General features: G+C 37.1%; 1 protein-coding gene across 1 annotated transcript; it reads right to left on the bottom strand.

The window, feature by feature from the left end:
* Nucleotides 1-22,057: 22,057 nt before the first annotated feature.
* On the bottom strand, nt 22,058-32,640 carry BET1 (Bet1 golgi vesicular membrane trafficking protein). Its single transcript, XM_023226654.2, has 4 exons — nt 32,460-32,640; nt 27,813-27,937; nt 25,062-25,118; nt 22,058-23,206 (listed from the first exon to the last, which is right to left on the bottom strand). Exons 1-4 carry the CDS (start codon nt 32,476-32,478, stop codon nt 23,051-23,053), a joined length of 357 nt encoding a protein of 118 aa, XP_023082422.1. The 5' UTR covers nt 32,479-32,640; the 3' UTR covers nt 22,058-23,050.
* Nucleotides 32,641-72,089: the final 39,449 nt, after the last annotated feature.

Below are 72,089 nucleotides of genomic sequence, written 5' to 3'. Positions count from 1 at the left end.
CAGGACCAGCATTATCCTGACACCAAAGCCAAAGACACTACTTTTTAACAACAGCAAGGAAAAACAACTATAGGCCAATAATCCTGATGATCATAGATGCAAAATTACTCACCAAAAAACTAGTAAATTAAATTGAACAGCATATTAAAGGAATGAATCATATACCAGCATCAAGTGAAATTTATCCTTGGGATACAAGGATGGTTCAACATATAAAAATCAATTAACATGATACACAATATTACCAAGATGAAGGATAAAAATCACATGAGAAAAGCATTTGATAACATTTAACACACTTCCATAATAACTCTCAAAGAACTAGCAGTAGAAATAAATTACTTCAACATAATAAAGGCCATACACGGGAAGCCCACAGCCAGCATTATATTCAATGGAAAAAGTTGAAATATTTTCCTTTAGGACCCAGAACAAGGCCAGAATACCCACCATCGCCACTTCTACTCAACATGATACTGGAAGTCCTAGTGAGAGCAATCAGTCAAGGAAAAATTTTTAAACGCATCCATATCAGAAAGGAAGAAGTAAAACTGTCTGTGTTTGCTGATAATGTGATCTTATATATGTTGGAGTTCTCATTTTACCATTTTTTTTTCTTTGAAGTGAAAGGCAAAGGAGATTTTATTGCAAAGCAAAAGTACACACTCAAGAGTTCAAGTGTAATTGGGAAAGTTGCCATTTACCTATCTTAGTATTACTTTTAGTTTTCTGTTTTTTGTCTCTGGGTTTCATTTTAGATAGTTTCTTCAATTCTGCCACCTGGAGATTTCCCCTTCTTTCATTTGTTCCTATATGAATGTTTTGTTAATATTGTAGTATTTTATCTGTCATTTCTGTGTGTTTGCTGTTGGGGATGTAGACACAAATTCAGCCTACCTTTGTAAATTTCTCCTAACTGCTTTTCATAGTGACCAACTCTTCCTGGTCTGTGCGGGATTTTCTGTTTCAGCACCGGAGGTCTCATGCCCTGGGAAATCTCAGTCCTCTGCAAACTGGGATGATTGGTCATTGAATTGCTTTTATCATTCCACATTGTGAGAGAAGCAAAAGGTCATTAATTGTTTGCATTACTTCAGTAGTGGATTGTCTATGAAATCTTATAAATAGCAAAAAGCTATCATGTTCTCCCAAGTAAAATATTTTCCAAGTACTGCTTTGGCCCACATTTCCTGAAAAACAAAGCCTGATTCAAAAGCTTATTGGGAAGTAAATCTCAGGAAAACGGCAGCAAGGCAGAGAAGAAAGGGGACCAAAATGCAAAGAGAGCATACTACTAAGCTGTCCATAGCCTCAAAGGAAACACAGTAGGTTTCTGGTTCTCATATAAATTCTCCAGAAGGCCAATTCCTGGAATTCAAGTAATGTATCAGCTGGCTGCTGCCTGTCTCTTTGTCTTTCATTGGTTGAAGTCCTCCTAGGAGTCATTAAATCCATTGTACTTCCAGGTAGCATTCCCAGGCAGCCTCTGGAGAAGTAACACCTTCTCCTTCCCCAGTCTGGTGATGGAGCAGGTGTTGCAGTCAGTAGTGACAATGGGAACTGATCCAAGGGTGTGCATGGCAGTGGCAGAAGTCACAGCATTAAACTGTAAGACCAGTGGGCAGTGCCAGGGTCCTTCCAGCTGGGAAGCAAAGGAAGTGGGGGATTGTGGAGAGAGTGGATAGGCGAAGCTGAGTGGCTGTGGTATGACTCAGAGTCTGGATCTGATACAGATGTTAAATAAAAACTACTCCCTCTTTATCCCACCACACACCTATTCGCATCTGCTGTATTGCTTAATTGTAGTGATGAATGTAAACATCTTCAGCTATGTCATAACCTGCTAAAAGGCAGGATTTTATATATTTTTTTCTATGATATCTAGTAGACTATTGACAGAAGCTTAATAAATATTTTATGAAATCATGGCACACTGCTTGAAATATGACTCTATATAGATCAGTCTATAATTACAAAGCTCATTGTAATATGTGACTTTCTAGCAAATAGAAACATAGTATAAGATGATAGTTCCAATGGTCTTGGAAGTCAGGAATTCTCTCTCACTCTGGCATCCCATTATAATTGATAACTCTCAGTCATAAACAAATTTACTTACCTGGGTGTCTAGAACTCTGTAATTTGGTGATTCTGGTTCAGCTGCCCCTTACTTTATGAATTTATTTGTTCATTCAGTCCACTGGGTTTCTACTATGTGCCAGATACTATATTGGGCTTGGATAATAAAGATTAAATGTGTATACATCCTGTCCTTGCCCTCAAGAGACTGAAAGTATAGTTGGGAATTTATTCTCCACATGGAATTCTCTGTGTCTTTGTGCCCATCAAATGTCCTTCTTCTTGTAAGGATATTAGTCGTTGGATTAGGGCTCACCCTAATCCAGTGTGGCTTCATCTTAACTAGATTATATCTGCAAAGACACTATTTCCAAATAAGGTCACATTTTGAGGTTCTGAGTACACAAGAAATGAATAAATAATACAGAATTTTGTCCCTTGTCTCCAAGAGAGGGGATAGTTTTGTTTGTTTATTTAAATTGTGCTTAATACCATCAACACCTCTACATATTTCAGTAAGAATATTTTTATTACTTCTGCTTGAGAAAAGAATATGTATATTTCTCATAATATGAAGGTTCTGATGTTCTTTAGCACTGACGTAATTGAGCCTACATTAGGGAAAGAACAGGGCAGATAAAGCGTTCTTCAGACAATTCCCTCTTCTAGATCCAAAGTTGGTCCTGATGCCAGAAAGTCAGTACCAGAAGGCCAGAGGTGGCCCAGGCCAGGAATTAAGAGAGTCCTGGGGGATTCCCCATTTAGCATTCACTCAATGATTAAGGCATGACCCATGGCTTGATGTTTATTTTTGACCTGTGATTTTCTGTTTTCCTATCACTGATAGAAAAAGTTATTTGGTGTCACATTATTCTTCCCAATTTTAGTTGGAACACATCCTCCCTTTCACTTCTTCATGGAGTACATCTCTATTAATTATTTATTCATGCCATGGCAAGATTAACTCTTGTCTTTAAAACATTATTGCATTGGTGGTTCACCTCAATATATTGAATTCCCTAAAAAGACGTGAACTGGTCTCTGATTCATGGGAAAAAAATCTCTAAAACTTGCAATATTGTAGGGGACTAAAATTTATAATAGTTCCTCTATGTTTAAGGATATATAATATGTTTTCTGAATCAGTGGTTAAGTTTGATATACATTCATGGACCTAAAAAAATTTAAGATCAAATTAAGTTGAGCCATGACTCTGTACAAAATTGTAGTGGAAAAAAAAATGCTTACAGAATTACACTCTATCATTTGGAAAGGGTTAGTGTCTTCTTATTAGTGGGCCCTCATTTCAGAATATTTTCCTTGATTTTAGCCTCATTTCAGGTTCTTGCTTCTACTAATCTGGGTGCATTATTTACCCAATTCAATTCTTCAGTCACGCATTGCAAAAATGAAAAAAAAAAAAAAAGGAAAAGAAATAAAGTCTTTTGAGCAAACATTCCCTAGAATATCCACAGAGCTGACTGCATTGGCTTTAGTTGGCACTTAGGAGAATGTGGTAGCCAGAGCCCTGTATTTTGCTATCCAGAATCTCACTCTTGTGCATCTGGATTTTCATCCCAGGCACTCCTAGCCAACCCATGACACTGCAATGACTGATGTCTTAGTTTCCTAGGGACTCTGACAAATTGGTGGCTGAAAACCACAGAAATTGATTATCCCACAGTTCAAGAGGCTAGAACTTCAAAATCAAGGTGTTGACAAGGCCATGCTCTTTCTGAGGGCTCATGGGTAGGATCCTTTCTTGCCTTCTCCTAGCTTCGGGTGGTTGCTGGCAATCCTTGGTGTTGCTTCGCTTGTAACCATGTTGCTCGGTCTCTGCCTCTGTCTCCACATGGCATTCTCTGTGCCTCTGTGCCCATCAAATGTCCTTCTTCTTGTAAGTACATTAGTCATTGTATTACGGCTCACCCTAACCCAGTGTGGCTTGATCTTACCTAGATTATATCTGCAATGATGCTATTTCCAAATAAGGTCATATTTTGAGGTTCTGGGTGCACATCAATCTTTAGGAACCATTATTCAACTCAGTACATCTGAGAAGAGTTGGTGGACAACTATGTCAAACCTCTCAGTACTGTTAAAATGTCATTCTGCCAAATAGGTGAACATTAATTATAACTTACTTGAGATGAAATTCCTTCTACTGAAAAAGGCCACTTCCTTTCCTGGAAATTGGATGAATCAGAAACAAAGATAAACGTCGTGGGTTAAAGAAAAATGTTGTAATTAGAGTGGCAAAACATAGCACTGATTAGCTTGTCATTCTTTTCTTTTGTGCTTCAATACGCCTATTTGTATAATGAACTACAAAATAGCTTCCAGATTGTGTTTGTAAATGCTTGATGGAAATTTAAATCAGAACACTATAAAAGCATTGCACGATTTAAAACAAAAAAAGTCTTCAAAGAAAATCCAGATATAAATATGGCTAAATGAACAAATATTTCTACCTAGAAAACTTAGTCATGTATTAGTACTATATTGCCTCACAGGACAAAAGAAAATATCAGGTATCATGGAGTTATACAGATTTCTTTATGCCTAGTACAGTCTCTAGCCAAATTCAACTACTGATTTACACATCAAATTCAGAAGATAGGAGATTAAAATAGTTTGCTTTTTTCAGAAGCTATAAAGAATAGATATTCCCACTGTATATTTTGAAAATTCAAAATTTTTAATCAGGCTCAATTCCTAGCAAAATAGTCTTACTATCCCATTCTCTCACCTCCATAACTCTGCCCTTCCCCACACTGTCTCTGCCACCTTCCCCAACCATGCTCCCAACTCCAGAAAGTTAGAAATATGGCTACTGTTGCTGGTCCTCTTTCAACTTTATAATCTACCTTGAGTCTGGGAAGATTTTCTATAAAGTTTCATGCTGAGTTACAAAAACTGTGTGTGATTAAGAATGCAGGCTTTGGAGATAGACTGCCTGAATTCCAAACATTATGTGACTTTGAGTTGTTTAATGGCTCTGGGCCAGAATTTTATGTGCAAAATAAGGCTATTACTAATATTCACCTTAAGGATATTAGGCAGGTTAAATGAACTAGGTTACATAAGGTGTTCAGAACTCTCACCCAATAAATGGTTATTATTATTAACCTGTGTGATGCTAGTTTATAACAGAATAATTCAAACTAAATAATGTATTCAAACTAAACTGTATTCAAACTAAATAATGGAGAGTTTATAGTCAAACTAAACTATATTATAATGTATTCAAACTATATTGTAATGTATTCAAACTGTATTATAATGTATTCAAGCTAAACTGTATTCAAACCAAATAATGGAGAGTTTTAAGTACAAAACATCACCTCATATACTTAATATAAATGTGCTTTTAACAGAGCAATGATCCAGCTCTTATGAATGTTAGGTTGAGCTCAATGGAATAGGACCCAATGAATATGGACACTCCAACTAAATAAAAGACACAGTCATCCAAACAACACCCTCCAAACTGATAAGCAATTAAGGGATCAAGGCAGAAACACACAGCCAAGGACCTAGAGCATCTTAGAGTTGGTGGTTGTAAAGTTAGCAATGGACCACAGTGGTCCTCCTGTGATATTGAGATTTAAATGTTTTTATCTTTTTTCCTGCTCCCCTCACCCTATTATTCTGTCCTTACCATTTCTGTTGTTATCTTCTCAGCTAAAGTTAATGGTTAGAAATAATGAGAGTTGATGGTAGCCAGACCAGAAAAACAAATCTGTTCGATTTTGTTATTCTACCTATGTGCATCCTCTTGATTCAGTTTGTCCTCAATTATCTCTCAATTATACCTGTGAACATGTGAAGGCCAGAAACTTGAATTTATAAAATAATGTTTGAATTAAATAGTGTCTCATTTGCAATTCAAAATTCTATAATCCAGTGAATAAACTGGAAAGTTTTAGCTCTGAAAATCCATGGTAGACCTAAAGAGCTTCTAAGTTGTTAATATTTGTCACTTGCCTTTCACAAATGAGAATGGATTGCCTGTTCTGAAAGTTGAAAACTGAAATTCTTTTCTCTGATTCCCTTATATCAGCATAAGAAACATGAAGAAAGGTGATGACTGCATCATCAATGACAGCAAAATGTGAACTACTCACGGATGCTAAGCTAACTGGGTGTGCCTAATTGCCAACACCAGGGATATGCCCCGCCTATTACTCGAATACATTCTTAATTTATGTGCCACTGAAATTCCCTGGTAAGATGTCACCACTTACATTGTGGGATAAGTGGATTACACATCTTGCTGTAGGGCTTTGAGTAGAATGCAGACTTCTTGGCTAAAGTCCACAATGGACAATATATATGATGGTGGTCCCATAAGATTAATTGGAGCTGAAAAATTCCTATCCCCTAGTAATATTGTAGCCATTGTAACATTGCAAAAATTCCTGTAATCTAGTGATGTAGCCATTGTAACATCACAGTGCAATGCATTACCTTTTCTATGATTAGATGTGTTCAGATACACAAAACTGTGTTATAATTGTCTACACTATTTGGTATACTACATGCTGTACAGGTTTGTAGCCTGGAAGCAATGGGGTACACCTCATAGCCTAGGTGTACAGTAGAACACACCATGTAGGTTTGTGTATGCACACTCTAGGATGTTCTCACAGGGACAAAATCAATCACCTAACAATGCATTTCTCAGAATGTGTTTCTGAAACAGAAATAGAAAAAAATAGTTTTGTATCCTGAGACTTTGCTGAAGTTGCTTATCAGCTTAAGGAGATTTTGGGCTGAGACAATGGGGTTTTCTAAATATACAATCATGTCATCCGCAAACAGGGACAATTTGACTTCTTCTTTTCCTAATTGAATACCCTTTATTTCTTTCTCTTGTCTGATTGCCCTAGCCAGAACTTCCAACACTATGTTGAATAGGAGTGGTGAGAGAGGGCATCCCTGTCTTATGCCAGTTTTCAAAGGGAATGCTTCCAGTTTTTGCCCATTCAGTATGATATTGGCTGTGGGTTTGTCATAAATAGCTCTTATTATTTTGAGATACATTCCGTCAATACCAAATTTACTGAGAGTTTTTTTATCATGATGCGCTGTTGAATTTTGTCAAAGGCGTTTTCCGCATCTATTGAGAGAATCATGTGGTTTTTGTCTTTGGTTCTGTTTATATGCTGGATTACGTTTATTGATTTGCGTATGTTGAACCAGCCTTGCATCCCAGGGATGAAGCCCACTTGATCATGGTGGATAAACTTTTTGATGTGCTGCTGGATTCAGTTTGCCAGTATTTTATTGAGGATTTTTGCATCAATGTTCATCAGCGATATTGGGCTAAAATTCTCTTTTTTTTGTTTTGTCTCGGCCAGGCTTTGGTACTAGGATGATGTTGGCCTCATAAAATGAGTTAGGGAGGATTCCCTCTTTTTCTATTGATTGGAATAGTTTCAGAAGGAATGGTACCAGCTCGTCCTTATACCTCTGGTAGAATTCGGCAGTGAATTCATCTGGTTCTGGAGTTCTTTTGGTTGGTAGGCTATTAATTATTGCCTCAAAATCAATGTGCAAAAGTCACTAGCATTCTTAAACACCAATAAAAATCCTCGGGAGCAAGATGGCCAAATAGGAACAGCTCTAGTCTCCAGCTCCCAGCACGAGCAACACAGAAGATAGGTGATTTCTGCATTTTCAACTGAGGTACTGGGTTCATTCTCACTAGGAAGTGCTGGACAACCGGTGCTGGTCAGCTGCTGCAGCCCGACCAGCCAGAGCTGAAGCAGGGTGAGGCATCGCCTCACCTGGGAAGTGCAAGGGGGGAGGGAATCTCTTTTAGTAGCCAGGGGAACTGAGACACACAACACCTGGAAAATCGGGCAACTCCCACCTCAATACTGCGTTTTACCAAGGGTCTTAGCAAAGGGGCACACCAGGAGATTATATCCCACACCTGGCCGGGAGGGTCCCACGCCCACGGAGCCTCCCTCACTGCTAGCACAGCAGTCTGCGATCTAACTGCAAGGCAGCAGGGAGGCTGGGGTAGGGGCACCTGCCATTGCTGAGGCTTAAGTAGGTAAACAAAGCCGCTGGGAAGCTCGAACTGGGTGGAGCTCACAGCAGCTCAAGGAGGCCTGCCTGTCTCTGTAGACTCCACCTCTGGGGACAGGGCATAGCTAAACAACAACAACAACAAAAAGCGACAGAAACCTCTGCAGACGCAAACGACTCTGTCTGACAGCTTTGAAGAGAGCGGTGGATCTCCCAACACGGAGGTTGAGATCTGAGAACGGACAGACTACCTGCTCAAGTGGGTCCCTGACCCTTGAGTAGCCTAACTGGGAGACATCCCCCACTAGGGGCAGACCGACACCCCACACCTCACACGGTGGAGTACACCCCTAAGAGGAAGCTTCCAAAGCAAGAATCAGACAAGTATACTCGCTGTTCAGCAATATTCTATCTTCTGCAGCTTCTGCTACTGATACCCAGGCAAACAGGGTCTGGAGTGGACCTCAAGCAATCTCCAACAGACCTACAGCTGAGGGTCCTGACTGATAGAAGGAAAACTAACAAACAGGAAGGACACCCACATCAAAACCCCATCAGTACATCACCATCATCAAAGACCAGAGGCAGATAAAACCACAAAGATGGGGAAAAAGCAGGGCAGAAAGTTGGAAATTCAAAAAATAAGAGCGCATCTCCCCCTCCAAAGGAATGCAGCTCATTGCCAGCAACGGATCAAAGCTGGACGGAGAATGACTTTGATGAGATGAGAGAAGAAGGCTTCAGTCCATCAAACTTCTCAGAGCTAAAGGAGGAATTATGTACCCAGCGCAAAGAAACTAAAAATCTTGAAAAAAGAGTGGAAGAATTGATAACTAGAATAATTAATGCAGAGAAGGCCATAAACGAAATGACACGAGAAATATGTGACAAATGCACAAGCTTCAGTAACCGACTCGATCAACTGGAAGAAAGAGTATCAGTAATTGAGGATTAAATGAATGAAATGAAGCGAGAAGAGAAATCTAAAGAAAAAAGAAGAAAAAGAAATGAACAAAGCCTGCAAGAAGTATGGGATTATGTAAAAAGACCAAATCTACGTTTGATTGGGGTGCCTGAAAGTGAGGGGGAAAACGGAACCAAGTTGGAAAACACTCTTTGGGATATCATCCAGGAGAACTTCCCCAATCTAGTAGGGCAGGCCAACATTCAAATTCAGGAAATACAGAAAACGCCACAAAGATACTCCTCGAGAAGAGCAACTCCAAGACACGTAATTGCCAGATTCACCAAAGTTAAAGTGAAGGAAAAAATCTTAAGGGCAGCCAGAGAGAAAGGTAGGGTTACCCACAAAGGGAAGCCCATCAGACTAATAGCAGATCTCTTGGCAGAAACTCTAAAAGCCAGAAGAGAGTGGGGGCCAATATTCAACATTCTTAAAGAAAAGAATTTTAAACGCAGAATTTCATATCCAGCCAAACGAAGTTTCATAAGTGAAGGAGAAATAAAATCCTTTACAGATAAGCAAATGCTTAGAGATTTTGTCAACACCAGACCTGCCTTACAAGAGACCCTGAAGGAAGCACTAAACATGGAAAGGAACAACCGGTACCAGCCATTGCAAAAACATGCCAAAATGTAAAGACCATCGAGGTTAGGAAGAAACTGCATCAACTAACGAGCAAAATAACCAGTTAATATCATAATGGCAGGATCAAGTTCACACATAACAATATTAACCTTAAATGTAAATGGACTAAATGTTCCAATTAAAAGACACAGACTGGCAAACTGGATAAAGAGTCAAGACCAATCAGTTTACTGTGTTCAGGAGACACATCTCACATGCAGAGACATACATAGGCTCAAAATAAAGAGATGGAGGAAGATCTACCAAGCAAATGGAGAACAAAAAAAAGCAAGGGTTGCAATCCTAGTCTCTGATAAAACAGACTTTAAACCATCAAAGATCAAAAAAGAGACAAAGAAGACCATTACATAATGGTAAAGGGATCAATTCAACAAGAAGAGTTAACTATCCTAAATATATATGCACCCATTACAGGAGCACCCAGATTCATAAAGCAAGTCCTTAGAGACTTACAAAGAGACTTAGACTCCCATACAATAATAATGGGAGACTTCAACACTCCACTGTCAACATTAGACAGATCAACGAGACAGAAAGTTAACAAGGATATCCAGGAATTGAACTCATCTCTGTAGCAAGCAGACCTAATAGACATCTGCAGAACTCTCTACCCCAAATCAACAGACTATACATTCTTCTTAGCACTACATCGCACTTATTCCAAAATTGACCACATAATTGGAAGTAAAGCACTCCTCAGCAAATGTACAAGAACAGAAATTATAACAAACTGTCTCTCAGACCACAGTGCAATCAAACTAGAACTCAGGACTAAGAAACTCAATCAAAACTGCTCAACTACATGGAAACTGAATAACCTGCTCCTGAATGACTACTGGGTACATAACGAAATGAAGGCAGAAATAAAGATATTCTTGGAAATCAATGAGAACAAAGATACAACATACTAGAATCTCTGGGACACATTTAAAGCAGTGTGTAGAGGGAAATGTATAGCACTAAATGCCCACAAGAGAAAGCTGGAAAGATCTAAAATTGACACTCTAACATCACAATTAAAAGAACTAGAGAAGCAAGAGCAAACACAATCAAAAGCTAGCAGAAGGCAAGAAATAACTAAGATCAGAGCAGAACTGATGGAGATAGAGACACAAAAAACCCTCTAAAAAATCAATGAATCCAGGAGTTGGTTTTTGAAAAGATCAACAAAATTGATAAACTGTTAGCAAGACTAATAAAGAAGAAAAGAGAGAAGAATCAAATAGACACAATAAACAATGATAAAGGGGTTATCACCACCGACTCCACCTCTACTCAAATAAACTAGAAAATCTAGACAAAATGGATAATTTCCTGGACACTTACACTCCCCCAAGACTAAACCAGGAAGAAGCTGAATCCCTGAATAGACCAATAGCAGGTTCTGAAATTGAGGCAATAATTAATAGCTTACCAAACAAAAAAAGTCCAGGACCAGATGGATTCACAGCTGAATGCTACCAGAGGTACAAGGAGGAGCTGGTACTGTTCCTTTTGAAACTATTCCAATCAATAGAAAAAGAGGGAATCCTCTGTAACTCATTTTATGAGGCCAACATCATCCTAGTACCAAAGCCTGGCAGAGACAAAACAAAAAAAGAGAATTTTAGACCAATATCCCTGATGAACATCGATGCAAAAATCCTCAATAAAATACTGGCAAACCATCCAGCAGCACATCAAAAAGCTTATCCACCATGATCAAGTGGGCTTCATCCGTGGGATGCAAGGCTGGTTCAACATACGCAAATCAATAAACGTAATCCAGCATATAAACAGAACCAAAGAAAAAAACCACATGATTCTCTCAATAGATGCAGAAAAGGCCTTTGACAAAATTCAACAGCCCTTCATGCTAAAAACGCTCAATAAATTCGGTATTGATGGAACATATCTCAAAATAATAAGAGCTATTTATGACAAACCCACAGCCAATATCATACTGAATGGGCAAAAACTGGAAGCATTCCCTTTGAAAACTGGCACAAGTCAGGGATTCCCTCTCTCACCACTCCTATTCAACATAGTGTTGGAAGTTCTGGTTAGGGCAATCAGGCAAGAGAAACAAATAAAGGGTATTCACTTAGGAAAAGAAGAAGTCAAATTGTCCCTGTTTGCAGATGACATGATTGTATATTTAGAAAACCCCATTGTCTCAGCCCCAAATCTCCTTAAGCTGATAAGAGACTTCAGCAAAGTCTCAGGATACAAAATTAATGTGCAAAAATCACAAGCATTCTTATACACCAGTAACAGACAAACAGAGAGCCAAATCATGAATGAACTTCCATTCACAATTGCTTCAAAGAGAATGAAATACCTAGGAATCCAACTTACAAGGGATGTAAAGGACCTCTTCAAGGAGAACTACAAACCACTGCTCAGTGAAATCAAAGAGGACACAAACAAATGGAAGAACATACCATGCTCATGGATAGGAAGAATCAATATTGTGAAAATGGTCATACTGCCCAAGGTAATTTATAGATTCAATGCCATCCCCATCAGGCTACCAATGACTTTCTTCACAGAATTGGAAAAAACTGCTTTAAAGTTCATATGGAACCAAAAAGAGCCCACATTGCCAAGACAATCATAAGTCAAAAGAACAAGGCTGGAGGCATCACGCTACGTGACTTCAAACTATACTACAAGGCTACAGTAATCAAAACAGCATGGTAGTGGTACCAAAACAGAGATATAGACCAATGGAACAGAACAGAGCCCTCAGAAATAATACCACAAATCTATAGCCATCTGATCTTTGACAAACCTGAGAAAAACAAGAAATGGGGAAAGGATTCCGTATTTAATAAATGGTGCTGGGAAAATTGGCTCGTCATAAATAGAAAGCTGAAACTGGATCCTTTCCTTACTCCTTATATGAAAATTAATTCAAGATGGATTAGAGACTTAAATGTTAGACCTAATACCATAAAAACCCTAGAAGAAAACCTAGGTAGTACCATTCAGGACATAGGCATGGGCAAGGACTTCATGTCTAAAACACCAAAAACAATGGCAACAAATGCCAAAACTGACAAATGGGATCTAATTAAACTAAAGAGCTTCTGCACAGCAAAAGAAACTACCATCAGAGTGAACAGGCAACCTACACAGTGGGAGAAAATTTTTGCAATCTACTCATCTGACAAAGGGCTAATATGCAGAACCTACAAAGAACTCAAACAAATTCACAAGAAAAAAACAAACAACCCCATCAAAAAGTGGGCAAAGGATATGAACAGACATATCTCAAAAGAAGACATTCATACAGCCAACAGACACATGAAAAACTGCTAGTCATCACTGGCCATCAGAGAAATGTGAATCAAAACCGCAATGAGATACCATCTCACACCAGTTAGAATGGCAATCATTAAAAAGTCAGGAAACAACAGGTGCTGGAGAGGATGTGGAGAAATAGGAACACTTTTACACTGTTGGTGGGATTTTAAATTAGTTCAACCATTATGGAAAACAGTATGGCGATTCCTCAAGGATCTAGAACTAGAAATACCATATGACCCAGTCATCTCATTACTGGGTATATACCCAAAGGATTATAAATCATGCTGCTATAAAGACACATGCACACGTATGTTTATTGCGGCACTATTCACAATAGCAAAGACTTGGAATCAACCCAAATGTCCATCTGTGACAGACTGGATTAAGAAAACGTGGCACATATACACCATGGAATACTATGCAGCCATAAAAAAGGATGAGTTTGTGTCCTTTGTAGGGACATGGATGCAGCTGGAAACCATCATTCTCAGCAAACTATCACAAGAACAGAAAATCAAATACCGCATGTTCTCACTCATAGGTGGGAACTGAACAATGAGATCACTTGGACTCGGGAAGGGGAACATCACACACCGGGGCCTATTATGGTGAGGGGGGACGGGGGAGGGATTGCACTGGGAGTTATACCTGATGTAAATGATGAGTTGATTGGTGCTGACGAGTTGATGGGTGCAGCACACCAACATGGCACAAGTATACATATGTAACAAACCTGCACGTTATGCACATGTACCCTAGAACTTACAGTATAATAATAAAATTTTAAAAAAACACTAATAACAGACAAACAGAGAGCCAAATCATGAGTGAATTCCCATTCACAATAGCTTCAAAGAGAATTAAATACCTAGGAATCTAACTTACAAGGGATGTCAAGGACCTCTTCAAGGAGAACTACAAACCACTGCTCAATGAAATAAAAGAGAACACAAACAAATGGAAGAACATTCCATGCTCAAGGATAGGAAGAATCATGAAAACGGCCACATTGCCCAAGGTAATTTATAAATTCAGTGCCATCCCCATTAAGCTACCAATTACTTTCTTCACAGAATTGGAAAAAACTGCTTTACCGTCCATATGGAACCAAAAAAGAACCCGCATTGCCAAGACAGTCCTTAGCCAAAAGAACAAGGCTGGAGGCATTACGCTACCTGACTTGAAACTATACTACAAGGCTACAATAACCAAAACAGTATGGTACTGGTACCAAAACAGAGATATAGATCAATGGAACAGAACAGAGCCCTCAGAAATAATACCACACATCTACAGCCATCTGATCTTTGACAAATCTGACAAAAACAAGTAATGGGGAAAGGATTCCCTATTTAATAAATGGTGCTGGGAAAACTGGCTAGCCAGAAGTAGAAAGCTGAAACTGGATCCCTTTCTTACACTTTATACAAAAGTTAATTCAAGATGGATTAGAGACTTAAATGTTAGACCTAACACCATAAAAACCCTAGGTAATACCATTCAGGACATAGGCATGGGAAGGACTTCATGTCTAAAACACCAAAAGCAATGGCAACAAAAGCCAAAATTGACAAATGGGATCTAATTAAACTAAAGAGCTTCTGCACAGCAAAAGAAACTACCATCAGAGTGAACAGGCAACCTACAGAATGGGAGAAAATTTTTGCAATCTACTCATCTGACAAAGGGCTAATATCCAGAACCTACAAAGAACTCAATCAAATTTACAAGAAAAAAACAAACAACCCCATTAAAAAGTGGGCAAAGGATATGAACAGAAACTTCTCAAAAGAAGACATTTATGCAGCCAACAGACACATGAAAAAATGCTCATCATCACTAGCCCTCAGAGAAATGCAAATCAAAACCACAATGAGATATCATCTCACACCAGTTAGAATGGCAATCATTAAAAAGTCAAGAAACAACAGGTGCTGGAGAGGATGTGGAGAAATAGGAACATTTTACACTGTTGGTGGGATTGTAAACTAGTTCAACCATTGTGGAAGACAGTGTGGCGATTCCTCAAGGATCTAGAACTAGAAATACCATATGACCCAGTCATCTCATTACTGGGTATATACCCAAAGGATTATAAATCATGCTGCTATAAAGACACAGGCACACGTATGCTTATTGCAGCCCTATTTACAATAGCAAAGACTTGGAACCAACCCAAATGTCCATCAATGACAGACTGGATTAAGAAAATGTGGCACATATACACCATGGAATACTATACAGCCATAAAAAAGGATGAGTTCATGTCCTTTGTAGGGATATGGATGCAGCTGGAAACCATCATTCTCAGCAAACTATCACAAGAACAGAAAATCAGATACCGCATGTTCTCACTCATAGGTGGGAATTGAACAATGAGAAAACTTGGACACAGGAAGGGTAACATCTCACACCAGGGCCTGTTGTGGGGTGGGGGGAGAGGGGAGGGATAGCCTTAGAAGATAAACCTAATGTAAATGATGAGTTAATTGGTGCAGAACACAACATGGCGCATGTATACATGTGTAACAAACCTGCACGTTGTGCACATGTACCCTAGAACTTAAAGTATAATAAAAAATAAAACTTTAAAAAAATTAGTTTTTGTTTTGTCTTGTTTTTTAAATGTGGATTCTTTTTTTTTTTTTTTTTTTTTTGAGACGGAGTCTTGCTCTGCCGCCCAGGCTGGAGTGCAGTGGCCAGATCTCAGCTCACTGCAAGCTCCGCCTCCCGGGATCACGCCATTCTCCTGTCTCAGCCTCCCGAGTAGCTGGGACTACAGGCGCCCGCCTAGTTGCCCGGCTAGTTTTTTGTATTTTCTATTAGAGACGGGGTTTCACCGTATTAGCCAGGATGGTCTCGATCTCCTGACCTCGTGATCCGCCCGTCTCGGCCTCCCAAAGTGCTGGGATTACAGGCTTGAGCCACCGCGCCCGGCCTTGTCTTGTTTTTTAAATCTAGGCTTTCGGGAATAAAATGCCTGACTCACTGGATCAGCTTGGGTCATAGATACTGATAAACCTCTTAGGCCTTGAAATTGTAATGGAAGGCAAGTTCAGCCGCTTGCCACTTGAGAAGCTGAATACACAAGAGGTGCGGTATAGTGGAAGGAAAGCAGCTGTATTAATCAAATGCCGGCAGTTGAGGAAATGACTGGGTTTATGCCCCTACAAAACCATTTCAAATTTTTGGGCTGACTGTGGGGGTTTAAAAAAAGAAACTTGCAGGAGTTGTGCAAGGTGCAGGTCTGCACGTCTTGTTCCAATGACTATCTTGAATTATTGTCTACCTGAACAGAATTCAAGCTGGTATCATCTTCACTGTGGCTGGGTCATAGATTATCCCCTCTGAGTTAATTTCTAGATGGGGGAGAGTTCTACAGCTGGGTTTCCATATCTCGTTTGCTTCCAGAGTAGCCCCGGAAGCTTCTAAACAAGCATATCATTAAATAAGCGTGCATGGTGCTAGGGAGCATCTGGTGGGAAAGGGAGAGAAACAGAGTTTTAAAGTCATTTCAAGGCTATATTCTGAGTTTAGAGAAAAAAAGGTTTTTAAGTGCATTTTAAAACTAAGATACTTGATTACAAAATGTGAATTTTGATGGAAGAGGAAGAATATTAAACAGCTTTCCTCAATTGTTCTTCCACTTGTGCCTGAGTAAGTGGCATCCATACTTGACCCTGTAGACATGGCATTCAATTTTAACCCATCTTCCCTCAGCTTTACAGTAGGGAAAATCGTAAGAAGAATTTTAATTTAGCAATAATTTTTGGCCCCCGATTAATCTAATGGCTAAAATATTGTACCTCTAATACTCAAAGAAGCTCAGCTAGTAAGTAAACTTGGTATGTTATTAATCAAGCCATACATTTTTATTCAGGGCTTTTTATGGTCTCAGCACTGGAATTTTAATGAAAGGTGATTAAAAAGATATGTTCTCTAGTAGAAAAGATGAAAACCAAAGCATCAATTTATTCAACAAACACTTGGCATTTACTACTGTGCCAACTGCTTAATGGAAAACATGGGTGTTTAACATAAGGTCCTTTATGTTGGTACACACCAAATATGTGTCTCCTAAATGAATTAAACACAAATATTTTATTTTTATAATAAAAATGTTCTTTTCCACATAATTGTTATGTTCTTTATTATTAGGAATTCATATCTCTAAAAGAATTGAAAAACTATTTATGTGCATATGCCATCAAACACCATTATCTTCAAAAGAGATATCTTTTGAAGACATTAGCAGTTTAAAATTCCTCACTGGTGAAGAAAAACATGAGTTTTACATAGCAGATGTTACATTTTAGGATGGATGTATGTGTATAACCTCTCTAGGGAAGTCCTAGAACAAAAATTTAACAGTCATGAGTAAATATGCATGCATATATATATATATATATGCCATCTTGAGCTTACCTGGCATAGATTAGTACCAGTAGGAACTGTTTAATCAGTAATTAATTAAATTTTCTGAAAACATATATAATTTCATTACTAGAAACAAAAGCAAAACTGTCTGTTGAATAAAGCAACACTCGCACACTTAAGAAACAAATGAGTTAACATATAATATTTTCATACTGCCCATCTGCCCACAGAGGGTCTACATCCTCCAAAAAAAGCCAAATATAATTTAGGTCAAAGACTATATTAATACAAAAAGGACTGAAGTTTAACTTTCTCTTGTCTCTCTTTCCTTCCTTTTCATTTTTACCCATACACACTTCACTTATATTTAAACTTATTCCATCACAACTTCCTTGTGATTAATTGTAATACATACAATGGTAGAAAAAAATATATATATATGTGTGTATATATATATATATTTGTTGTTTGTTTTTTTGAGATGGAGTCACTCTGTCACCCAGGCTGGAGTACAGTGGCGCGATCTTGGCTCACTGCAACCTCCACCTCCTGGGTTCAAGCAATTCTCCTGTCTCAGCCTCCCTAGTAGCTGGGATTACAGGTGCCCACCACCACACTTGGCTAATTTTTGTATTTTTAGTAGACACGGGGTTTCATCATGTTGGCCAGGCTGATCTTGAACTCCTGACCTCAAGTGATCCATTCACCTTGGCCTTCCAATATGCTGGGATTACAGGTGTGAGCCACTGTGCCTGGCCGAAGCAAGTATATTAAAATCACTCTTAAATTCAAATATTAGAATGCTGTTGTTTTATGAAATAGATTTGTAGTTTCTTCTTTTTTTTTTAATAAATTTAAGGTTTTTTTTTTTTAATTTAGAGAGCGGATACTGTGAAACTGCCCTGGGGTGGTTTGCTAGCCATGCCCAAAAGGTAGATTCAGATACACTGTGTGTAAAAGAGCAAGTGAACTAAACTTTGCAATTTGTCTTGTCCCATTTGTTACAAACTTCACAGTAGGGAGTCTGGCATTGTCAGTTGCCTTAAGTGACCGGTTGTGAATGCAAACAAAATTTGTGTACTTTTCTAGTTTTTTGGTAGAGTCAAAAATATATCATGCTCTTGGTGCTCAGTTTTCACTGAGCCTGTGGAAATGGGGTTTATGGTAATTTTGAAGACAAAAGAGTGTGAAACCAATAGAAAGAATGTTTTCTATATCCCCATTGATCTGGTTTAAAATGCTCTCTCTGTGAATCTAAAAACTATTTTAGAAATAGTTTAAAATTAAATTTAAATGATTTAGCCATGAGAAACAAATGCAGACAGAGTTTAAGGGAGCTGACTAGCACATACCATTCAGAAGTTTGCTTGTCTTTCAAGCAGTACCCTAGAAGATAATCCATTAATTATGAAGAAGAATTTTAATCATTAGTATGGATATCTTTAATAGACATCATCATAACATATTTGGACCCCTTGAAATTGTCTTGTGTGTGAACAAAACAAATTCAACTTGCCTTTTACAGATTTTAAACAATTTTGGAATAAGTTAAATATAAATAAAAATATGTAAAATTAAAATATTAAAAGATCTTTGGAGAAACTAAGCATTAAATCTGTGTATAATCAGACTAAAGTATTTTATTTCAATAATTTTTCTGAAATACAAATTACCTCACATAAAACTCCTGTTCCACTTTCCTTAAAAATAAGAGGGTTTATCTTATGTGCTTTAAAGCAAATGGATTATTAAATAATGTAAAAGCTTACTAAATTACCAGCTGGTTGGACTATTTATTAATTAATGAGATAAATTTGAGGAGAAAGCAATAATTATAAATATTCTTTTAAAATGTAAATTGATGACCTAACAAGGTTTTCCATTATATATTAATATCTGTGGTATACAAACATTTTTATGCTATGTATTTCATTTTTTCCTGCTCATTTCTAAATTAATTACAGGCATTAGAGAAGCCATAAATACTAAAAGTCAGATTCAGCTGTCTGCTTTCAAGTGTATCACACCACAATCATAGATCTTTGAGAAAGCATAGTAGGAACAAGTCTTTACATAATTGTATAATTATAACCCATGTTGAAATTAGCAAAGTTAGCGAAAAGAAATATTAAACAGGTTTTCTTTTCTAAGTGTCACAAAGACTTTGTAGAATACTTATATTTATAATGGATAATATGGTTACATTTTGCATTATACTTTAGCTACTAAAGTTATAAATGATCAAGCTTGAATGAATTTTGGAGTCTCACATCTAGTGTATGCTTGTTTTTCTGGTCAGATACATTTTATGTTTATTTTTTTCTCTTCATTTTGAAGATTAAGGAGAGATTACTTTAAGACTTGAACTTGGCACTTTGCATATCTCTTTGATTTATGCAACAGTCTTTCCAAGTCTTGTGAAAAATTCTTCTAAAAGGACAAGGTGAATTACTTGGCTAAGATATAGATGCCAATATATATACAAAGAGAACAAAGCTATATGAAATGCACAGAAGGATCCTGCTCTCCTGCTTGAACATTTAGCCAAAGGGAAAACACGGAGAAAGCCAGAGTAACAATAACCACGTGCCTTTTTCATATATGATTCTTAGACAGGATTTCAAACACCAGAAGATGGAAGGTCAATAAATGTTGGAAGATTTTATCCATACAAGTTGAGAAAAAGTTAACATATGCAAAATGTATAAATGATCTTCTAAGTGTCTATTGCCTTTGAAAGGTATCATTCTCAAGTTAATTCACCAGTTAATTTCATGTCATCTGAAGTTTCTCTATTAAAATTTAAGTAATTGAGGTTCTCATTTGGGAAACAAATAACTTGTAAATATTTCTGAAGAACATTTATAAACATAACCACAGTGTACCGAATTTAGCTTTTACCAACTCATGAGAGTCAATTGTGCATGTATTTTCACAACTCTTGTGTTTCAGTGCTGTCACAATAGTGCTTGGAATCGAGTGTGGTGGGAGATTTTACACTACAGAAATAAAAAATTACTATTTTTTAATATTTTATTTAATTATTCCTATCAGCCTATGTGTGTATTTTTATATTTTTATACACTTTTTATTCCCATTTCACAAATAGAGTAACTGAGATGGAGAGGTCATCAGCCCAAAGTCATACTGTGAATGGTGGAGCTAGGATTTATGCTCAGGCAGTGTAACTTCACCGCCTTCGGACTTAGCCACGATGCTACTCTGCTTCCCAGTAAATATTTAGTCAAAGTTTATTCATCAGTATAGAATGATGACATTATTTACTGACTGCATAAACCCAAATTATCAAGCACTTTTTCAACATTGTCTCAAAGAAGTAAATTCAATATATCTAACTTGAAATTTAGGAGCATTAAAAATTAGGAAAGCTATTTTATAGAACCAGAGCTTTTCACGGGGACAGGTGCTAGTATTCTCTGCTCCAGAATTCTGATGCTTAAAATGTTGCCTATTTGTTTTAGATGGGAAAAGAGGGTGTTGGCAGAAGGATCCCTGGTTGGGCAGGGACATGCCAGTTTGCCAGGAATCTCAGCAGACACAGTGATGTGAACAAGCAAGACAAAATGCCAGGTAGAGACCTACTTTACATAGTACTTAGAAATAAAAATCATAAGAAATGTTGAACCATGCAGTGATGAGAATCACTTTTATACCACCCCAAATCCCTTTTCCTGAAATCTGTTTGATGATACTGTCCACATTTAAAGTTTTAAATATTTTACAAAGGACTTTCATCAAAAGCCAAACAATCCTGAAATCCACCCTTCTTTTGCCATCATTGGTTTTCCTAAGGCTTTGATATCCTCTGCTTCCATTGTTGATTATCCTGTTTTCATCTTTAAGTCATTTTCTTTGGCCTTCTGCTCTTCCCGTTTTTCACAACTTTAATTATTGACAATGATTTCTGAGTCTCCCCTGAGCTCTGGTGTCACATACTTGGCACGAAGTACAGTTAAAAACTTCTTGAATGAATGAGTCACTCTGCAATTGTCTGATGAAAATACCTACTTGGAGGAATTTCATCACCTCAAAGCCTGAAAACAACCTATTGTCTTGTCTTTAAAATAACTACCTTTTCTGAGAATTTCTGTTAATGACAGTGAGAACCAACATTTATTGTGATTATCACATGCCAGACACTTTACAATACATTATCTACTTCTCAAAATTATCCTATGAAATAGATGGTGTAATGAAGAAATCAAGGACAAAAGCACTGAGCAAGTGAAGGAACAGAGATGTGAACCCAGGTCATCTAACTCAAACCAGTGCCTCTCCCATCACACCTCAGGCTTGTCTGTTTAAGTCACTTAACCACACTCAGTTCCGTTGGTTTTAACCTGTCAGGTAGAGGCCCAAATAATGACAAATGCAGCCAGTAAAAACAGGACACAAATTGACAGGTTATTGGGGATGAACAAAAAGAATTGAAAACTCAATAAAATCAAAGAAAATACATTCGTAACCAAAAATATAAAGAATTACAGAGATTTTTGAAATAGAGTCAAGATTTGCTTATTTGTTTGAAGCAAATTCCAACAATACAAATATTAGCTTTGCTTGATTTGGGTTGGAATCTGAGTTTTCAGGACCATTTCTCAGATTCTATTAAGAATGTAAAAGAGGCTTAAACAAGGAAGCAACACAGTCAACTAATATATTTTATTTAAAAATTTATTTTCGGAGCCTATAAATGGACAAATTCCAAAATAGTAATACAGAATATTTAACAATATTTTAATATTTTTTTTTACTCAACAGTCTGCCTTTAGGTTTTTCTTTCCATAAACAAATACACTGGATTAAAGCAACAATACTCTTATCTTCAAGTTCAACGTCTGAGTTTCTTGCATACTATTTCCATTTAGAGTTCAGTAATTACTTAACTTCACATTATTCTGTCACAAATGATAATCAAATATCCTACCTACATAGTAAAAATCATAAAACTATTATAAGCCAAGAGAATTTATAAAGTTAATATGAAACAATAACTATAGTGATACACATGTGCAATAGGCCCTACCAGAAATATGCCAAAATAACAAGCTTTATTTAAAGAATGAGGTCTTTGGGCAGAAAGAAATGAGGGGTCATTATCATCAAAAATTATTAGGAAGATTGTAGGTAAAAAGAAATCAGCCTACGATTTTAACTAAATAAAGGAGGAGAAGGGAGTATATCATTAGAGTTGATACAGTTAGGAAAATTCAGTTACCATTCTACCACAAACTGGTTGACTACTTCAAGAGCTCAGAATCAGGCTCTCCAGGCATTCTGTTACTCTCCCACTAAGTTTCCTTACATGGGACATAAACCTGCATTTATGATTACAACAAAATATTATAATGCTATTTAATCTGACAGTTGGCAAATAATAGAAAAACAAACTGGAAATCAGTGGAGCCATACCATCTCACTACCCCTGAAAATAGGGGCTAAAATGAGTCATTAAGAAACAGTATTCAAAGAGCCCTGTATTAACTAATGTGATTTATAAAATAAGCTAAATTCAGCAATTTTCAATGGAAAATGCCACAATATTTGAACACGAGGAATGTTTTGATGCTGATTTTTATCAAAGTGGTACTCCAAGCCATTAAGTTGGAAATTCCAAATTCACAATTACATGCATCACCTCAGTTTAATAATCCAGTAAATGATAAAAAAGACAAATAAAGAAAACAGCATCATATAGCACAGCAGCTTTGTTTGGCTCCCTCTGGATAAAATCTTCAGTTTGCCCATAGTTTTACCTAGAAATCCAGTTGTGGAATCAAATTGTGAATCCTATCAGAGATAAAGGCAAATAAAATATAATAGTTAGATTCTAAGTCTACATATGCACATCCAAGTAATTGAATAACTGTTACCATAGTACATTTGTAATGACAGTTTTGTGTTTAATTAATTCAGGAGCCTGTTGATAACCTTGGATAATCAGCCTGATTTCTCCATGCAAAATACAGTAATACTCTTAGTGAATAAAAAGCTCTTTCACTGTCCAATAAACACTTTTTTCAGCCCCACAGAGTAATTCAACAACTCAAAACTATTTAGGTGTTATTTGAATTATGTGGATAAAAAAACATTAACAATAAATGTAAGTACTTTGTGCATTATCACACAGATTTTTCTTCCCATTTTTTTGTTGTGTCATTGCTCCCCAAGGTCAAATGGTTGATTGCTACCCAAGTAGAGGAATTCATCCAAAATGTAATATGGTTAGCAGTTAAATGTACCTTTATTTATTTATTTATTTAGAGATGTAGTCTCGCTCTGTTGCCCAACCTGGAGTGCAGTGGCGCAATCTCAGCTCACTGCAACCTCTGCCTCCCAGGTTCAAGTGATTCTCCTGCCTCAGCCTCCCAAGTAGCTGGGACTACAGGCGCAGGCCACCACGCCCAGTTAATTTTTTTGTATTTTTAGTAGAGATGTGGTTTCACCATGTTGGCCAGGCTGGTCTTAAACTACTGACCTTGGGTAATCTGCCTACCTCATCCTCCCAAAATGTTGGGATTACAGACATGAGCTACCATGCCCGGCCTTGGACCTTTACTTTTAATATCCTTTTGTTTAGACAGCTGACTTTGAAATAGAGTCTATTAAAAGTTAAGAGAACATCATATAGAGGTAGTAAAATGTGATAAGGACTATAAATATGGATGGGGAAAAACTACCATATTAAAACATAGCTGGAAAATCCTAAAGATGAGACAGGCCTAGGTATGGACTAGAAATATTACACATACTTTCACAGAAATTTTAATATCCTGAGACGTAAAGGCCCTGGCATAATAATATCCTTTGTACAGCTCAGTGTCTATGTGGCTCATACACTTTAGATCTATGGTTCTTCACCACAGTTATTCATCAGAATCACCGGAGATGCTTCTTTCAAAATATTTATGTCTAGATCCCTCCCCACAAAATTCTAAATCAGTGTATTTAAAGACAGAATACATTGTCTCTTCAACACATTTTTAAAGAGGTCCCTAGCTGATTACAGCGCACAAGCTTAGCAAGAACATTGCTTTTGATGCCAAATTCATTTTTGAATTCAGCACAGTTTTAAAAGCACATGGAACCAGAGAAGGTTCAGAGAAGCATGACATTCAAGATAAACATTAACAAATGGAAGAGGACTCTAACAAGAAAAGGTATATGTTGTTAGAGAGAAAAGGTTCTGGGCTGTTCACATCTATGAGCACTTTTTTCAGACGTGATCCTTAGGAAATCAAGCAAAAGAGTAAGTTTCCATTAAGTGAACGACATTTGGTTGGCTGGATATAAAGTGCTTTTTGATTGCTTGGTTAATAAATTACTAGCAGTCTCTACTATTGAGATTTCTAAGACTACTCAAAATAGTCATTTGTCTTGAGTTTTTAACAATCTTTCTATAAACAGGATTAAAGATATATTGGCTTCCACTTGTTCCTCCCACTTACATGTGTGAGACGAGATGAAAAATGCAAAAGCATGGCAAAAAATAAATCTTATAGTTATTCTAAACACATTAGATACAAATGGATGGGAATCAAGGACTTAGGCTCTCTGTATCTATTTCAAAATGAATAAAAGTTGAAATTCTATTATTTGCAAATATTAGATCAAATTTCTTAAAGTTAAAAACATAACCACTTACCATTTCAGATAATAATTTATTCTGGGTTTTAACTTCATGGCCTATTTCAATGGAAAGCTGTAAAGAAGAAGGTATACACATGATTACTCACATAAAAGTATTCAAGGTTATAAAGTAAAAATAATGTCATTCTAAGCATACACATTTTCTGAAATGAAACGGTCTTCTAGACACAAACTCTCTTCTTCTGATACTCTTTCCATCAAGATCAATACAAAATAAATTTGGAATTTGGAATTTCTACTCCTCCCAAATTATGGATATTTCCTCTTTCTTCTTTATTTTAATATCATCTTAATATTCAATTCCATCTTTTAATTTGGTATGTACTACTGCTCTCTGATTCTCTCACACTTGCATGCTTTTATATCTTTATCATATTCCAACAAAAGCTACAAATATCTGTATATTTCCTTCTTACATTTTATTTATTATTTATTATATTTTATAAACTACGTATTTTTTATTTTTTTTAACTTTTATTTTAGGTTTGGGGTACAGGTGAAGGTTTGTTATACAGGTAAACTCATGTCACATGGATTTGTTGTACAGATTATTTCATCACCCAAGAATTAAGCACAGTACCCAACCTTCTTACATTTCAAAAGATTGACAAATACCCATACAACCAATTCAAATCTAGACAAAAGTATTTAATATTTTCCTAATGAAATGTTACATTACTTTAAATATGTCTAAATTATTTCCTTAGATTTTAAGGGTTTTTGCTTTAAAATATGGTAATACATTGAAAAAATATATATATTAGTGTTACTTTCTGAAGCTCCGCAGAAAAGAGCCATAGCTTACAAAACACAATACTATAGGTAATTACGACGGCTATTCAAACTAAAATCTATCTAATACTTTATAGGACAGATTCATTAAAGGCTTTCACTTCCAAGATATTTAAATAAACAGAATCATCTACTGAAAATCTTGGTAAACCACTGCAAATATTGTTCTTCATGTGTGTGAAAGCACATGGGATAATACTGAAAAAACCATACTAGAATTCTGTAGATCAGAACATGAGCTTTCCTGCCAGATTTAACAACTCAGAGATAATAAAGTAACTATAAAGCTAGATTGCCCACATTACTCAACTTCTATCACTGTCATTTATGCCAAGGAAAAATATTTCCAGGACATCACAACTTTCTTCTAACAAGTAATCTAAATTATCTACATTAGGCATTTTTTTAAGGCATTTAATTCTTAAGTCCTTCCAAGTGTTGTATTTTTAAAATTGGTATTATACAATACTACTCAGTTCATAAATCAACTTATTTTAGTTTAATATGACTTTGAAAACAATCCTGTTTCAAAATCTAAAGGTCTCCAGCTGAATGTAATTCGATTTTCCAAAGATTATAATGAAATACCAATTAAGTTTTATCAACATGGACTTCTACTGAATGCTTTACAAGTGAACGTCATGTTCATTATAATGCAGTATCAATCACATATATTATTAAAATCATCTTTGTGTAATTCCTTTGCTCAATACAAATTTACTCAATTAACACCACTGATAAGGAATTATGCTAGGTGCTATATAGAATATAAAGTAAGTACAATAGAAAACCTGCATTCTGGTAAATTCCTTTTACATACAAATAAGGCCAATGCAAATCAATATGAATAAGTGCTACAGAAATGGCACAAATGGTCTTATGTTCATAAGAAGAAAAGTTACTTTTTTGTCTAGTAGAAAGCACATACAGATTCTGGAAGTGTGAGAGATAAGATCTCAAAAGCTAAGGCCAATTTTTGAAAGATCTATCTGATTTAATCAAGCTATGAAGCATGAACTTTATTAAATCGTGGAAGTACACTGAAGACTTCTGGGAGTGCAGGATGCAAGCTTTAAAATATTCTAAAAGAGGACTGTGGCAATGATTATATAACTCAGATCATAATGTGCAAAAAACCAGGAACAGATAGGTTAAGAGGTTCTTCCAATAGTTCAACTAAGAAAACCAGGGGATAGGCTGGGCGCAGTGGCTCACACCTGTAATTCCAGCACTTTGGGAGGCCAAGGTGGGCGGATCACCTGAGTTAAGGAGTTCAAGAGCAGCCGGCCAACATGGTAAAACCCTATCCCTACTAAAAATACAAAAATTAGCCAGGTGTGGTGGCGGGCGCCTGTAATCGCAGCTACTTGGGAGGCTGAGACAGGGGATTGCTTTAACCCAGGAGGCAGAGGTTTCAGTGAGCTAAAACCACGCCATTGCACTCCAGCCTGGGCAACAAGAGCAAAACTCCATCTCAAAAAAAAAAAAAAAAAAAAAGAAAAGAAAACCAGGGGATACTATTAGAAATAGAAACGCAAAGATAGAAACATCAGAAAGACATTGTAATACTCAGTGACTGAAATGAAGTACAAAGGTAGAAATGAGAAAGACCAAGATTTATAGCTTAGAAGACTGGATTAAAAAAAGCAGAAGAGCTACTTGGGGGTGGAAGATGGACAGCTCTGTTTGAGACATTACAGCAGACAGCACACAGTACATAAAAAACAGCTGGAGATTTTTCTTAAGTATTAAAAAAAAAACCCTATCTTTTGATGTGCCACATTTTCTAACTTACTCAAAGCACAGTCTAAATTTTGAGTGTACTTTGACCTCACAAAACCACAGTATCTGAGTAAACGAATTCCTTAGGATGACGTCAATAAGAATATAGTTTATAATTATATGTATAGAAATAGATGAATTAAAACACATATAAAATTTGTTATACACTTACAGATTTTATAGCAGTTACTTTGCTTCTCAGACTTTCAGTGAGCCTCTCATTTTCTTCTTCACAGGCACTATACCCGCTATTAGCATAGCCATAGTTCCCATAGTTGCCAGGAGGTACTCCTTCACCTGCAAGGATCAGAGTCACAAAGGTGACTGTAGAGAAGCCACTTTTGAAACACTGATAGTTAGGAAAGAACTGAAAAAGACCCCTGGAGGGTGTTGTAAACCACATATGTCTCTAATATTCATACTCCAAATGAATTTAAAAAATAAATAACCAAACAGAGATCAGATCAATTCTTTCCATTACCCTCTGTTAACCAAAGAATATTCAGTTCAGTTCATTTTAATACACATTTCTGGACTACTTATTGATTGCTCAGAAGATACAAAAATAGGTACTAATACACAAGGATATTCAGGATACATTCCCTGCTCAAGAGAAACATATATTTTAATAAAAGTTCTAAAAGCAGTAACATCATCTACTGCTAACACTGAAGAAGCATGGCTATGAAGAGGAAGGGAAAGGTGGTTAATACAGCAGGAGGGGAGCTCATGGCAGTGAGGGCCCTTTACTGGCATCTCTTTCTCTTAAACAGTTGGACAGGAAAGAGCCAAAGCAGGGAGGGGGCAAATTGAAGCTCTAGGAAAGAGATGGAATAAGTCATGCAGAATGTTAGCTGAGAGTCAAGAGGGAGATTCATTTATTCTTCAACATATATTTGAAGAAGTACCATGTATCAGATCCATTGTTCTTTCTAGGTGCTACTTTTATGGAACTCTAAGGTATAAGAACGTCCACCACCCTGCCTAATGTAGTACTTCACAGTCATCAGGCTATCAAACAACAGATGGAGTGGGCCTTAGACAGTGAATACGTACATAAATATGTTGGGCCATTGAGAGGCAACGGCATAGTTCAGGGTGTTAGTTAACTACACTTGTTTTTTTTTAACATAATTGTTGCCATCCATTTTCTCAGTAAAGCGAGAAAACGGGCTAACTGCTGAAGAATGGATGATCATTCAGAATATACAGTAAGGAGAATGAATGGAAGAAAGAGATCGGGACTGCACAGGATTACTAAAGATAAAACAAACTTCTTTGAGGCAATATACTAAGGTGGCTTCAATCCTCCCAGGTGTGTGGTTTTTTTCCTACAGGAGAGTTTATCAGCCTGAGTTAGTCCAGGAGAAGCTGGATGGTTGGACTAATCTGTAGTTGGAAGTTTATAGTATTGGGGTTGCAGAAAAACAGAGCCCCAAGAGGTTGAGACTGCCTGCCAAAAGAGTGGTTGAAGATCTGGATTACGGGGATTAGATTGGACAGATATTGAAGTAGATTCAACAGTGGCTCAAGAATGTGGGGAAAAGGATGACATCAAAACTAAAGGTCTCAGAGCCTGCTGGGCACAGCAGCTCACGCCTATAATCCCAGCTACTCGGGAAGCTGACGGAGGCAGGATCACTTGAGGCCAGGAATTTGACACCAGCCTGAGCAACACAGCAAGGCCGCATCTATTAAAAACAAACAAAACTAGAGGTCTCCATATACTCAATGAGCGATGCAGCAGCAATGACAGGAGATAATAGCACTGATCACTGAAGGACAGTCAAGGTGAGAGTAGGAAGTTCTTTCAAGGCACAACACAAATCTCATTTTCCCTATGAAGCAAAACTCTCACTGATTTCTTGCAGCTATGATTGTATGTAACATTAATATTGCACTCTGTACAGTACTATAAGGGCAGAGACTAAGTTTGTTTGACTCAAGACTGTATGTCCCCCCATAAACCGACAAACACATACACACTGTAAGGTACACTCAATGAATACATGATGTGAACAAATTAATGAAAAGAATCTGAGTTCACTGTTATTGAACTTTGAATGTGCACACCTTTGTCCAGAATGGAGTCATATGCTTCTCTGAAGGCAAAGACAGTATCTCATGCTTCTATATCCTCCCTGTACCTAATGAGTACTTTATATGCAGCAGATACCTATGCAATCTCCACCACCACACAAACCACAACAATATATTGAAGCAGTATTTTCCAAACAGAAGAGAGTTGTACTATCTGAATTTTCCTGCTGACACACTATCCATGACACACGATCCATGAAACTCTCCACATGTGTTATTATAAAAGAACTCAAGGAGTGGGCATATTTTTCCCCCTAGTCAACAATTAAAGTTACCATTTAAAAATGCATTCCTACTCTATTAATCAATGATACTCTGTGCAAACTGTAGTTTAATAAGGGCCAAGATACTTAAAGAAAAGAATAATGTCTTCTTATTTTGTGTGGCTGAGGTTCTCAGTATACATTTACCCAGTAAGTAATTACTGACTGGTTGAATGGAAACATTTGACAACTTCACCAAGGAATTCATTCTAAATTTTTTCTTTCCTATTTTTTCTTTCCTTTGTTTAGTTGCTTTTGCCTATCTTAATTTTAATTGTAGAGTTCTTCCATGCTGTTCCATTTATTCAAAGTGAAATTCTTGTTGTATTTATTGCCAAAAATATAGCAATGCACATTTCTATTAAAGAGTTGATCTTCCCTCAAACTATGACCCATCCCAAATACAATGAAAAAAGTAAAAAACAAATAAAATGCTAGAATTGCTATTCCAAACAGAGCCACTTCCCTTCTGGTGGTGTACTGCTATGAAAAGTTGTAAAAACGCTAGTGAGTACTGAAGATCATCCTCAGCCTTTGTTTATTTAGATAAATGCTACTTCTTTTGGATGGGTTCTATCAGTAAGCTAACAAAACCAATTAGAGATTCATGTGAAGTGTGGCAACTTCTGCCTACAGATATCTATCAGATTCACTATGATCCCAAATTTAAAATTTCAGGTCAATATACATTCATACTTTAAAAATAAGAAAAGAAAAAATGTTTAAAAAAAAAAAAGAGTAGGTAGTGGGTTCTAAATTAGTGAAATTCTAATTTAACTGGCTGACCTGAGGTCCAGGAAACAGGAAGCTTTATCCAATATATTTAAAAACTTCCCAGCGGATTCTAATGTACAGTCAGGGCTGAGAACCATTACTCAAGTCACTTTCCTGCAATTTAACATGGCACACTGCAGCAGAAAAATGCTCAAAAGGGCCTAGGGGCCTACTGATGAAATCCAGACTCTTTGGCCTCGCATGCAAAGATCTCCACAGTGTGATCCCGCATCACCTACTTCACCCAAACTGTTTTAATCATAATCCCTTATTTCTTTTTAGTTCCTCCTACCTGGAACCCACTTCCCCCACTCTCCATTATTCAAGGTCTACTTCAAATTCCTATGTCTCCACAAAATACACAAGGATCTTCTCCACAAAGTACACAGTAATCTATCTCTGAAATCTCTGAGACCATCCCTTATATGTAGAACCTATCTGGTAATTTGGATGTATAGCGACTACTTTGTACTATAACTTATCTTTGCACATATTTCTACTCCCCACCTAGACTGGAAGCTTTGGAGATCGCAAACCGGGCAACAACTGTATACCTAGAGCTTACTCAAGCACACAATAAATCTTTTTTTGTCATTAATGATGATGAACAAGAAAAACATTTAGACATATAAAACCAAACTTACTCAAAACTCTTTCTTTTTTTTTTCTGGCCCCACTTTACCTGGCCCCACTTTCTATGATCCAAGTATTCATAAAAACTTCATTAAAAAAACAAAAAGCTTTTTCATACTACAATTTATTAATAAATAAACAAGTCTATGGTTATTGGCAACTTTCATTGACTTTAAATATCTGACACATTGGGCAATGTTTTTTTCTTTTTTCAATCTTATAATGACTGAGAAAGGTAACATTATCTTTTTTCAAATGTTTCATTTATTTTCTGAAGTATACTGCACTCTTAATTTAGCAGGGTCTTCTTTAAAAAAAAGAAATCGTGTCCTAAGAGAAAGCTTCAGAATCAGAAAATGCTGTTCTAGTAGCTGTGCGTTACCATAAGGGCCCATTAAAATTCCTTGGGTCTAACTTATTCTTGCTGATGAGCCGGTTTACTAACTCCAAAGGTGAAGATCAAATGTTAAGTCGCCAAACCTTATCACCTTCTACTGCCTTAACCGTGGCACAAGGTTCAGATTAAGAAATCGCTTTTGACCCAGAAGTTACAGTTCCAGGACCTTTAACATTAATGACACGTACATTTATTTACCTTTGTAACTCACTGTTACCAGACTAACGACCACTACTAGTGTGTTTTGCGTGCAACCACCCACTCTTCAAATTCCGCTTCTGAAGAAACTAAGATCCAGGGCCAGTAGAGAAACAGAAACCGGAGTCGGGCTTTGGAAAACATAGCAGTGTCCATAACCACGCTCAGGCAATAACACTAAAACACTCGACCACTGAGATGCCACCTGTACACAGCCACCCCCAGTCCACTACTTTCTCTAGCCTACCATCCAAACTTGAATCTCAGACTTAAGGAAACTCCAAGGATCTGGGACAAATGGTGTGTTTCCACTCGAGTTGGCCCACAAAGATCCCCTCTAGACATCCTGTTTTTTGGACCAAATGCCAGGAATAGAAGACAGGTTCGATTTCTTTCCGCGCCCAGCACGGCCGGTTCTAGTGCCCCGAACTTCGAACCTCAGCCCTCTTCTTACCCAGGCCTGCACGCCTCATCCTGCCAGAGGAGAGAGAGAAAAGGCGGGCGCGGGGGGTTGGGTGAGTAGGAAAGAGCTGTGACCTGGACCGCGTCTTCAGTACCAGGGCCGGGCGAAACACCAACTTCTTCCCCTAAAGCGCCACGACATCAGTAGAGTCTAAACACCGCGCCTGCTGATGGCGTCACCAGGGCGCTCATTGGAGCCCTGGGAAGAAGGTTGAATGGCATTCTGGGAAATGTAGTTCACCGACGCATAACGTGTTGTTGAGGGCGCGGTGTGAGCCAGGTTCCAGGGGCGGCCGGGGCTTCCGGAAAAGGGCGGCTTCTACTGCTGCTCCGACTCTGGGTTTCTGATCCAACGTTCCCGCTGCTCCGTTCGCGGCTCCAGGTAGCTGCTTTCAGTTTGTTAACCACCAAGATTAACCCAGCAGATCTGCTCCTCTCGACCCACAAGAGGGTGGTTGGGGTATCTTTCCTGATTCAGCCTCGTACTCCCTCTCACCTCCAGAGGCAGTTGAGGGAAAGTTAGACAAAACTTTGTTAAGGTTTCTCAGTTTACAAACAAGTAATCCGACACCCACAGAAGTAACCGATTTGTGCCTCGTAGTATCCGGTAAAGGAGAGAAAACCAGGTGCCTTTGAGTAGGACTCCTGCTCAGATAAGAGCCAACTAGGAAAGGCGCGGGGTCTCGTCGGAGGCACTGAATAGTTTGTGAATAGTTAGTTCCCTGTTACTGCATCTGTTGTACTTCTAGAAGGAACCAAGACTTTTAGTTGTTATAGGGACCAAAGGACCCCTAAACTCCCTCCCACTTAACTTTTTACACAAGGCAGTGTGCCACTTTAGGGGTTTAAAAGTTTGCTGGCGAGTTGGAGGTGTTACTGGTATCGGGGTTAATCCTAGAATTTCATTTTATCTCACAGGATTATTTATCGTGAGAATACGATGAAATCATGGTTTTTGAAGGAAAAAAATAAAAAAAAACCTGATACACAGAAGGCCATCAAAATCCACTGGGTGTCTGCGGTTTTGTTGTTGCTGCTGTATATATGGCAGTGGAATCGTCTCCACACTAGAGATTTCCTAATATGTGATCTCTGATCACTTAGCGTTTCCTCATAGTTTCCCAGGACATTATTAACATTGACTATAACAGTGGCATAAGTCTCTGCGTTAAGTTGCTTTGGTAAAAAACACACGAAAACAATTTTTGATAAGAGTTATTAACCTGGGAAGGAAGCTTTATCCAATAGTGTTTTGATAGAAAAAAATCTCCATTTTCTAAAAGCAATGGAATTAACTGAGCATAATATCAGGGACAATTATTACAAATAAAATATGAAGGTTCAATAAAAGAAATGATAGCTAGGTGTCCCTTTATAACTTAAAATCTGTGACGTCCTCTGGTTAAAAAAATGCATGTTATATAATTAAAACATGTTTAAAAATTGTCTTACTGAAGGTTTACTGATAGAAATGTAGAAACCATTATTTCTGAAAATATGTTAATATTTACCAGAACTAACCATTTAGATTACATAAAATATACTCTTTCCTTTAAATGATAGGAAGACATAAGAATGAAATGTAGTTACAAGGAAAACATATAATGTGCTAAGAATATAACTGAAGTAAGGCAAAGCTAGTTCATATTGAAGTTGTTACCTAAAAAATCCAAATTATTGTTTTCAGTTACCATTGCCAGTATCGAATTAGGATAATCTCATCCAAAAAAAAAAAAAATTTGCACTCAAAAGATGAGGCAGGAAAAATGAATTTAATGTGCAGAAAAAGAATTATTCAATGTGACCATAGTTGATATTAGCGATCAGGGGAATAATTTTCACTTTTCTCGTTGTGCTTTTTCCTTTTTAAATTCAAATACTTAACTTTTCTTACTGATTGAAGGCAAATAAAGTTTGTAGAGATGAATAGCATTTAGAACCTCTTCTCTATTCTCGTAGGATAGTCTCACAGAAAACATCTAATGTTTGTAGGTCTCTAGGAGACAAAGAACTAAAAATTACTTAAAATAATATTAAGTATTCCTTCATAGTAACTACAAAAGCAAGAATATAAGCAGGAAATGTCTGAATTGAGGTGCAAAATTGGAACTTTTCTTTCTCCTATCTGTCTGCTTCCTGCCTGCCCATTTGTCCTACCTCTTCCCGGTAGGACAAGTCCAATCCAAGGGGAAAAGAGCATACCAAGCTCTCAAAACTGGTTCAATAAAGATCAACAAAATTTTCAATCATGAAGCAAATTCAGTATCTTGGGCATCATATTTGAACTGTCACAAAATGTAAACTAGAAACAAAAAGCTCTTGATTTACAAACAAGCTATGGAATAAAGTTTGTTTCTAAGTTAGTTGCTTGGTATTTAAAGCACATTTTCCTTGAAGACTGAAATGATGGTCAGGTTCCTAACTCAGCCCAGAAAACACATGGCTATTAGAGATACTATGCTGGGCAATCAAAATCTGTGTAACCTATAGGACAGCAGAAATACTGCGTATTTTCAAGACCAATAGAAGAAAAATAATGTTGTAATACTTGTGATAAAATAAAGCCATGCCTTTGAAGAAGTAGAGTGTTAAAAAATTATTTTGGTTATTCATGTTTGAGAAAGAATGAGTTTTACTTAAAAGTTTTAAGAATGCAAAGAATATTTTCAAGGAGTTTCCAAAAAGTCACCAATTTGATTTTTCTTTTCCATAATTTGGGAATATTACTGGCACTGATGGCAGGCTTCTCAGTCATAGTAAGTAAAAATTAGGCACACAATTCCAACCTTAAAGTCTTCAGCAGAGCCAGACACATAATTTGTGGGGCTCAGGGCAAAATGAAAATGTTGTGCCTCTAGTTCAGAAAACGGGAAAAGTTCAGTTAAAGGTATTAAGATATAAAACTTTTCTTTCTTCTGTAATCTCCCTACCATCCTTCCTCTCCTCCCCACACCAACTTGTCATGGTGTTTTTATTTGCTATTTAATATTCTTCTGAGTAAAGAAAAACATAAATTATTAGCATTAATTTTACCCTTGATCTTTATATTGTGCAATGACAGTTTTAAATGCAAACATAAGAGCACGCTACTCATGAAATCACTAAAATTACACATTTTGTATTTTGTACTTTGATATGGTTTGGATATTTGTCCCAACTAAACGTCATGTTGAAATGTAATCCCCAGTGTTGGAAGTAAGTCCCGGTGGGAAATGTTTGCATCATGGAGGCAGATCCCACATGAATAGCTTAGCACCATCCCCTTGAGTGAATTCAAATGAGTCTGATGTCTAAAAGTATGTGGCACTACCTCCTGTCTCTCTTGGTCCCACTCTCACCATATAACCTGCCCTCTCCCACTTCACCTTCTGCTATGAGTAAGAGCTCCCTGAGGCATTACCAGAAGTTGAGCAGATGCTGGCACTATGCTTCCTGTACCGCCTGCAGAACCATGTGTCAATTAAACCTCTTTTCCTTATAAATTACCCAGTCTCAGGTATGTCTTTATAAAAATGCAAGAATGGCCTAAACAGATACCTCACACCTGAATCCGTATTTCATTCTTAACCATGACAGAGCAGTCAAAACTAAGCACTGCATCAAAACTAAGTCAACTGTTTTTATTTCATGTCTTGATAGGCACGTATTCTACCAACATTCTACCTTCAGCCTGCTGATGAGTTAGGAGGGACTTAAAAGAAAGACAGCAAGGGGTTGCCTTATCTATTCTTTTCCTTCTATGCCATCATTTTTAATACAATTGGCTAATACAACAATGTAAGATAAAAAAGCATGTGATAGGGTTCCTTGGTCATTTTCTTCTTTCTGTGGAAGAAGTTCTGGTTCAAGCGAACAAGTGGCCTTTTGGGGCTGTCAGTGTCCATACTTATTCTGACACAAACTTAACACACCTTGTACTCTCTTTGAGTGTTTGTGAACTCCCATGCGTCATTGGTCCACTGGCATTCTGTGTTCCTGGGTCACTGCAAATGTAATATTCAAATGAAGTGGCAAAGAACAATGAAAATGCATGTTGTACCTATCTGCTGCAATCATGGGCATTCTCTCTTGTTCCATAAGACTTTATGTACAAAACTTAAGGCCAAAGGTAAAATTATTAAGAATTTCAAGACAGTGACCACAGAGCATTAAACCAAGCTTGGGAGCCTTCTGATCAAGGAACCTTATGCAACTGCAAAAGTTGCATGCCCCTGAACCTGGTCCTGGTCTTCAGAAAGAAATTTTCAAAGGAAATAGGGCCATAATTGGTAGAGGAAAAAGAGTGAATGAGTGAATACAGAGGACATATATATCCACAGATAGAATTAAAGTAAAACATTTAAATTGGGCAGTGAAATTCACAGGGAAGCAGAGAGTAGAGTATACAGGTACTGACCCAAGAGAAAGGAAAGAAGAAAGGGAAGAGGCGGTAAGTTGCACACTTCTCTCAAACCACTGACCAAGCCACTTTCTGTCTAAAGTAAGTTATTATTGTGATTGATGAGCCATAGATGAGTAAAACTCTAGTGTGTATAAGCAGTAAGGAAAACTGTCCTCAAGGTGGGCATGATGCCAGCAAAACTGAGTGATGGGGCATGACTTCAGGGATGAGGCTTTTTCTGTGTTTCATGGCAAGATGTTTCACTCTTCCAGCAATTCTAATGTATTACTAAGTTCTCATTCTGGGAAATGATTCCTTCCTCAATATCAGTTAATCAGTAGCTGTGATTTTTTTTTTCTTTTGTCTGAATATCCGGCCCCACAGCAGAACAGTACTATAAAGCGAAATTTTAAAGTGGGTACTTTGCATAGGTTGCCCTTTTAATATTCCAATTTTGAAGACATCTTTGACATTTCTAAAACATTATTTTAGATTAAAGAAGATAGGTTTAATTTTGATTGCCTAGAATATGTCGGTGTTGTATGTTTTAAAATTATCTGCATTATCTATCATTCAAGACTAATTTAGTCAAGTTGATAGTCATTTTATTTTAATAGCATTTATTATTCAGTAAGTATATCAAATTATCATAGTGATACATTTAAACTACAAAATGAAAAATGAAGTATACAACTTAGTTTTATTCCTACAGCACTGTTAGACACTTTGACAGACATGTTATTACTCCACTACTGACTTGTTTTTTTTTTCCCAGTGGTGATTAGTTGAGTTTATATCATAGACAAAACACTTCAATATGTTATTCAGATATTAAAATATGCTATCCATTTTTATGTAGTAGACATTCACTTCACCTGATTTTCCTGTTTTACTAAAGGTAGTGGTCTCATGACTTGATTTCTAGAATCAGGCCAAGACTGTGTCACAGATGTATGCAAGTCATCTCATTTCGATTTGCCTTGTCTGTTGACACAGAAGCACTCCTTGGAGCCCAAATGATCCAGTTTTCTCACCTTGTGTGTTAACCATAATCCCACACTCAGCTGAAAAGATCCAATTTTTATATCTTTAGTATTTTTGGTTTTTTTCTTATAGGTTGAATTTAACTGCTTCGGAATATCAGATAGCATTAAAATGATTTAATTATTGTACCAAGAATCATTATTATTTTACATCCACATTCCAGGAGGATAGAATCTGGTATATCCTTTAAAATACATTTGTGCTTGAGTAAAGTTTTCCTGTAACTAATTTATACTGCTCTTCTTGATTTACTTTATGGGACATCTATATCAGGATATATAGATTGCATTACTTTGCTCACTCATTATGGGCAGGAATTCTGAAATCAGATATATGCTTCAGATTTTAATGTAATAGAGCATTTTATTAATTTAAAATTCTTCTCTAGCAAGGTTTTGCTTTTTTCTTTTCCACAGGGAAACCATTTCTGATGGCACAAACTTGAGTCATAATGTATAATCTTTGCAGTTATAAAATAAAAGCCATCTTTGTTTTGTGGTTTACTCACCTGTAAAAGCTGTTTATTGCCAAATAGAAGACACTATGGATCTAATTTATTCTCTTGCTGAAGTGCTTTCCTCACTAAAAATCTCTATTAATAGGGCCCCCCCAAGATCAAAAAGGTAGGTTGGTCACTGTTAGCAAGGAGTTATGCGGAAATAAGAATTGTTACAGGGAGAATTAGAAAGCTGGTTTTATAGGAGCAGAGGGGAGAGAATTTGCCACCACTGCTCTGGCTGCTCAAACTTTATTAAAGTATTAATATGGCACTTTTGGACACTTAGCTTGGATGCCTCATTCTAGGCCAGTGCAAATTTTATGGCTCAGTTAGAAAACTTTGCAAAGAGAAAAAAAGTTTTTAAATAATAATATGTGACATTAATATTCATGCTCATACAATCCTATGAAATCTGGGCTTGCTTGCTTGCTGGACTTCCTTTCTTCCTTCCTTCCTTCCTTCCTTCCTTCCTTCCTTCCTTCCTTCCTTCCTTCCTTCCTTCTTCCTTCCTTCTTCCTTCCTTCCTTCCTTCCTTCTTTCTTTCCTTCCTTCCTTTCTTTTTTCTTCCAGGTGCCACCCACAGAATATTTATCTAGTGCCTTAACCCTGTATTATAAAGAATTTAAAAAAACAAAACAAAACAAAAAAATGAGTTGCAAAGAGGCTTTTTTTCCCTACCAGATCATGAATGTCCTCCCTTATGCCAAGTGAAAGAGTTAAGTAGATGGGTCATCAAGTATGTCATCATAGTACTCTACTATTCTAATGAGTGAGGGTTAACTTTACTGATGAAAGAAACAGCCTGACAGACTCTAATGCTAGTGAAATAATGGAGTAGCTTGTCAGAGTATATTGAGACATCTCTGTATCTAGAAGTCCTTAAGACAAGGTTAGTTCAATTTTGCTCAATATTCTGTTTGACTTAAGAGTTACACCCATGCCTCAGCAGAAGTTGTCAGTCTCTATTAATATCAACACTTGTTCCTTCTTCTTCATTCCAAAGCCAGCTTAGTGACCTGTTAAGAAGATGGCACCATGATTGTAATGCAATGAATGGATGTGGGAGAAATGAGACAGACAGTGAGTAGCCACATGTCATTTATCTGCAGATGCTGTTGACATCCTGTTTATCACCCTAGGCCTGCCTCCTTTCTTCACTTCCAATAACTTATTTCTACCATTTCTTTGGACATTCCTGTTTAGATATGTCACCATAATCTCAAACTCAATAATTTTCACTCCTAAACCAGCTTGCCTTCATGGGTTTTTTAAATCCATGTTAAAAATACCATTAAGGCCCAAAGCCTCTGGGTTTTTTTGGATTTTTTTCTACTTTGCCTATTACAGCAATCCATCTGCAAAGCCCTATTGACACTTCATTTGAAATATCATTTTTGTCCTCTTTCTTTCCATTCCAAAACTAACAATATTAATACAAATTTCGAATACCTTAAATCTTACCAGAGCTTCTTAACTTCCTTGTTCTCAGGTCCATTTTCCCCAAACACACCAGATTAAAATTTCAAGAACTCTAATCTCATCTGATTACTATTTAAAGGCATTTAATGAATTCTCCATGACCTGTGTGGGGAAGCATGAAGAGGTATGTTTCAGTTTCCCTGAAGATACCACAGAAGTGGTGGTTGTGTTGGGTACAGACTGTAGACTTGAAGTTGGCCAGGGAGTGCCTCCTATAGGGCATCCTGCAGATTCCCTGTTAGGGACCCCTAAGAGGCCAAAGGAGGCACAGAAGGCAACAGCAATTGGCTTGGAAGCCCATGCCTATCACTTTCCATTTGATCAGGATCCTCTGGAGAGGATCACGGTTCTATAGGGTGTAGTCAACCACTCTTTTCCACAAACTTTCTCCAGTTTCTATCTTATTAGGATCATATACTCTTCAATTTAGACACATTAATCTACATCTTGTTTCTCCCACATTTCAGAGAGGATACCAGTAGGTTAGCAGTGCAGAAGGACATAAAAGTTTCTTTCCTCTATTTTTTTTCAGCAATCATGATTCTTTCCCTTGCTGCAATTATACACTTCACTTCTTCCTTTTTTCTTCTCACTCTTCTTCTCACATCTCTCCATATCTCATAATCTACAAAAACCCCTAAGTCTTTACCATGTGATCATTTCAATTAAAAAGTATAAAACTGTTGCACACTGGTCTTAAATTTCTTTAGACTTTACCATAGATGTTGTCCATAGCAATGACCTGAAAAATACTAATACGTTATGAATGACTTCTCCTTTCTTCATTCTCAATATTTCTTAATTCACATATCCTTATTTGACTTTGTTTTAAGAAGAAGTTTATCTTGCTCTTCCAATTATAGTCATTGAAGGCCTCTCCTTCTTTGACTTCTACAGAACAGCTAAAGTATGCAATAAATATCTACTGACTGACTGTTCACAAATCAAGTCTCCTCATTGTGAGTTGTTGATATTGTCACTCCTCCTTGAGTAAACACATAGTTGTCTTTTAATATATTTTTAATGAGGTAAGTACATGGAATTTACTTAGGGCTTAGAGAGGCAAATCTAGGATCACTGAGCTTTCTTAGAGGGAGGTAGATTTGTAACAAAAAGGCAACTATAGGAATGGGAAGAGAGTGGAGTTGTTTAAGGATTAAAACAAAAGATTATGAATACAAGGGTGCAGATAAAAGAAATAAAAGAAGGGAAACAAACACAGAAAGGCTTTATCTAGGAGAAAGTGAAAGAAAGTGTGGAAGAACGGTTGGCAGTATAAGAGTTGTTAAATAAATCAAAATATTTTGTTTCCTGTCACAGGACCATTGTGTTTGGTCTTCTAAAGGTTTATGGTGCATGATAGGAGTTTAGTATTCTTTGTTTCTGCCAGAATTTGAGAATGTCTGTGAGGCTAAGTTGTGGGAAAAGTAAATTTGAGACAGCAGAGTTACTGTAGACCTTGATTTGGACCCTTGTAATGGTCTTGCCTCCTCCACTCTTTCTGTATTGATACTGCTAGTCTCTAGACCTAAAGTGAACAGCCTAAACAGCCATTCCACTATTCCTGTTTTTCATACGTTCTCACATTGGAGCAAAGTGCTCCATTCTGAAGTGTTCTAGAAGGACCATGCTCTAAGTTGTCTTTGTTCTACAACTTTTATTCATCAGCTAATTTCGAAATTATTCTTCCTTTTTTGTGTGTGTGACTTCAAAACCAAATTTCTTTCTTTCTTTTTTTGTTTTCTTTCTATTTTTTTTTTTTTAAGATGGAGTTTTGCTCTTGTCACCCAGGCTGGAGTGCAATGGTGCGATCTTGGCTCACTGCAACCTCTGCCTGCCGGGTTCAAGTGATTCTACTGTCTCAGCCTCCCCAGTAGCTGGGATTACGGGCACCCACCACCACACCCAGCTAATTTTGTATTTTTAGTAGAGATGCAGTTTCACCATGTTGGCCAGGGTGGTCTTGAACTCCTAACATCAGGTTATCCACCCACCTCTGCCTCCCAGAGCGCTGGGATTACAGGCATGAGCCACTGAGCCCGGCCTGAAACCAAATTTCTATTAACTGATGAAGAGATAAATAAAATGTGGTATTTCCATACAATGTAAACCTTCTGATAATGGAGATCTAATGCCATTCTTATTTTGTTATGCCAGAGAGATCATTGGGAATTTTCCCTTCGATTTTGGAAACATGAGTATGACCTTTAACTTGTCATACTTTCAAGGAACCAAGGACTAGATATCTGAATTTCTTCAGCACTCTCTTTAATTTCAGAGCTGTTCTCCTCAATTCATGTGCCCCTGATTGGATTGTCGATCAAGTCACTCTATTTGTGTCCTATCTACAGGAGATACCCATACACTTAGCATAGTGATTGCTCTAAAGCATGAGCACATAACACAAGCAAGTCCGGACATCTTCCGTAAGAGTGCTGTATGGACACTTTGAAAGAGTTGATCTATTTCTTTTATCTCACAAGCTGTTAAGGTAAAATCTGAGGACTGCTAGAAGACATTTTTCCTAACTCAAGAAGAAAAGGTATCCATAGTAGGATAGGATGAAGCCAACACAGAAAAGCCTTGACACATAGAACTGATTATGATGAAGATAAAAACAGAGGTGGAGATGGAGATGGAAATAGAGAAATGAAATAGAGGATTATAATGATATTGTTTGGACTCTGAATCCAGCCATGCCTAACTTCAGATTTGTACTAAGTTATGTATCAGTAAACTCCTATAGTTTTGTTTTGGCTTCAATTGCCTTTAAATTGGATTTTTAACATTTAAAACCAAAAGAGTGCTCAATATTCAATCAGGCTGAGGAAATTTTGCTGATAGTACTTGTTTCTAGGAGTTTTTCCACCCTAAGTTAAGTGTAATTTCCTGATTGTTGGCAAAAAAAATAAATATATATTCATTTTTTTTTTGTAGTTCATGAATAAATAAACATGATATGGATAGATAAATGGCCATGGATAGTTTAATATAAAAGAATGATGTAATAGTCTGAAATTTAAAGTGGTTCTTGAGAAGTAAAAGGCTGCTCCCATATCTAATTCATCAATTCTAACATTTAAAACAAAAACACTTAAGTAATGCAATGCACTGTTCATTAATTTGAAGAACATTTTTGCAGTCATCATTTGAAATATTTCTTTAGAATAAAGGATGAAAGATAAAATATGCTAGAAAAAAATTATTTTTTGTGTGTACAAGCCACCATTTTCCTTCTTACAGAAAATTATTTACTGTGGTTCTTTATTTCAAAAGAAATTATTATATCCATTTCAAAAGGAATTATACATACAGAAAAAAGTGACATGCCCCAAACCTAGTCAAATACATAATACAAACAATCAGTATAACTTGGGAAAGAGATGTATTTATTTTTGGATTAACTACATGGAATAATGTATTTCCTAATATTTTTATGCAATGTGCTCATTGATCACAATAATATTCTCCAGCTAGAAGTGCCTTTCTGGGCTTTTGTGTGCCCAGAGGATATTCTTGAACAATTAGGGGATTCTTCAAAAAGTGTAATATGTGGCAAGGAATCTAAATGTGTGCTCCTCAATCCACTTCCATCAGCAGTGTAGTGAGTAGATGTAGTATCCAGAACTTTCACCTGTGGTTTTCTCTTTTCTGTAGCATCCACTACTATTGATAGTTTTATCAAATCATTTTAGTCTCTATAGCTATTTTAAAATGTGAAATAGGACTTAATGCATATTTCATCTTCTAGTCATTTTAACTTTAAAGATTTTTGAATTGACTTTCATGGCTGTATTGAAAATTTGTTCAATCAGTCCCCATTGGAAGAGTTGAGAGAGAAAATGGAGATGGTTTCCCTAAGGTGGTCATTTTTATGCTTTTTAGAGGCAGATAATTCTTTGATTAAAGCAATTGTCCCCCTTCCCCCCAAAAAAGTGAGTATGGAATCACGAGTTTCAGGCTACCTAGGAACACCTTCTCTAGCACAGAGAATTGTGTTTAGACTCAGAACAGTACTCCCTCATAGACACTTTCCAAGGGCAAAATAGATTATCTTACATACTAATGATGCTCATGGGTGTCTCTCAGGACATTTAGATGTCAGAAAGAAAAAAATATTTCCATGTAACATTTGCTGATAATGATAAATTATCCTTTAAGAATTATCACATCAAATAGATAAACTAGTTTGCCTGGGTAGGAAAAATAATGTGGAATCCTTTATGTTTCCTACTAAGAGCTTTCTATTATTGTAGCCTTCAGGAGCACTGACCTTCCTTCTATTGACAGTTCTGGCAGAAAGCTAGGAAACCTGAATATAACTTTAAGCATCCCCAGAAATACATGAATTGTTATTATAAAGCAAAATAGTCACTTTAAAATTGAGGGTTGAATATGTCTGCACATTACTTGGATGAAAAGTTTTGAGTATATTTGCTTTGATGATTCCAGAATTTTTTATTTTAAGTTCTGGGATACATGTGCTGAATATGCAGGTTTGTTACATAGGTATACATATGCCATGGTGGTTTGCTGCACCTATTAACCCATCATCTGGATTTTGGGCCCGCATGCATTACGTATTTGTCCTAATGCTCTCCCTCCCCTTTTCCCCTACCCCCCAACAGGCCCCAGTGTGTGTGATGTTCCCCTCCTTGTGTCCATACGTTTTGTAGGGCCCATTGTTCAACTTCCACTTATGAGTGAGAACATGCGGTGTTTGGTTTTCTGTTACTGTGTTAGTTTGCTGAGAATAATGGTTTCCAGCTTCATCCATGTCCCTAGAAAGGACATGAATTCATTCCTTTTTATAGCTGCATAGTATTCCATGGTGTATATTTGCCACGTTTTCTGTATCAAGTCTATCATTGATGGGCATTTAGGTTGGTTGCAAGTCTTTGCTATTGTGAATAGCACTGCGGTAAACATATGTGTGCATGTGTCTTTATAGTAGAATGATTTATAATCCTTTTGGTATATACCCAGTAGTGGGATTGCTGGGTCAAATGGTATTTCTGGTTCTAGATCCTTGAGGAATCGCCACACTGTCTTCTACAATGGTTGAACTAATTTACACTCCCACCAACAGTGTAAAAGCACTCCTATTTCTTTGAATCCTCACCAGCATTTGTTGTTTCTATACATTTTAATGATTGCCATTCTAACTGGCGTGAGTTGGCCAAGGAATGAGGGCAGCTCCTGGAAGCTGGAAAAGACAGGGAAACAGATTCTCACCTAGAACCTCCAGGAAGGAATGCAGTCCTGCTGACACCTTGATTTTAGTCCAGGGACCTCAATGTCAGAATTCAATGTGTGATCTTGACATCAGAATTTGATACTATGGAATTGTAAACTAAAACATTTGTGTTGTCACGACCACTAAGTTTGTGCTCTTCACACAGTCACAATAGAAAACAATTACATCATCCTTCAGATTGGAAGTTAAAAATCACTTATTAATTTCTCCAGATATCCATGTTTCTCTGTTAGACCTTTTATTAGCACAGTACTTATTTTAAAAAACTTTGAAGTCTGTAAAATAGCCATAACTAAAATTTAACTTAGGTGTTTATGGCTGTTTTTCTCTGCTAGCCTGTAAACCCCAAGAGTATAGTTCTTGTCTGTCTATACTTTCCACAGTGTCAATAAATGTTTATTCAGGAATTGGCTCTCCCTTTCTCTTCCTTACATACATATGCTTCCAAAGGAAATCAGAGAAAATCGCCCAAACAAAATCCTCACAGGGCAAAGATCATCAGATTCCATATAGTAACCCATTTAATTCCCATAGTGCTTAACTTTCCTAGGTCATTAATTCTCAGAGTGTAATCCCCTGACCAAAGCATTAGTATCACCCGGGAACTACTAAATTAGGGGTGGGTCCTAGGATTTGTATTTTTTTTTTTTTTGCAGACATACAAAAAATTTTATTAAATATAGAAATTTCAGTTATCTCTATATTAAGATCTCTGTAATTCTCTTGTACTTTTATAAGCTTTTTTTATTTTTTTATTTTATTTTTTTTTATTATACTTTAAGTTCTAGGGTACATGTGGATAACGTGCAGGTTTGTTACATATGTATACTTGTGCCATGTTGGTGTGCTGCACCCATCAACTCGTCAGCACCCATCAATTCGTCATTTATATCAGGTATAACTCCCCAATGCAATCCCTCCCCCCTCCCTTCTCCCCATGATAGGCCCCAGTGTGTGATGTTCCCCTTCCCGAGTCCAAGTGAACTCATTGTTCAGTTCCCACCTATGAGTGAGAACATGCGGTGTTTGGTTTTCTCTTCTTGTGATAGTTTGCTAAGAATGATGGTTTCCAGCTGCATCCATGTCCCTACAAAGGACGCAAACTCATCCTTTTTTATGGCTGTATAGTATTCCATGGTATATATGTACCACATTTTCTTAATCCAGTCTGTCACTGATGGACATTTGGGTTGATTCCAAGTCTTTGCTATTGTGAATAGTGCCGCAATAAACATACGTGTGCATGTGTCTTTGTAGTAGAATAATTTATAATCCTTTGGGTATATACCCAGTAGTGGGATGGCTGGGTCATATGGTACATCTAGTTCTAGATCCTTGAGGAATTGCCATACTGTTTTCCATAATGGTTGAACTAGTTTACAATCCCACCAACAGTGTGAAAGTGTTCCTATTTCTCCACATCCTCTCCAACACCTGTTGTTTCCTGATTTTTTAATGATTGCCATTCTAACTGGTGTGAGATGGTATCTCATTGTGGTTTTGATTTGCATTTCTCTGATGGCGAGTGATGATGAGCATTTTTCATGTGTCTGTTGGCTGTATGAATGTCTTCTTTTGAGAAATGTCTGTTCATATCCTTTCCCCACTTTTTGATGGGGTTGTTTGTTTTTTTCTTGTATATTTGTTTGAGTTCTTTGTAGATTCTGGATATTAGCCCTTTGTAGGTAGGATTTGTATTTTAATAAGATGTTTCCGTGATCTGATGATGCACGCTGAAGTTTGAGAATTATTGCTTTAGTCCAGATTGTTGGGCCCCACACACAGCATTTCTGACTTAGTAGGTGTGGAGTAGGGCCTAAGAATTTGCATTTCTAAAAATTCTAAGTGATTCTGATGCTGCTATTCCTGGGACTTAACTTGGAGAATAACTGACCTAAACAACGTGTAGGCCAGGGGACTTCTAGTGGAATTTGGTCAACAAAATCTCACAGCTTATAGGTTTTTATGACTTACCACTTTGTGGTTTATGTGTCATCCTAAACCAGAAGTCTGTATTTATTTTTAGAGCAAGATTATTATGGCCCTTTATGAAATCCAGCTTATGTCTATATTACAGCAAATGGCAGTTAGGTTGAGCAATCCAGTTAATATATCTAAGACTATTTAGTTTTTAATCATACATATTTAAGATTGCATGATTTTCTGAAACAACAACAGTCTTTGCAAAAATGGATTAAAAGTGATTGTAAACCAGTTTGCTTTGCTCTACAACCTACAACCTACTGTATGATTATTTTCCTAAAAATGAATGTAAAATTTCCCAATGTTATTATATTCTGACAAAGTGACAATTGCTCATAAAATATTTAATAATGTGCTTTAAAAACTAGGAAAAATAACTTACAGAATATATATTACATTTTAAATAATGATTTGGTTTAATGCAAGATTGATGATGTATGGAGTTTATAAATCGTTTTGAAATCAGCCTTCACTCGAATGTTTCTGTAACTAAGAATGATTGTGGCACCACTCTTGTGGAGGGAGGGTTCTCATGGGAAGTTAAGTTATTGTCTTAAATCAATATGCCCGGTGCTAGTGACACTGATAAGGCAATACACTTCAACACACACAGTGACAAATGGTGGCCTCTTAAGCTGATTTCAAGGTGCAAATGGAATCTGCTTTTTATCCATTTGCCTTCTGTAGAGAACAAATCCTTACATTTCACAGTTGAGGGATACAACACGTGAAGTATCAATGACCTGGGACAGGTATCACTTTGCTTTCCATTCTCTTATAATAGATTCCATTATTAAAAGAAGATAAGGATGAGAGCCAAAGAGGGGAACACACCTCCAGGGGAAGCTGAAAGCCAGAAGACAGAAAGCAGATGGAGGGAGAATAAAAACATAATGAGGCATGAAAATTCTGGGGAGTGAGAGGACTTAGTTGACAAATTTGAGCATTTTGAAACAACTAGCAGTTGGTTTATGGTGACTGTAATGAGGTAATTAAGAAGGGAAATTAAGGATAGGTTTATTTAAAACTACGTAAGTTAAAATGGGGCAATTATTAATGTGAGAAAATATAAACTTACTAAAACATCTGTCTCTATAATATTCACCAAGTTACATTAATGTATAATGTGATTTTCTATAACTGAAATAATGATATAATTAAACTGGGTAGGAAGAGACAGGGAAATGGTCATGTGCAATGAGGCTGCATCTACCGTAACAGGAAGTACACAGTTAGTATCCCAAAATTACAAATTTAGAAATAGCAGCATAAACCATTGATTTAGAAATATGAAAATAAGTAAGTACAATGACATAACCAAGAATAACTACACAGCTAAAAGTGTTAAAAGTGATTTCTTTCCAAAGCAGAAATAGTGTGGGGGTGGGGCAGAGTTGAGTTGCTTTTTATAATAACCCCTTTTAAATATGTTCATGTATTACTAATAAAATGAAACAAATAACACCTAAAAAGAAAGACTATGGTGATTTTTTTTGACAATTTAAAAAGTGATTTACAAATTTATTCCATTTTCATTTTGAAGAAGTATTTCATCTGTAAATTAAAATACATATATATCATCAGCAAGAAGACTCAATTGGATATCTTTAGCATTTGGGTGTTGAGTTCTAGTTCTGCCTCACAGAGTTGCATGAGCTTAGGCAGGTCATGTCATCTTCTGTGAACTTTAGTTTCGAGTTACTGTGAGAACTTAATATGATTATGTCTTAATTTAGGAGGTGCTTGACACATTATTTCTTGCACAACTTCTCAGCAACATTAGCCCCAACTTTATTATTTTCTTCATGTTCATAGTGTCTATTTTATCACAATCTTTGGCATTGGTTTCTATCACTATGACCACATCTTCTCAGTTTCTTTTGATGGTTTCTCCTACTGGAAGCCCTTTCCTAGAGACCCATCATTCTACAGCTTCACACCAGATAACTACAATTATTTTCCTGGCGTGAACAGCCACATGCAAACAACTCCCACATTCGTATTTCCAGCACAGATCATGCCTGTGACTTCCAGACCCGTATGTCTAACTGCCTTGTTGACATCCTTTTTGCTATTATTCAGGTGTGCTTCAAACTCAACCTATCTAAACCCAAATTCATAATCTATTTCCTCCAAATTTTTTCTTCTACTGTTCCTTAATTTCATGAATAGCACCTTCATCCTTCCAGTTGCACACCCAGAAATCTAGGAGTTCCTTGACATCTCCTGCATTGACAGTTAAATCCTGCTCACACCCAAAATGCAGTCCATCAACATAGACTGTGGATTTTACATACTAGATATCTCTCAAATTGGCCTCTCCTCTCTTCCTCCATCACCACTATAAACACAGTCTAATTCATGCCATAATCATTTCACACCTACGCCATAAAAGTTTTTCAACTATTCTTCCCCTATCCATTCTCACATCCTATAATCCATTTTCCATAGAGAATCCTGAATTGTTGGCCTTTTATCACTGTCCCTTCGTCTGGCATATCACGAATTTTCAATGCATATTTTTTCAAATAAATGCCTACTTGCCTGAGGTCTATTTAAGTAGTTTTGAATGTCAAATAAAATAATGTAAGCGCTGTAAGTGAAATACTGTAAATGAAATATTGTGAAGCAGGATTTACAATGTTTGGGAATATTGACTTTGATACCTTAGAAGTAAATTCCATTAAGTGTAAAAAGCTCTACCACCTTTTAAGGGAAAATAAATTAGATTCAAATAGATAGAAAAGCAGGGAGAAAGATGAGATGTTTGAATAGAAGGTCAACGTTTTGACCCTTGCTATTTGTATCAGTGTGTTTGTTTTTTTTGCTTTTTGTGGCATCTATTTTTTCCTCTATTTCTTTGGATTTCTGGGATAGCTAGTGATTTAAGACATTTGATGTCAAGGTAAAAATTATCATCTGTGATAAAAGAGGGAACATGTTTATTAGTTTCACTTTGGAGGGGATTACAATTCAACCACACATTAATGAGTTAGCAAAATGGTCAGAATACATAGTGTAAGGACCAATTTGAAGGCATAAGAAAACAGAAAGAGAAGCCACATATGAAAGAGGTCAGGGAGTGAGAACTGGCCATGTGAGACAAGGGCAAGGAAGAATCTCAGAGCCTGGTTGTACCAGGTGACTGCAAACCACTGCACCATGTGGGGGCAGAGTCTGGGGGACCCACTTGAAAGCAGAGTTGTGAGGACTGTGAAACAATCATTTTCTTATGCTTTACACTGAGCAGACCTGGAATACTCTACTTTTCAAGGAAAGCAGGATGTGGAAAATATGTGTGGAAGTTTGAAGGAAAGCCACAAACATGAGTAAATGCTGAGAACATTAAATCTGTGTGGACTACTTTCACACAAAAATCCTGAGAAAGTGTAGAAAAAGGAAGACCAAGTCTTTTGTAGCTAAACCTCCCTTTTGGTGCAAATGCAGAATTTCGGTTAGATTTCACAAGGAATGTCTAAAATCACATCTAAAATCCCTAAAGAAGCATTGCTTCCAAGTCATAGTCTGGCAGATTGTATGGGTTGGTTTAGGCCTGTAGCTTTGCTGAGGGACTTCATGGAAGGATTGAACACTGCAACCCCTCACTGTGAATGAAGAGCTTCTATTACAGGTATAAGGCAGGTGTTCAGCATGGCACCTGTATATGAAGCATCAGGAAGTTGATAATACAGAGTGTGAGATTCTCATTGTTCATTTTGCTGGTACCATTTGAAAGGCATGGCTAAGAAACTTAGTGTTTTGGTTAGTCATTCTGTGGATCCAGAGAATCTAAGAAAATATATTAGTCACAGACAAAAGTTTTGGCCAGAATCTGACTTTTCATGATATCTCTCTTCATGCTAGTATATTATATTGACTAGCATTGGCTAAAGGGTGGAAAAGCTGTGACTTCCTTTGCAGGGCTACATAGGGAGCTTCTGAGCAGAGACACAGGATAACGTGAAAAAGATGAGAGAGTGTATGTGTAATGAGTGATGTGAAATGAGTGGTTGGTCATTCTATGAGGTGAGGCTCCTCATTTCTTTTTAATTTTTAATCTCTACTTCAATCGTACTTTTCAGTTTTTTACACTATGGCAGAATAAAATATGACTTCTTATTCAGATTTTGCAGCTATTCCTCTGTCTTATCAGTTTTCTTATTCTATTAAATTTCTGATAAGTAGAATCCAACACAACCCCCATCTGCAGGACATGGTGATCTGTGATGTTACAGTAGAACTTAGAGAAAGCTATGCTATAATGGAAGGCCACGCTGTCACGTAGGATATGTGGGGCAGAGAGCAAGAAGGATGATCCATCCCTGGGACCCAGATACTATTCTGTGCTTTTTGGACCCCCTGTTTTCTTCCTTGGGGTTACAAGTGGCCATTTTCTCTGGCCACATGGAAAAAGCTGCCAGCAGCAAGAAGTAAAGAGACCATCGTGCAGAGAAAAGAGACAGACAAACAACCTGGGGAGTAAGAGATACTGTTAAAGAGAGAATGTGAATGCAGATTCAGTCATCCCTGAAGGCATCATTTCTGGCCTTCAGTTAGTAAAATAAATGTCATGACAGCTTTTCTTACTAAACGCATACTCATGTAGTATCTGTGAAATTAAAAATTGACTAAGGTGTTAATTCATAGAGGTCTTCACAGCGCCCTAGAGTTTGTTTGCTCCAGCTCATATTTCACATTTTGTCTTTCATTATACTTTGCAGAGGTTCTGTGTTATTCTTTTAGACATCTTGTAAGGAAGAGACTTACTGGATCTCTAGTTAGTATTTTGTGACCTAGAACTGCTACTTGAGAAGGAATGATCCTATGTCATTCCTCTTGTAGCTTAAATGTAGTTTTCATTGACTTATGGCTTTTAAAAGTCTGCAGTGCAGGCTGTGTTTGTTACAGACTTAAGCTTTCTACCGTCTTGTTGCCTGACTCTCACATAGGTCATTTGGCTGGAGTATTGCCAACCCACGGTTCTCCAGGACTGGTTCAACTGGAAGGCCAATTATTCTAATCCTTTCTCGTGGCTCTGTGTGATGATCCCCAAAGCTGTCCATTTGGCCAACAAGGAAAATCTACCTATACAACAGACACCCTTTAGTATGTAAGTAGAACCATCAATATATTATTTAATATAGACACACAGTCTGTATTAATCAAGGTTCTCTTGGTTACAATTCAAATGAATTTAAGCAAAAAAGTAATTTATTGGTTCATTTAACTAGAAAGTCCAGAAATGATGCCTTCAGGCATGACTGAATCTGCATTCATATTCTCTCTTTAACAGTATCTTTTACTCCCCAGGTTGTTTGTCTGTCTCTTTTCTCTGCACGATGGTCTGTTTACTTCTTGATGCTGGCAACTTTTTCCATGTGGCCAGAGAAGATGGCCACTTGTAACCCCAACTATACAATGTCTCACCTTGACAACAGGCAGAAAGAAAGCAGCACTCTTCTCTGTAGCTCTGTATCAATCTGAGACAAGACTCTTATTGACATTACATGCAGCATGGGCTTATGTTTGTTCTACTCAGTATATTCAGAGGAATGGAGTACTGTGAGTGACTAGGTCTAGGCCATCTGCTCAGCCCAGTTACATAGGTAAAGAAGCAAAACTGATACCCCATCAAAAGCATATAGAATGGAGGAAGTATTTTCTTTAAAAAATTCAGAGGATAGGAGAAGGGAAGTGTGCTACATAATAGAAATTATGATTGCTATAACAGGAAACACATAAGTTGTTTCCTGTTAGTAACTCTTCTGAGGTTGAATACTGCTATGGTCTAAATGTTTTTGTCTTTCCAAAATTCATATGTTGAAACCTAATCCCCAATGTTTTGTGTTAGAGTGCAGGGCTTTTGAGAGGTGATTAAGTCATGAGAGAAGAACCCTCATGAACAAAATTAGTGCCATTATGAAAGAGACTGCAGAGAGCTAGCTAGCTCCTTTCATTATGGGTTATAATGGTTATAATGGAAAGGTGTCCATCTATGAAGAAGCAGGTCCTCTCCAGACACTGAATCAGCTGGTGCCTTGATCTTGGATTTCCTAGCCTCCAGAACTGTGAGAAATAAATTTCTGTTATTTATAAGCCACCCAGCCTAAGGTATTTTGTAATAGCAGCCCAAATGAACCAAGGCAAATGCTAAAATCTCATAGCTATCTGACAACCGTTATCCTATTGTGTTTGATTAGGGATATTTGGATGGCCGAGAAGAGAAAGGATATCTGGACTATAAAATCAAAGTTGATGTTTTATCATTTAGCTTCAGTTTTCTGTCACAGGATATTTTTTTCTGACCTTCGGATTTCAGAAGGTTCTACACTGTTATACTGTTACCTGCTGTAAGATGATTATTAAATATCAAAGTCAGAGATTTTTGTTTTGTAAATACATGCCCTCCAAATGTAATTTTAGATATTTTACCAGGCAAAGGAATAAACTCCACCAAATAACATAAAATCTTAAAAATTTTTCATACATTTTTTGTGTTGTGGTCTTGTTAAAATTCATATTTCCTTTTATAAGAACTGAAGATAAACCCAGAGGAGAAAAATTCAGTACATTAATATTCCATGAATACTGGGGATCAGTAAATCTAGCAATTTTCTTTCAACTACGTGCTAGGATTGGAATAATATCATGTAGAAAAGACAATTATTTGGTTTATACTTGTAACTCATGAAAATATGTACATTACAAGCTTGGCAAACTACATTTTCCAATTTCTCAAAAATATGTTTAGAAATGAATTCAAAAGGGCATCAGTGGAAAAACAGAGAAAATACTCTTACCTTGTGAAAAACAGGGGATAAAGGACAATGTATATATATACATACACACTAAGATAAGATAAAAGAAAAGTAGTTTTCAACAATAACTAGGGATGGGTTATTCTTCAGTAGTTTTGTTTTGAAAGGATTTTAAATTAACAGAAGAATTGCAGAAATAGAGCAGACAGTTCCCATATACTCTTTGTCTGATTTCCCTAATGTTATCATTTTCATATTCATGGTACATTTATCAAAACTAAGAAATTAGCATTGCTATAATACTATTAAACTACAGACTTCATTCAGATTTCCCAAGTTATTTCCACCTTTTTTCTGTTCCTGGATCTAACTGCATTCTTGCATTTTTACTTTCCTCTTATTCTTTTCAAATACTACAATAGATATAGCATTATTATTATTTTTTATTATAGTTTAAGTTCTAGGGTACATGTGCATAACGTGCAGGTTTGTTACATATCTGTACTTGTGCCATGTTGGTGTGCTGCACCCATCAACTTGTCAACACCCATCAATTCATCATTTATATCAGGTATAACTCCCAATGCAATCCCTCCCCCCACCGCCCTCCCCATGATAGGCCCTGGTGTGTGATGTTCCCCTTCCCGAGTCCAAGTGATCTCATTGTTCAGTTCCCACCTATGAGTAAGAACATGTGGTGTTTGGTTTTCTGTTCTTGTGATAGTTTGCTAAGAATGATGGTTTCCAGCTACATCCATGTCCCTACAAAGGATGCAAACTCATCCTTTTTTATGGCTGCATCGTATTCCATGGTGTATATGTGCCACATTTTCTTAATCCAGTCTGTCACAGATGGACATTTGGGTTGATTCCAAGTCTTTGCTATTGTGAATAGTGCCTCAATAAACATATGTGTGCATGTGTCTTTATAGCAGCATGATTTATAATCCTTTGGGTATATACCCAGTAGTGGGATGGCTGGGTCATATGGTACATCTAGATCTAGATCCTTTAGGAATTGCCATACTGTTTTCCATAATGGTTGAACTAGTTTACAATCCCACCAACAGTGTAAAAGTGTTCCTTTTTCTCCACATCCTCTCCAGCACCTGTTGTTTCCTGACTTTTTAATGATTGCCATTCTAACTGGTGTGAGATGGTATCTCATTGTGGTTTTGATTCGTATTTCTCTGATGGCCAGTGATGATGAGCATTTTTTCATGTGTCTGTTGGCTGTATGAATGTCTTCTTTTGAGAAATGTCTGTTCATATCCTTTGCCCACTTTTTGATAGGGTTGTTTGTTTGTTTCTTGTAAATTTGTTTGAGTTCTTTGTAGGTTCTGGATATCAGCCCTTTGTCAGATGAGTAGATTGCAAAAATTTTCTCCCATTCTGTAGGTTGCCTGTTCACTCTGATGGTAGTTTCTTTTGCTGTGCACAAGCTCTTTATTTTAATTAGATCCCATTTGTCAATTTTGGCTTTTGCTGCCGTTGCTTTTGGTGTTTTAGACATGAAGTCCTTGCCCATGCCTATGTCCTGAATGGTACTACCTAGGTTTTCTTCTAGGGTTTTTATGGTATTAGGTCTAACATTGAAGATTCTAATCCATCTTGAATTAATTTTCATATAAGGAGTAAGGAAAGGATCCAGTTTCAGCTTTCTACTTATGGCTAGCCAATTTTCCCAGCACCATTTATTAAATAGGGAATCCTTTCACCATTTCTTGTTTCTCTCAGGTTTGTCAAAGATCAGATGGCTGTAGCTGTGTGGTATTATTTCTGAGGACTCTGTTCTGTTCCATTGGTCTATATCTCTGTTTTGGTACCACTACCATGCTGTTTTGGTTACTGTAGCCTTGTAGTATAGTTTGAAGTCAGGTAGCGTGATGCCTCCAGCTTTGTTCTTTTGACTTAGGATTGTCTTCGCAATGCGGGCTCTTTTTTGGTTCCATATGAACTTTAAAGCAGTTTTTTCCGATTCTGTGAAGAAACTCATTGGTAGCTTGATGGGGATGGCATTGAATCTATAAATAACCTTGGGCAGTATGGCCATTTTCACGATATTGATTCTTCCTATCCATGAGCATGGTATGTTCTTCCATTTGTTTGTGTCCTCTTTTATTTCACTGAGCAGTGGTTTGTAGTTCTCCTTGGAAAGGTCCTTTACATCCCTTGTAAGTTGGGTTCCTAGGTATTGTATTCTCTTTGAAGCAATTGTGAATGGAAGTTCATTCATGATTTGGCTCTCTGTTTGTCTGTTACTGGTATATAAGAATGCTTGTGATTTTTGCACATTAATTTTGTATCCTGAGACTTTGTTGAAGTTGCTTATCAGCTTAAGGAGATTTTGGGCTGAGACAATGGGGTTTTCTAAATATACAATCATGTCATCCGCAAACAGGGACAATTTGACTTCTTCTTTTCCTAAGTGAATACCCTTTATTTCTTTCTCTTGCCTGATTGCCCTAGCCAGAACTTCCAACACTATGTTGAATAGGAGTGGTGAGAGAGGGCATCCCTGACTTGTGCCAGTTTTCAAAGGGAATGCTTCCAGTTTTTGCCCATTCATGATGATATTGGCTGTGGGTTTGTCATAAATAGCTCTTATTATTTTGAGATATGTTCCATCAATACCGAATTTATTGAGCGTTTTTAGCATGAAGGGCTGTTGAATTTTGTCAAAGGCCTTTTCCGCATCTATTGAGAGAATCATGTGGTTTTTGTCTTTGGTTCTGTTTATATGCTGGATTACGTTTATTGATTTGCGTATGTTGAACCAGCCTTGCATCCCACGGATGAAGCCCACTTGATCATGGTGGATAAGCTTTTTGATGTGCTGCTGGATGGTTTGCCAGTATCTTATTGAGGATTTTCCATCGATGTTCATCAGGGATATTAGTCTAAAATTCTCTTTTTTTGTTGTGTCTCTGCCAGGCTTTGGTACTAGGATGATGTTGGCCTCATAAGATGAGTTAGGGAGGATTCCCTCTTTTTCTATTGATTGGAATAGTTTCAGAAGGAATGGTACCAGCTCCTCCTTGTACCTCTGGTAGCATTCAGCTGTGAATCCATCTGGTCCTGGACTTTTTTTGGTTGGTAGGCTATTAATTATTGCCTCAATTTCAGAGCCTGCTATTGGTCTATTCAGGGACTCAACTTCTTCCTGGTTTAGTCTTGGAAGAGTGTAATTGTCCAGGAAATTATCCATTTCTTCTAGATTTTCTAGTTGATTTGCATAGAGGTGTTTATAGTATTCTCTGATGGTAGTTTGTATTTCTGTTGGGTCGGTGGTGATATCCCCTTTATCATTTTTTATTGTGTCTATTTGATTCTTCTCTCTTTTCTTCTTTATTAGTCTTGCTAGCGGTCTGTCAATTTTGTTGATCTTTTCAAAAAACCAACTCCTGGATTCATTGATTTTTTGGAGGGTTTTTTGTGTCTGTATCTCCTTCAGTTCTGCTCTGATCTTAGTTATTTCTTGCCTTCTGCTAGCTTTTGAATGTGTTTGCTCTTGCCTCTCTAGTTCTTTTAATTGTGATGTTAGAGTGTCAATTTTAGCTCTTTCCAGCTTTCTCTTGTGGGCATTTAGTGCTATAAATTTCCCTCTACACACTGCTTTAAATGTGTCCCAGAGATTCTGGTATGTTGTATCTTTGTTCTCATTGGTTTCAAAGAATATCTTTATTTCTGCCTTCATTTCATTATGTACCCAGTAGTCATTCAGGAGCAGGTTATTCAGTTTCCATGTAGTTGAGCGGTTTTGATTGGGTTTCTTAGTCCTGAGTTCTAGTTTGATTGCACTGTGGTCTGAGAGACAGTTTGTTATAATTTCTGTTCTTGTACATTTGCTGAGGAGTGCTTTACTTCCAATTATGTGGTCAGTTTTGGAATAAGTGTGATGTGGTGCTGAGAAGAATGTATATTCTGTTGATTTGGGGTGGAGAGTTCTATAGATGTCTACAGGGTCTGCTTGGTGCAGAGATGAGTTCAATTCCTGGATATCCTTGTTAACTTTCTGTCTCGTTGATCTGTCTAATGTTGACAGTGGAGTGTTGAAGTCTTCCATTATTATTGTGTGGGAGTCTAAGTCTCTTTGTAAGTCTCTAAGGACTTGCTTTATGAATCTGGGTGCTCCTGTAATGGGTGCATATATATGTAGGATAGTTAGCTCTTCTTGTTGAATTGATCCCTTTACCATTATGTAATGGTCTTCTTTGTCTCTTTTGATCTTTGATGGTTTAAAGTCTGTTTTATCAGAGACTAGTATTGCAACCCCTGCTTTTTTTTGTTCTCCATTTGCTTGGTAGATCTTCCTCCATCCCTTTATTTTGAACCTATGTATGTCTCTGCATGTGAGATGGGTCTCCTGTATACAGCAGACTGATGAGTCTTGACTCTTTATCCAGTTTGCCAGTCTGTGTCTTTTAATTGGAGCATTTAGTCCATTTACATTTAAGGTTAATATTGTTATGTGTGAACTTGATCCTGCCATTATGATATTAACTGGTTATTTTGCTCATTATTTGAGCTTTGCTCTTTCAGGATCATCAAAGGGAACTAATAGCTTCATAGTTTTTTAAAAAATTAGTGTTAAACTTCTACATTAAATCTGCTGGCTGCTTTAAAGCAATAAGAAATGTACTGTATGGAATTTTAAGCTTGAGCATCAGGAAAATGGGTTAAAAACTACAACCATTTCTAGACACCTAGAATCTCCTTCCTTCTAGCAAAATCCTTTTCAGCTAGGAACTGATTTTCTGATAGGCTAGATTTGGTTGATTTCAGAAAAGCTCAGAACTTTTTGTTAGGAATTTTCTGGCTCACTTACAGCTCAAACTCCCACTCTCTTATGGCACAGATAAATTTTGAGTCACTTTGAGGCAAGGACCTGTTCTTATTCACTTTTGTATCCTGAACATTACCTTAAACTTGATAAATATTTGTGGAATTAATGAACTTATGAAATTTCCTAGAATCTTCAATTTGGAGTGAACTTGAAAAAACTTGACACTTCCAGGTTAATTAGACTCTGGAGCCTTCACCTTTGACTGCCTTTGGGATGTTTTGGTGTAGATAGTGTCAAAGAGGTTGATAAGTGATGTGTTATAGACAGCTTCATGGAAATGTCATGAACCTGTGTAGAATACTGCCAGAAAACTCACCAACTTTTAAATATCTAATGTTTCTTTTCTAAGAGAACTAACAAGAGCCCTTTTCTTCTCATAAATGTGCAATGAACAGATTATAGAGAAATATGTCCATAGCACAATGATAAACATCAAATGAAGTATTAGTCATATTCTGCTTGGGTATAAGCAATTTTCTAATAATAAAGCTATCATTCAAACAGCAATAATTCTAGGGTTCTAAATACTGACATGTGAAGCGGACCAGGGCAGGAATGTGCTCAGTGATTTCCCTACTGGTCTCAACATGTTACTGTTTTGCCACAATTCAAATTTAAATCTCAATGGCCTGGGTTTTTTTGTCATCTTTCTGTCTGAGTTCTTGAACCCTTACTGATAGACTGGGATAAATGTATGTGTATGGCCACTTAACATTACATGTCAAGTTGTTTATGTGTTTTGGGAGTTTTTGTTAATAATCTACATTACCAAAAGAATTAGGAATGCCTAAGGGACTTGAAAGTCTGAATAGGTTGTTAAGGCTAATTCTTAAATGTGGTGGGTGTTAGATTTTGTAAATCTATTTTATCCAGGCAGAATTTTAGCTGTGTCATTATATGGTATGGGACTCTGCTGTGATCTGAATGTGTCCCCCAAAATTCATATGTTGGAAACTTAATCCCCAGTGCAACAATGTTGGGAGGTGGGGCATTTGGGAGAGTGCTTAGGCAATGAGGACTCCACCTTGATGAATTAATGCTACTATAAAAAGGGTTTGCTGTAGTGGGTTCTCTCTCTTCCACTTTTCTGCTATGTGAGAACATAGCAAGTAGGCCCACACAAGATGCCAGCAGCTTAATCTTGGACTTCTCTGCCTCCAGAACTGTGAGAGAATAAATTTCTCTTTTTTATAAATTAGCCAATCTCAGATATTCTACTACAGTAGCACAAAATGGACTAAGATAGCTTCATATGTCCTACATTTCCCAGAACACTAAAAAGAGAGCCCTGAGAGAGGGACCATGAGTAAATATTTGCTACTTAAAAGATTGGAGTGATGGTTGTTATTGTAAAACTCTAGAATGTGCAAATAGCCAGTGCCATTATCTCTACCCTGTTAGATGATCTGAGGGAGATTCTACCTGGGATTATCAGTAAATGTTGAGTGATCTAGTTTATTCACAATAAGATGTTAATAAGCATTGTTTATTTGATTGGGTTTATGTGATAGGGTTTGAAGGATAATTGGGCACAATTTAGATCATGGAGAACAAAGTTTTTCTGTAAAGAACTAGATAGTAAATTCTTTCAGCATTGTGGGTCTGTCTATCCTACTCAACTCTACCTTTGTATCTTGAAAACAGATATAGACACTATGTAAACAACTAGGTGTGGTAGTGTCCCAATAAGAACTTTATTTATAAAAACTGGTGAATGGGGTTACATTTGGCCCCTGGGCTATAGTTTAACAACTTGGTTTAAAGTCACAAAATGTTCCGGGTCTTTCCTAAGGCAAACTCACATTTAGAACAAAATCATACAGATTTAGACTCCTTAGAATTACACTGATGCTAATCAGACCTTGCAGCATTGCTCTGTACTAACTGCCTTCAGGATCTTTTCCCTCAGAATGAGACACAAGTCACGTATTTGTAGATGGTCTCCTGACATACAACAAGCATACTGAATTTGAGAAAGGGGTCTATTTTGGCTCAGGACATAAGTAACTCCATAGCAATTATTGCCATTATAGACAGCTGATTTGTGGTAATGATTAACTCAAATAATCATTTTATTTAAAAATCCACTTGGAAACTGTGAAAAGTCAAACCAATTTCACAAAAAAATTGGATATGAGAAATTGGTTTCTACTATACAAAATTTTTGCTAAATATGGGGTTAATCAGATAGCCATTTATGTCTCATTTCTCACCTGTCTTAGTGAAATGCACCTTAGTTTGACTCAGAAAGCACCATCAAGTCAACCTGTTGCACTATCTTTGCCTACTTGCATTTCATTTCTTTCTTGCTTCGACATTTATTAGATGCCTATTTGAGGAGGAGGAAGAGGAGGTTAAAACTATGAAGCATATGCAAATTAGCCACCTTTAAGTGCAGCAATTAAAGATGATAGTTTATATATATTAATATAGTCACTGGCCCTGTTCTTGCTTTTCAAGTGCTGTGAAATGCGTGGGTTGGATAGAGTTGAGACTTCCTCACATAGGTTCCAGCACCTTTCAGGCAACTGCTATTAGTAGGCAATTACTTGATGGTTTCTGTTAATCAGTCGGGTCAGGTATAACTTGAAGTCGCTTACTCTTATGCTGTGTCTCTTAACAGTCGGCATTTGGTATCAATTGCTAAAACGTCTTTTCTTCCTCTGGCAGCAATTGAAATTAATTTGGTGTTCTTCCTGCTGGCTTATCCTTGTGAAACATTATTTCTTCTTAGTTCTTGACATATTGGTTGCTTGATGCATAACTTGCACTTAAAGTCTTCCTCTAGCAGGGCAGCCAACCTAATTCCCATGAAGACAATGGCCCAGCAGGCAACCCAGGCTGTCACAGCAGCAGACACCAAACCCAAACCCAGGTCGGCTGCTCCTTTGCCTTCTTTCTCCTTCTCCATCTGCCTATTTAGAGTGAGACTCTAAAGAGGCTCTTGTGCAAACTTCAACTTATATTAAGAAGATATACACTGCAGTAGGAAAACGAGAAGCTTTGGGTTTAGATAGCCCCCTTTTCACACTTTGATTCTACCCCTTACTTGTATGACCTGGGACAAGCCATTTAATCTCTCAGTACCTAGTGACTTCATCTGTAAAACAAGAAACTCATTTCAACACCATATATACATACATATGTATTACCTATCATATGCCAGACACATAGTAAGTTAGTAAGTGCTTCAAAAATTCCTACTTGGAAGGAAATGTCCTTTCTACAGCCTCAACCCAAAATGAATGGTTGTGATTTTTTGGAGGTAAGTGTTTTTAAAGCTCCCCTGAGTCAAATAGCCTAGCTGAGTGAAGGAACAGCCTTCTCAGGGCCCTGTAGGACTGTCACGAGCAATGATTTATGGCTGTGACAGCGAGCGCTCATGTCTGAAACCACAGCTTGCTGAGGCTAGAGTGGGTTTCTGAGGCTTTTGTGTAATGGACTTTGTTTCATGCTAATAAACACAAAAACTTCTTCTCTATAAACATGTTCCTTGTGGACCCCGGAGGCTACAGTGCTGATGAGTAGCCTCATTTTTTTTTTTTTTTTTAATGAAAAATAGGATGAACTGCAACCACCCAATTAGAGAGACTCAGTCAGATCACTAGAAGCTTTCAGTCCTGGACACAATAGAAGAGGTTTTAAGGGGCTCACGCAGGAGAAACCATAATGAGAAAAACACAGACTTTGCTTTTATTCTTAGAAGCAGCTTTGTCTTCTCTCGGCTCAGAGCTGTGCTGCTGGGACTGAACTCATTTCCCAACAAACTGTTTTTGTGTCTCACTTGTTATGTGAATAACCTCAGAAATGCAGGCATCTTAGTCCCCACAAGTGCAAAGGTTTTGACAACACAGTGAGTAGCTGTGGACAATTTCCAACTCTCACCCAGAAGCCTGTACTTATTGGAAGAGACTCACCAAATCCTAGGATGGTTCTGATCCAGGAGCCTCCCCAGGGAAGTGTTAACGAAGAAGGTGAAACTCAAGAACTAATTCTCTAGGTACTGTTTTTGCCCATGGGCTATTGCCGAGAGACTGTCATGTGTGAGTATTTTAAGATTATTTGTGAATGATGGGATCATGGGCAGCTGATGAAGAAAAACATCAGAATAAAAGTTCTAAAGCATAGTAAGCCTCCCACCTGTGGAGCCTCCCTGATGTGCAGATATATTCTAAAGTTTGAATCCAAGCTGTTCCGGATCAATGCCATTGAGATTAGGGGTGCATCTCTTCACTGACCTAGCCAGCTCTGAGACACCACAGCAGAGTTCTGATTACACACATCCCTTCCTTGTCTTCCTCTAATTTTTTTTTTCCTCTGTTGATGCCCCCATTGTTGGCACATCTCATCAAGGTTTGTTTTTCTTTAGGTCTTTATTAAAAATAAGAGATAAAGATGTATTTGCCTACTCTTAAAGTGGATCTTAAAGCAGATGTGTTTGTTCCATCAACTTATCCTCCGCTCATAGTAGCATATTCAATGCAAATACATTTATTAAACACTAATACCAGCCATACCCTGTATCATGCACTACGATTCAATAGTGAGCAAAACAAACAGAAACTTAAAACCATAACCAAAACATCAAAGAAATATAACACTGTAAACTATAATCAGTGGCACAGAGGAGAAGTACAAGCTACAACAATAACTTGTAGTTGGGGAGCTGAGAAAGGCTGATGAGCCACAGAAGCTTTCCTGAGGGATGATTTTTTTGGATCAAGACCTGATGAATAAGTAAAAGCAAAAGCAAGGTAATTCTGGGCCACAGCAGCAGCAGGTGCAAAGGTCCTGAACCAAAAGGAATTTGGCATATCGGTGTAACTGAAAGCAAGAGAGTGTGGCCAGAAAGCCAAAGAAGAGTGAGAGATGACAAAGGCAGGGTTGGGAAGCAGTGGCCACATCAAATAGGACCAAAGATACTGAGTTTTTAATCTACAAACCAATGAGATATATTTAACGTTTAATAAAAAGAGATATATGATCAGATTTGTTTATAATAAATTAATTAAATAACTGCAGCATGTAGAACTGATTAAAGAGAGGGCGTGGTGGTTTTAAAGTATGATCACAAATTCTTTGATATTCTTTGTTTCAATAGTTAGAGTATAATTCTTCTTGAGTGTGGATGGGTTCAGTGATTCACTCCTAATAAAAACAGACAATGCAGCCTCTACCACGTTCTCTTTAATCATTTGTTCTGGAGGAAGCTAGCTGCCCTATGAAGTTAGAACTAAAAAGTTCTAATAAGAAGCTTGGAACTCCAACAGCCATGTGATCCAACTAGGCAGAAAATCCTCTAGCCACAGTCAAAGCCTTCAGATGATGGTAGCCTCTGCCAACATCTTGACAGACTCCAAGTTAGAACAAGCCAGCTTAATGGCTCCTGGCCTCCCAACTCTCAGAAACTGTGTGAGAATATAATTATTTGTTATTTTAAGCAGCTAAATGTTGGAATGGTTTGTTGCGCAGCAATAGATAATAAATATAGAAGATAAACATGGAAATATTAGTAGGATGTTTCTACAGCAACCCAAACAGATAATGATGCCTTAACTTAAAGTGATTGCTCCTCAAGTACATCTTCACTTCCTCTTTCTAAGGACACACCATGGTATCAGATATGACTGCTGGAAAGCAGTAGATGTAGCTTTAAATCCAGGCTTTGCTATTTAATTATAGATGATCTTGTAATGCCTCTCTACAGCAAGGGTTGTTTTATTCAAATGATGGAGCCATTAATATTACTTCCCTCTTAGATTACATGAGAAGATGCATGTAAAGTCCATAGTAAAGGTGTTAGAGCATAGTAACTGCCAGTTTTTGTTATTATTTAGTGCCAGTTTTTATTATTATTATCGTCATCCATATAGATGATAATTTCTCTCTCTGAATCCTGTTCTTTGCTATGAGAACAACTGCCATTAAGCACTACAGTATCGCTTTCCTTATCAAATTAGATTCATGGATTCCCATTACTTTCCAAATGCACTTGCAATTTTTGGGCCATACATTAGGGGTTTTCTGCCTTGAAGTGCCACCTTGCTACCTGTGTGAACCTCTGCTTCCTGCAAATCCTTCTTCTCCTTAATTAGGTTCTTTTTTCATGGCTTATGATGTTTGATTGAGTCACTTAATTTCTATTATCCTTAGTTTTTGCACCAATATGTTGCACATGTTAATAAATACCTACTCCTTCCCACTGTGCAGGGAAAGAATAATAAAAGTTCAATTGTTCATTGTGACAAACTCATCCTATTTACAAGAAGCCTGAGCCATGTATGTTGCTCCTCCTACATACACATACATAAAATCAAAGAGCCACCAAAGAGCATCACTCTGGAGGTTTTATGAACTTTGAGGAGGCACTTCAGGTCTCAGGCCTCAGGTCTCAACTGGTTTAACTCACTTTCAGCATATTGAACCCATCTTCCTCACCTCTAGTTTCCCAACAGAAGTTTGAGATGTTGATTAATCACTGTTGATCCATTCTCAGTCATGTTTTATTGCTTAATTAACTTCAGGCAGTCTCTTGCTATTCTCAGAACAATCCAAAGCCCTATTGCTCTACATTTAGATACAGAGGATGAAGAGGAAGATTCCTTCATAGGCCCAGGCAATAGCACGTCTACTGACAGCTACTGAGATGACTCCAAACTAGTCTGACCTCACTAACCAGAGGAGCTTGAGAAATGCAGATATTTGACTCACTTTAAATGCATCCTAGATCTGTCATTTTAAATAGTGCATATTTTTGGTGACTTCTCATTTGTATAGCCCACCCAGATTGACTCAAAAGTAGGAATGCATAATTTTTTCCTCTCTATGTTCCCAACTGAGATTATTACTCCTGGTAGAATGCTCTTCAGAGACCAGTGGTAGTACCTGAAAATTGTTTATGGGTCTCTTCCTCCCCTCTTCAAGTCTCCTTTAAAACAGAGAGAAGCTGCCCAATAGAGAGACTCTTTAATTTGCCAAGGACCAGCCCAACCCAAAGTGTCTTGACCTTTTAAATTTTTTTCTTGTTTGAAGTAGAATCAACACAAAGTCATTTTCATTAATCTAAAGTATGGCAGTGATTTTGCAATACAATATATAATGAGGATTTTGTAGACATCTTTGCAACTTTTTTTAATGTTCATGTTTCCAATAGCCACACTCTAGATTTCTCAGCATGATTTTGCATATAAAACAAACTACCAATAGCAAGACAGTAATTTAATAATTTCACTGCTCTTTTGCATGATCTATAGCCTTCTTATATCTATCCAAATATGTGTCACAAGTTTCCTATATAATATTTTAGATATAGTTGATATTTAAGTGGCCAGTAAACAAAGATTTTATTTATCAACAAACTGAGATGCAGTCTCAGTTTCAACACTTAGAAATATTTTTAAGTTTTTTATTGAATGAGACAAACAGAAAAGTACACAAATCTTAAGTATACATCTCCTTTGAGTCATTATAAAATTAACATACCCACATCCAATTAATTGGTTATTTCTTTGTGAATCACCAAAAAAACACCCAATATTAGCTTTCCCTGAAAAGGGTAGCTATATAAATTTTAAAATGCTAAATGTGCCATTATGTATTACTTTTATTCTTAATTGGATTTTTAATTTTCTTATTAATACACTATAATCTAGTCATTATTATTACTGATATAAATGTTTTATTTTAGCATGCATATGTACATTTTTGGGGGTGTTGTATGTGCACATTTGTGTTGGGGCCAGGATGGGACTGATTTAATTTGGCCTGTAGAATCACAAACTCTATTAAATAAGACATTTTTAGATATTTATGATGGAAAAACTCAAAACATTAGGCCTTTGTTCTTAGTCCTTAGTCCTTGAAATATTTAATTCCTTCAGAACTTACATATTGAATAGACAGATCCTAGTTTTGAATATAAAAAGTTACAGCTGCAAGGTACCTAAAAGACCTCATTTTACATGTGAAGAAACTAAGTCTATGTATTTGAGTGAGTGGCCCAAGGTCACACACTAATTAGAGGCCCACCCAGGACTTTCCCATGCCCTACTTGATTACTCTTAACAACTCATGCAACCCAAATGTGCTATTATGACTGCTGTTTCTGCAACAAACAGTAAGGATCAGCACTAGTGTGACAGAGATAGCAGTCAAAAGAAAAAAAAGATAAAAGAAATAATGTCCACTAACAAGAGAACATCTCAGAAATTTCCCCTCTTCCAGCAAAACCAATCCTGACACCACTTATAGGAACCTGACTGGGCTGCCCTTTATGTAAGTATATGTTGTGGGGAAAATGCCAGAAGAAATACTACAAAAACAAGGTAAAGAACTGTTGTTTTGACTATATTTTGAAAAATAGCCTGAAAACTATTTTGATGTGATATACAATATGATAATTTTGAATTCAGATTGAAACAAAATTGGTTTTTTATCTTGGTTATCAGTAGGGGACAAAAAACTCTGATTGTAGGTACTGTTTATGCACTGGACGTAGGTGTAATGTGTGATCACAGGATTTTTTGTTTCTAACCTCAGTTTAGAAACTCCAAGCCTTGGTCTCCACGAGGGAAATACATAACCGGGATATTCTGCCCCACTCCATATGAGGTTCCACCCATCTGGTTATGATGTTTACATAGATATACACTTGTACACACACAGTTTCCTGGAAGGAACAGGAAAGTAATGGATTCTTTCAGATCAGTTCTCATGTGCACAAGCATACAACCAATTTGGGGGGATTTAGAGTTAGGCAATAACTAAAAGCTGAAGTAAGCGTCTCTGGAAGCATCTAACCAAGTCTGAGTCATCATCACCATGATGGAAGTGCCATGTGTTACCATATTCCAGAGCAATTTCCTCATTTAAGTGCTTTAACAGTACAAGTCAGGGTCATTTGCTAAAATGATATTTGCATTTCCTTACAAATACATTCTACCAGTGATGTTTCTAAAATCATCTTCTTATTCATATCTAAATGGCTATCTTAAATTTGTGCCTTTATTTTGAGATGCCTAAGATTGTTTTCAGAAGTAGGTGAGATAAAGAAGAGGGGAGAAAGATTTCTGTATAAATTGCTAAGGTGAAGGGGATAATCCCTTCTATTACTGGGTGGATAAGTGTGTACATGAGTTAGGCAGTGTGAAAACTTTGTCTCAGTGATTTAAATCTGGTTGGGAGAGAAGGTAGAGATCAAGAATCTTTTATAGAAGTTCTTAATTTCCAGTTGGTACATTAGACATTATTTTCTCAAAGAAATTATAGTGACATATCCTAAAAGTAGTCTATTAAATCTAAGTTAACTTTTTGGTAAAATAAGCTAGTCAAGGTCAATGTTGTTTATATAGCACAACGGATTCTGAATTTCTAAAAACTCAATTACATGGAAGCTTTTGGGAATAATGATCACCTAGGCTTATTTTGGTCTGTTAGTTTTTCTTTTGTAATAATCATTCTCTGTGATGATTGAAGTCAGTTGACTGTTCTCAAGTAAGATTTTAATTAAATTGTAAATCCACAGGAAAATCTATGAAATGTTTATAAAGTTGCCCCTGAAATTTTTTTCTTTCAGAAGTCTGGAAATTAATGGTAATTAAAAAAAAAAAAAAACTATCAAAATTTGACTTGTGTTGCTGAAAGACCCGGTGAGCAAATTTTTGGTTTCAGACATAATGATAGCTAGTATTGTACTTACTCTCCCACCTTAAACTTTAAAACCTGCAGAAAACATAAAATAACTATTTGCAGTTATGAGACTGGAGCCCAGGCAGAGCTACAATCCTTAAGAGAAAGGGTGCACACAAAGTGGCCCTCACATTCACTAAGGTTTTTTTTTTTTTTTTTTTCTGGAAACAATTTCTGGACTGTGGTGCAGAAAAATGGAACCCATGCAGACAGTGACAGATAAAAATGCCATGAGCTTTTTGTAATTTTGACATACATTTTTATAAAACGATATGCTCTTCATTAAATAAATAAAGTTCTACCTGGAAATTGAGGCCTGACAACTCATAAGCAAGCTAAAACATTTGCTTTTTCTCGGTTGAAATAATATCTGACTACGCATTTTAGAAGAAGAAAATCTTTTCCTCTTCCACTTTTTTACCTTTGACTTCAGGAATTCTAATGCTAATTTCCAGGTGGATACATTGTAGTATATATCTTTTATTGTTTAATAAAATCAAACTTTTCCCAATTTCAGTCTTCAAGGAGAACATACTGCTTTGGGCTTCAAATCAAGTTAACTGAAGGGGCAACATCTGAGAGCAATAGCAGACAAGGTACATTCAAAGATAGCTGAATGAACTAACCAGTTGAATCGGATGCTGACCGTGTCGGCCAAAGTGAAGACTTTAGGTTGACGCTACTGAGGTGGCAGTTTTTCCCTTTACTCATTGGCTCAAAGTTTCAGCTCCAATTTGAGATCGCTTTTAGATTGGGATTGTGAATTTTCACTACGTTTTAAAATGTAGTCAATCGGCAGCACAAGATGCAAGCTTCACCCCTGAGTGACACACATCCCTAATCTACTAGAGGTAGATCAATGCCAAGGGGCAGCCATGGTTCATCTTCTGGACTGCCATCTTACTTGAAGTTTTGAAGAAATAATGATTCCTTTTAGCTTCCGTCCCACACAGACATATTGTGAAAATGCAAAAGTATACTTGAACTTACAGATAAAATAAGAAAAGAAAGGGAGCCCCTTTGGTGCATATTTCCGACATCCCATAGGGTCTGTGTTTGTTCTTCCCTGCCACTGGAGAGATAAAGTTTGAAAAGGAAGAGCACATGCTGTGACATCAGCCTGGGATTCAAACTCATCTCAGCCTCTCATTGACAGTGTCACTTGGGGGAAGTTGCCTAAACTCTCTGAGATTTACTCATATTTAAAAGGAGGAAACCAATATTTACCTCAAATATTGCCATAAATTAAAAAGAGTGTGGTGGTACCCTCTCTTCATTGTTCTTATCACCTAAAATTCTGTCATAATCACTTAGATATAAGTTTTAAAAAGGAGAAGGAATAGGAGATATGCACTCAGGTTTGCTGCTCAAGAGCTAACTTTTCCTCTAGTTCTTTCATAATGATGCTGTCATAAAGGCTGGGAAGAAGTCTACACTGACAATGCAGAGTACATCTCATATGTGGCTCCTGTCTAATGTATCAGGCCCGGAAAGTGCCTTAGATTGCTTCTGTTTTCTCAGTTGGGTGAAGCTGAGTAAAAATCGTTAAATAAAAGTGCTATCCCAAAGTGCTAGCTTGAATAACTCTACAAAGAGTAGGGCAGGAGGGTGCATGAGAGTCCCAGTCAGAGGCTCCCAGGCATTGTGATGCAGTAAAGCAGTAAGGGACAAATAGGATGACTGCAGAAGAATCTCTGGAAATACGTGGAGACAGTTGGGGCCAGGGACTTCGTTGCTATTCTGTCATCTGTGTCTATCTGGTATCTGAGGGTAACTGTAGTGTGGAAGTGAAATGGGACAAAATGGTGGTGACAGGGAAGTGATCTCAAGAGCAGTGATAATGGAAACTTCTTCCATTCAGGTGCTTCATAGATAAGGGCTCTTTGCAAGCTGGGAGTTTGTAATGTGGGGACTACTTAAAGAGCAGTTTGTTTGATGATATTTACATTATTTGCAATTAATTTAAATTATTTGTGCAAATATGAATTAATTTAGATTGGGATTGTGAATTTTCACTATGTTTTAAAATGTAGTCAATCGGCAGCACAAGATGCAAGCTTCACCCCTGAGTGACACACATCCCTAATCTACTAAAGGTAGATCAATGCCAAGGGGCAGCCATGGCATTAACCAAGCCATTAATCTTCTATTAATGATTTTGTTCTGAGTGCTAAGCAAACCAAGAACACCAAAACAAGGCAATACTCTAAAATTATCATTAATCTGTTCTTCATTCTTTCAGCAATACTTAACATGTCCCAGGCACTGGGAATACAAAATGAAAAGCCCAGTGTCTGCCCCCGGGAATATGTATTCTGCCTAAGACAGTATAAGACATAGTCATTCACTTTTTAGAAGTATATATGAATATGCAATGTTTGTCTTTCTGTGCCTGGCTTATTTCACTTAACATAGTGAGGACATAGAGAGTAGAAGGATGGTGAGCAAAGGCTAGGAAGGGTAGTGGAGGGCTGGGGGAGAAGAGGGCATCAGTAATGGGTACAGAAAAGTAGAGAGCAGGAATGAATGACACATACTATTTGATCTCACAACACGGTGACTATAGTCAATAATAATTGTACATTTTAAAATAAAAGAGTATAATTTGGATTGTTTGTAACACAAAGGCTAAATGTTTGAGGGGGTGGATACCCCATTCTTCATGATGTATTTCACCTCGAATGCCTGTATCAAAACATCTCATGTGCCCCAAAAATATATACACCTACTATGTACTCACAAAAAATTTAAAAAAAGAAATAAAGAACGTGTGAAATTTATGTTCTAAGTATTCCTTCTCATTAATGTAAAAGCATATGTCACCCATTATTTTTCATCTTCTGATTTCTCAAAGTCCAAGGACATCGCTGGCAGTATTTTTAAGAAATAAATAATAATAATAAATGTTTGGCTGAATTCTAAACTTATAGAACCCGAATTTCTGCTTTTGAGGCCCAGAAAGTTGCTTTTTTATCAGACTCCCAATGTGATCTTTTGTAATTAAAATTGAGAACTATAGCTGACTTTTTCTTTCTCAACATTGCCCCTTATCGTAAGATAGACACTGAGAACTTCAAAAGCAAAAACAGAAAAGATCACATCTGCCATGAAATTTCCAAATACAATCTTTCTTAAGTAGGTGTTGATGCATAAACTGATTTGTTTTGACTGATTTTATCTGTGAGGCCAATCCACAAAACAGTCATGTCAATCAAAAAGTCATTTCCTTTTGTTTGCATTTTAGCTTTCATCAGCCTGGGGCTTGTCACAGACAAAGGTTACCTGATTACATTACCATGGCAGGCAGGTGGGGACTTCTGTAGGAGCCACACCGGAAACATCCATCAAAGAAGAACTTTTCAGTGGGCAGCTCAGTACTTAATGAAAGTGTCAATGGCTTTCACAGAAAAGTTTATCTGAACTCCTCTTAATTTTCTCAGTAATAAACATCACACCTTCTCTCAAAAAATGGTCTTTCTTAATTTTTAAGTAGGCAAAGGTAAGCAGGTCTAAGAGGACCAAGTGCATTTTTTGAGGGATGGGAAGGGAGAGATACAGAAGCTTTGTTCCCTGGCATTTGAAAGGAGGCACAGGTAGGCTGGAGAGCACTGGGGTTTCCAGTGCGGCTGCCAGAACCATGCAGGTACAGATTCAACTCTCTTGCTTACCATGTCACCTGGGGCATTCA

Source organism: Piliocolobus tephrosceles, chromosome 8 (assembly GCF_002776525.5).
Source record: "Piliocolobus tephrosceles isolate RC106 chromosome 8, ASM277652v3, whole genome shotgun sequence".
Taxonomy (NCBI): domain Eukaryota; kingdom Metazoa; phylum Chordata; class Mammalia; order Primates; family Cercopithecidae; genus Piliocolobus; species Piliocolobus tephrosceles.
Note: the sequence above shows the minus strand (reverse complement) of the source record. Positions and strands in the feature narration are given on the sequence as shown.

Coding starts and splice junctions, on each gene's coding strand:
- BET1 (XM_023226654.2), bottom strand. Junction 25,119..27,812: donor AAGTAACTGCTATAAAATCT/GTAAGTGTATAA, acceptor TCTTCTTTACAG/CTTTCCATTGAAATAGGCCA. Junction 23,207..25,061: donor ATAAATTATTATCTGAAATG/GTAAGTGGTTAT, acceptor TATCTCTGATAG/GATTCACAATTTGATTCCAC.